The following is a 72,089-nucleotide window of genomic DNA, read 5'->3' as shown; positions in this document are numbered from 1 at the left end:
TATATGAAGCTACTCATGACAAGAGATGATGCATACAAGAACAACACATCAAGGCAAGTTTAAATGAGGCCGGAAACAACATATAACAATTCCGGTAAGTCCTCATATGCAAATTTCGAAATTGGTCCAGAACTGAATAAACCTTAAGTTGAAGTTGTTAAACAGCAAGTTAAAGAGCACCATGATGATCTACACGAAATTCTAGTCAAGTTACATATAAAGTTCATTAGATTCGGAGCTACGGCCTAGAAGATATGAGCAACACAAGATAAACATGGCATTGATGCAAAATGCATACAAACATCAAGCAAACACCTCAAAACAAGGATGCAACATGATAATATGAAACTACATGCAAATCTAAGCAAGTTTCATATAGAGCATGCTCGAAACGGAGCAACGGTGCAACACATACACTCCAAACAAGACATAGCAACAATCTGTCCAAAACAGGAACTAGGCATAATGCAAGCCTCAAAACAATATGCTAGAGCAACTCAACATGAAAACAAAAGGCATGGACATGATTTACAGGTAAAGCACAACAAAACATGAACACTGAGCTATCTCCAGAAATCACTAGAACATGCTCAAAAGGACATGGCAAGATTGCAAATAATAACAGGTTCACAGACTTGGCAGAAATTACTGGACAAGACAGAAACAGCATCAGGTAGCAATGTTCAGAGCACGATATCAACATGCTACAGGAACTTAACATGGCAAAACAAGGCATGACATGAATCTACTCAAAGCATATGACAAAAGTCCCTTACTGACCATAAGCCAAAAAGGACCAGAAGATATGATGGCAAGCATGTAATCATAGCAAGTTTCGTTAACAGGTTTCAGACTTAGCAGAAAAACAGAGCATGGCAGAAACAATAATATGAAGGCATCTTGGTGAGCTTGATACACTCACCAAAAAACAATGCATGACAAAACAAGCATACCTACAGAAAGATGGCATGTTTATGAAGGTAACCATGGAAAGACTAAATACATAGCATGTATGGATCAACTCCAACAAGCTTGGCAAAATTGAATAACACGTAAACAATCTGCCAGGAACATTTTATAGCAACAGTAGAGCAATATTAAGACATGCTATGGAACCCTATAATTTCAAACAAGGGCATGAATGGACCAATTACAACAATATCTACAAAACATTCTCACTGAACATCTCCAAAATATGCATGGATCTCTCTGTAGCATCAAGTTTACATGGCAACAAAATAACAACAGACAAAGACAGTGAAAACTACCAGGTCTCTGAAATCAGAAACATTACGGGGCCTAGTTTGCATGCTTGTGCTAGTCACCAAAGAGATCACAAAAATACATGGCATACACCACTGGAAATATGGCATGGCATACAACAAAACACATGTAGAGCTCATACTCATAAGATGCACAGATTAAATGATACAAAAATAACAAATCTCCAAGTTCTGATAACAGACAGCAGATAACAGCAACTAGCACTCTTACAATGATGATTTAGGCATCAAGATGGACTCTAATGAACATGGTGCAATGTAACAAAATGAAGAGCATCATGAGACGAACACTTTGATATATTACACGCACGAAACGGAGCTATATGCAGAGAGTTATGCAATGATGAACAGGGGCACTTATTGTAAACAATCAAAGACTCGGAAATTTCGGGGGTCGAGGAGAAAGTCAACGCACGGGAGAGGTGGCGGCGGATCTCACCGGAGAGCTCGCCGGAGTAGACGAGGAAGGCGCGGGGAGGCGGATCCGGGGCGGGGGAGACCTCCTCTGGCCGGATCTCGCCGGATCCGACGCGGGAACGACGAGGAGGCGGAGGCCATGGCGCGGGGGCGGGCCGGAGCTCGGGATGGCCGGCGGAGGCCATGGCGGCGGCGAGAGGCCGAGTCCGGCGAGCGCGGACGCGGAGGGCGCGGCGGCGGGGTCCGGCGCTGGAGGCGACGGGCGGCGGGGCTCGCGGCGGCGGGCGCGCGCGGCACTGGCGAGGCGCGCGGTGGCCGGGAGGACTGGGTGGCGGGCGGCGGCGCTGGCCCGGGCGGCGGCGGGGCGCGCGGCAGGCGGCGGGGCACGTGGGCCCGGTGCAGCCCGGGGCGGGCCGGCCGTGGGCTCGCGGGCCGCGGCGGCGGGGCGCGGGCGAGACGGCGGCGGAGGACACGTGGCATGCTCGGATTGGACGGGGCGGCGAAGCGGACATGTCCGGTGCGGGCGGTGGACGTGTCCGGTGGCGAGAGGAGGAAGAAGCTAGGGTTCATCCGCGAATTTTCGGGGGGAGGTGCAAATATATAGGCAGAGGGAGCTAGGAGAGTCCAAACGGGGTGCGGTTTTTGCCCACGCGATCGTGATCGAACGACCGAGAGCATGGCGGGGACTTGGAGGTGTTTTGGGGTTGTTAGAAGGGGGGTTTTGCTGCAACACACAAACGGACTTTGCGGATGCCCGGTTAACCGTTGGAGTACCAAACGACCTCCAAATGGAGCGAAACTTGACCGGTGGTATACCAAGGCCACTTGACAAGACTCGGTCCATTCCGAGAACGTTTAACACCCGCACATGAAAAGAGGCAAAAGGGGGCGCCGGGTGACATAGGAATTCCGGATTGCAAAACGGACAACGGGGAAAATGCTCGGATGCATGAGACGAACACATATGCAAATGCGATGCACATGATGACATGATATGGAATGCAGGTGATGACATGGCAAAATGCACACGCAAGCAGATGACCAGGCAAGAACGGCGAATAACTGGCAGACATCTGGCGCATCGGATCCGGGGCGTTACACGTTGTTCCACTGTGGACACTCAGAGATGTAGTGACCAGGTTTCTTGCACTTGTGGCATGTTCTCTTCTTGTGGTCATGAGTAGAGGCTTCATCATTTCTTGAGCTGGATCTTGAAGACTTTCTGAAGCCTTTCTTCTTGGTGAATTTCTGGAACTTCTTCACAAGCATAGCAAGCTCCTTTCCAATGTCTTCAGGATCCCCAGAACTACAGTTAGATTCTTCTTCAGATGAGGAAACAGCCTTTGCCTTCAAAGCGCAAGTTCGGCCATAGTTGGAACCGTAGATATCTCTTTTCTCAGATAACTGGAACTCATGTGTGTTGAGCCTCTCAACTACGTCAGACGGGTCAAGAGTCTTGTAGTCAGGGCGTTCTTGAATCATCAGGGCTAGGGTGTCAAACGAGCTGTCAAGTGATCTCAGGAGTGTCTTGACGATTTCATGCTTGGTAATCTCAGTGGCGCCGAGTGCATGAATCTCATTTGTGATATCAGTGATTCGATCAAATGTGAGCTGGACATTCTCATTGTCGTTTCTCTTGAAGCGGTTGAAGAGGTTGCGAAGAACACTGATCCTTGAGTCTCTCTAGGTTGAGACGCCTTCGTTGACCTTGGAGAGCCAGACCCAGACTAGCTTCGAAGTTTCCAAAGCGCTCACACGGCCATACTGCCCTTTGGTCAGATGACCACAGATGATGTTCTTGGTAGTAGAATCCAGTTGAACGAACTTCTTGACATCAGCAGGGGTGACACCTTCACCGTTCTTGGGAACACCGTTCTTGACGACATACCAGAGGTCGACATCAATGGCTTCAAGATGCATGCGCATCTTATTCTTCCAGTAGGGGTAATCAGTGCCATCAAAGACAGGGCATGCAGCGGAGACTTTGATTATCCCTGCAGTCGACATAGCTAAAACTCCAGGTGGTTAAACCGAATCACACAGAACAAGGGAGTACCTTGCTCTGATACCAATTGAAAGTGCTAGTTATCGATTAGAGGGGGCTGAATAGGCAATTTTTTTGAGAGTCTTCAAAACATGGGAGTTTCAAAGACAAACAGTACAAATGAACCTATTGACATGCATCGGAAGGTAGACTACACTAGACAAGCCATAGTCAAGTAAGCAATGAAGTGAAAGCACGAAGACTATTAGCAACTAGGTAGAATAGATCAGGGTGGAAGATAGTGTGAAGCCAAACAATAATAGTTGTCACACGGTGAAGTCAAATAGATCAGGCAAGCAGGCAAATGACTTCACGAAGACAAACTGTAAATAAGTGAGGGAGGAGATAGAACTAGTTGCTTGGTGAGGACAAGGATTTGTTGGACCAGTTCCAATTGCTGTGACAACTGTACGTCTGTTTAGGGAGGCTGAGATTCAACTCAGAAGACCGCGTCTTCACCTTATTCCCCTTGAGCAAAGGACACTTAGTCCTCGCCCAATCACTCTGGTAAGTCTTCAAGGTAGATTTACAAACATTCACAGACTTCGTTCACCGGCAATCCACAATGACTCTTGGATGCTCAGAACGCGACGCCTAACCGACTGGAGGATTCACTGTCCTCAAGTGTAACAAGTCTTTAGATCACGCGGACAGAAAGACTTTAGTGATGCCTAACACTCTTTGGCTCTGGGTGTTTTGGGCTTTGTCCTCGCAAGGATCTCTCTCTCAAATGCTTCGGAGGTGGGTTGCTCTCAAACAACAAAAGCCGTGCACTAACTCTGAGCAGCCACCAATTTCTGGTGTAGGGGGTGGGCTATTTATAGCCAGGAGGCAACCTGACCTGATTTGTCTGAAATGACCCTGGGTCACTAAGGAACTAACACGTGTCCAACGGTCAGATTTCATACACACGCGGCAGCTTGACTTGGGCTACAAGTAAAGCTGACTTATCCAGCTCTGGATAAGATTTGCTCTCATTGTCTTCGTTTGAAGACATAGGATTTGGTTGAGCATCACTTCAGTCACTCTGACTTTGTTCACTTGGACCCCACTTAACAATGCGGTGGTTCCTATGACTCAACAAAGAAGAAAAGGAAACTACAAAACGGCTATGTCTTCGCACTCCATAGTATTCATGTGAATGTCTTCTCAAGTCATAATCTTCATTGTGAATGTCTTCACATACCACCATTGTCTTCAATGTCTTCACACATTTTTAGGGGTCATCTCCGGTAGGTAAACCGAATCAAAGAGGGACTACTACCTGTGTTATCCTCCAATTCTCACAAACACATTAGTCCCTCAACCAAGTTTGTCGTCAATACTCCAAAACCAACTAGGGGTGGTACTAGATGCACTTACAGTGACTGACAAAGAACACTGGAATGAAGAGCTTCTGCCGCAGTTCTATGCCACCCTCCATATTCGCAGCTATAACAGGGATCTGAAGACTTGGATCCTTGAGTGGATGACAGGTGATGTACATCACGAAGCCAAAGCTCAAGACATCATCGAGCTTACTTCCCTGCCCACTCCAGGTGAATTATATGAACCTGATTGTCAGCTTCATAGTGATGAGATGCAGAGCATATTCCAGAGGCCTGAACCAAACATGAGCCAGATGCTCAGCATGATGAAGCCATTGCCTCAAGACGCTGAATACCCAAAGGAGTTCTTTGTGAAGGACCTCGAGTACTTGCCACGCACAGTATACCATATTCTGAGGCGTACTCTATGGCCGATCAAGGGACACTCTTCTGAAGCTAAACTTGAAGGAGCCATCAAGACTTTGGTATTCTATATCATCAATGGCATCAGATTCAAAACCCAGGATTTCTTCATCAGACAACTTGTTGCTTCAGGGATTGATCTATTTGGCCAGAAGTTCTATGCTCCATGGGTGATGCGCTTGATTAAGCTTCATTCCACTATAGACTATCAGCCCTCAGCGTGCAACCACATTGGTTTTCTGCCTGAGGTTGATCTATCTATTGAAGCCATCTACCCCGAGCCTGCCAAGAAGCCCCTACATCTTCAGAATGCTGAGTTTCAAATCTTCACGCAATCGAAGGAATTCTTGTCCCCAATACTGCAGCCCCCGCTTATCCTCTGGCTGGAAACATGAGAGTGCCACACCGTGCTAACACTGAAGCCACTGCAAGTACTATTGCCCAAAGGCCTCGAAAGCGATCTCGTGTACTCAATGACCGAGAGCTTCTTGTGGCATTGCATCAGAAGCAGGATAAGCATCATGACTGGCTGAAACGTCAGATGCAGAGTCTCTTGGTGGATGTCAATCACATCCGTAACTTGGCCACCAAGAACTCATTTGTTGCACATGAAGCCTGTCGGCGGTCCTGGAAGAGCCTCACAATGCTCCGTCCTGAAGACGATCTTCGCAAAGATGGCTTCACAAAGAACTTCAAGTTTTATTCTAGGCCTCCACCAAATGCAAGCTGGCGTCGCACATCGTCTATTGAAGATTCTGAACATTCATCCTTGGCTGCAACTGTTGTTGCGAGAGTCGTCGATGAAGAAGATGACGCCACTTCACCAACCTTGGCTACACTTCACCATGACACTGCATCAGGCCCGTCTGCACCACCAAACTCCAACGTCGACCCTACTCCATCATCTACTCCGCCTGGGAACGAGTAGATACTCTATGTCTTTAAACCTTTTTGTTCATTACTGACAAAAGGGGGAGAAGCATATGAGTTGATAGTCTTCAAGCGGGTCATTATGGGTGGTTGCATTATTTTTTGCTAAGTCGTTACAACTCTCGTCTTTTGAACAATTTGGTTTTTGGGTTGAAACACTTAAACTCGATGGTCGTCTGCTACGTTGTTTTTGCTGCCACATTGTGATGCGATGATAAATCCCGCATTAAGCCATTCCGCTGTCCATTTTTCATTATGCATGTCATTATCTTCGTTATCTCTTATATGCATGATGAATTGTCTTCATAAGTTGAAGAGGATCTCCACATAGTAAAACCTGCCATGTGCATTTGCATTCAAAAGCAAACCACTTATATGCACATCTTCAGGGGGAGCCTTTTGCTACTTATGACCAGAACCCAACCAAGTCATGGTTCTACCTTTGGTACGAGCAAAATTAGCTAGACTGTCACTAACCCTATTTTGGGATCGAGATATATGAGTAATACATGATTCGCGAAGACTCAAAAGATATCTAATTTCAGTAACTATGGAAGAATACACCGATCTATCAACTTCTTTAGACTGAACAAGCTTAACTGCCACAATGGAATCCATCTCTATGGATATCGGACAATTGCTTCTCTGCAAGGAAAAGGAGAGACCCTCCATGCATGCACACAACTCCGCTTCAAGAGCATCTCTGCACAAAAACAGTACTCTACAGGCTGAGAAAATGATATTACCATTGCTGTCCCTGAGCACCATACCCTGCACCGGCAGATCCCTCGTCCGAGAATGAGCCATCACTGTTTAATGTAACCCAACCCGAGCTAGGAGGCTGCCAAGTTTCAGGGGACGAGCAGATGCCATTTCATACGGCCGCAGCAGCACCTTATCACATGTGATAATCTGTTTTCCTTTCTCCGGGTCAGAAGCTAAGTCCACCTTCAGGCACAAGATCAAATTCAAATAGGACAAAAGAAAATGCTTCAAAGCTTCCATGGTCGGCATTGGTTTATAATGAAGAACCTCATTGCGGATATGCCAAGAACGCCACAAGGTAAAGAGCACCATGGAACGCTCCACGTCTAGACGTGGCTCAAGAACGTTTAGCAACCACTCGCGCCCATTGTTCTGGATTGAAGAGAGGGTCGGCAGCCGCCATACTTCTGACATAGTATCCCATGATAAGTGTGACTGAGGACAGCGGCAAAAGGCATGGAAATTATCCTCAGGTTCACAAGCACACCTCGGACACAAATCAGTCAAATCCAGACCTCTAGTGCTTTTCTTTGCAGAAAAAGGCTTTCGCCCCGCTCTAAGTGCATCTGGTGCCACCCCTAGTTGGTTTTGGAGTATTGACGGCAAACTTGGTTGAGGGACTAATGTGTTTATGAGAATTGCAGGATAACACAGGTAGTAGTCCCTTATTGATTCAGTTTACCTACCAGAGATGACCCCTAAAAATGTGTGAAGACATTGAAGACAATGGTGGTTTGTGAAGATATTCACAGTGAAGATTATGACATGAGAAGACATTCAAGTGAAGACTATGGAGTGCAAAGACATAGTTGTTTCGTAGTTTCCTTTTCTCCTTTGTTGAGTCATAGGAACCACCGTACTGTCAAGTGGGGTCCAAGTGAACAAAGTCAGAGTGACTGATGTGATGCTCAACCAAATACTATGCCTTCGAGCGAAGACAATGAGAGCAAATCTTATCCAGAGCTGGATGAGTCAGCTTTACTTGTAGCCCAAGTCAAGCTGCCGCGTGTGTTTGAAATCCGATCGTTGGACACGCGTCGATTCCTTAGTGACCCAGGGTCATTTCAGACAAATCAGGTCAGGTTGCCTCCTGGCTATAAATAGCCCACCCCCTACACCATAAATTGGTGGCTGCTCAGAGTTAGTGCACGGCTTTTGTCGTTTGAGAGAAACCCACCTCCGAAGCATTTGAGAGAGAGATCCTTGCGAGGACAAAGCCCAAAATACCCAGAGCCAAAGAGTGTTGGCATCACTGAAGTCTTTCTGTCGGCGTGACCTGAAGACTTGTTACACCATAGGACTGTAAATCCTCTAGCCGGTTAGGCGTCGCGTTCTGAGCATCCAAGAGCCATTGTGGTTTGCCAGTGAACGAAGTCTGTGAAGGTTTGGAAGTCTACCTTTAAGACTTACTAGAGTGATTGGGTGAGGACTAAGTGTTCTTAGCTCAAGGGGAATAAGGTGAAGACGCGGTCTTCTGAGTTAAATCTCAGCCTCCCTAACCAGACGTACAGTTGTCACGGCAACTGGAACTGGTCTACCAAATTCCTTGTCTTCACCAAGCTACTGGTTCTATCCTTCACTTCCCCTTACTTTCAGTCTGTCTTCATGAAGTCATTGCATGCTTGGATGATCTGATTGTCTTCACTATGTGAAGACTGTTTACTGTTTGGCTTCATACTATCTTCCATCCTGATCCATACTACCTAGTTGTTGATAGTCTTCGTGCTTTCACTTCATTGCTTACCTGACTATGGCTTATCTAGTGTAGTCTACCTTTCGCTGCATATCAATAGGTTCATTTCTACTGTTTGTCTTCAAAGCCCCCGTGTTTTGAAGACTTTCAAAAAAATCGCCTATTCACCCCCCCCCCCTCTAGTCGATAACTAGCACGTTCACCCGCTTTATATATAAAGCAATGACCGACCACAGCTCAGATACAAACGCACACCACCACAACACACGCACACACCCAAGGCTGGATACATAGGCGCTGAGCGCAGCAACACTACCCCTAGTACTACAAGAGCAACCGGAGTCCTCAACCGTGGACACGCCAACGTGAAGAGAAGAAGCCGCATATGACGATTCGTGTGCTCCAAAGCGGCGCCTTCAGGAAGGTTACGATACCAGAGCGCCGTCACCGCCCGACCCGAGGATCAGAGTTTCCCCTGGAGCAACGCGACGGGCAATGAGAACCGCGACGACGCCTTCAAGAAGGGAGCGAGCTTCGCCGCCGCCAGTCCGTCCGAAGATAGAACAGGGTTTTCACCCCGGCCAACAATCACCACCACCGGACGCCACATCCCATTTACCACGCCACCCACACGGCCATGGCCACCGGGCAGCACCTAACCACGGGATTTGCCCAAGAGCACCGCGGAGCCACCGCCAGGGCCGCCGCCCTGGCGTCCAAGACCTGGACACCACCTCACTCGAGACCCACCGCTACCCCAACAAAAGATACGAGCGGAAAGGAACCGCCTTTCGCACCCCTGGGCTACCCCCAACACCGAAACCCATAGGCTGGCCAAAATTGGCCTCCATCGACACGTCCTGCTGCCGGGTGCGAGACGAGCACGGTCCTACTGTCGGGCCGAGACGAGCATGATCCTGCTGCCGGGCGCGAGACCAGGTCGGTCCTGCAGGGAAGCGAATTTGTAGACAATCTCAAGCGAAATTTCTGACCGCGGGTGGTACATCACAAGACCATATTAATTTCCAACCGGCTACCATCAGGTGTAGTGCTTGAACCAGCAATGTTACTTCTGTGAATTTCATCAAAGGCCACTTGGTATGCACTCTTAACATTGAATAATGAAGGAAATATGCCCTAGAGGCAATAATAAAGTTATTATTTATTTCCTCATATCATGATAAATGTTTATTATTCATGCTAGAATTGTATTAACCGGAAACATAATACATGTGTGAATACATAGACAAACATAGTGTCACTAGTATGCCTCTACTTGACTAGCTCGTTGATCAAAGATGGTTGAGTTTCCTAGCCATGGACATGAGTTGTCATTTGATTAACGGGATCACATCATTAGGAGAATGATGTGATTGACTTGACCCATTCCGTTAGCTTAGCGCTTGATCGTTTAGTTTACTGCTATTGCTTTCTTCATGACTTATACATGTTCCTATGACTATGAGATTATGCAACTCCCGATTACCGGAGGAACACTTTGTGTGCTACCAAATGTCACAACGTAACTGGGTGATTATAAAGGTGCTCTATAGGTGTCTCCGATGGTACTTGTTGAGTTGACATAGATCAAGATTAGGATTTGTCACTCCGATTGTCGGAGAGGTGTCTCTGGCCCTCTCGGTAATGCACATCACTATAAGCCTTGCAAGCAATGTGACTAATGAGTTAGTTACGGGATGATGCACTATGAAATGAGTAAAGAGACTTGCCGGTAACGAGATTGAGCTAGGTATTAATATACCGACGATCGAATCTCGGGCAAGTAACATACCGATGACAAAGGGAACAACGTATGTTGTTATGCGGTTTGACTGATAAAGATCTTCGTAGAATATGTAGGAACCAATATGAGCATCCAGGTTCCGCTGTTGGTTATTGACCGGAGACGTGTCTCGGTCATGTCTACATAGTTCTCGAACCCGTAGGGTCCGCACGCTTAAAGTTCTATGACTATCAGTATTATGAGTTTTGGTGTTTTGATGTGCCGAAGGTAGTTCAGAGTCCCGGATATGATCACGGACATGACGAGGAGTCTCGAAATGGTCGAGACGTAAAGATCGATATATTGGATGACTATGTTCGGACAAGGAAGTGTTTCGGGAGGTTTCGGACATATACCGGAGTACCGGGGGGTTACCGGAACCACCCGGGGAGTATATTTGGCCTAATGGGCCTTAGTGGAGAAGAGGAGGGGTGGCCAAGGCAGGCCCCACGCCCCCTCCCCCTCTAGTCCGAATTGGACAAGGAGGGGGGCGGCGCCCCCCTTTCCTTCCCCTCTCTCTCCTCCTTCCCCCTTCTCCTACTCCTACTAGGAAAAGAGGAGTCCTACTCTTGGTGGGAGTAGGACTCCCCCCTTGGCGCGCCCTCCTCCTTGGTCGGCCGCCTCCCCCCTAGCTCCTTTATATACGGGGACAGGGGGCACCCCAAGGACACAACAATTGATCATTGATCTTTTAGCCGTGTGCGGTGCCCCCCTCCACCATAATCCACCTCGGTCATATCGTAGCGGTGCTTAGGCGAAGCCCTGCGTAGGTAGGTTCATCAACATCATCACCACGCCGTCGTGCTGAAAAAACTCTCCCTCGAGCTCTACTGGATCGTGAGATTGCGGGACGTCACCAAGCTGAACGTGTGCTGAACGCGGAGGTGTCGTATGTTCGGTACTGAGGATCGGTCGATCGTGAAGACGTACGACTACATCAACTTTAGGTGGTTCTACCGACATTACGCGTACGCTTACGCGAGACTGGTTCTACCGACATGCTTTGCACACAGGTGGCTGGCGGGTGTCAGTTTCTCCAACTTTAGTTGAACCGAGTGTGGCTACGCCCGGTCCTTGAGAAGGTTAAAACAACACTAACTTGACAAACTATCGTTGTGGTTTTGATGCATAGGTAAGAACGGTTCTTGCTCAGCCCGTAGCAGCCACGTAAAACTTGCAACAACAAAGTAGAGGACGTCTAACTTGTTTTTGCAGGGCATGTTGTGATGTGATGTGGTCAAGACATGATGCTATATTTATTGTATGAGATGATCATGTTTTGTAACGGAGTTATCGGCAACTGGCAGGAGCCATATGGTTGTCGCTTTATTGTATGCAATGTAATTGCCCTGTAATTGCTTTACTTTATCACTAAGCGGTAGCGATAGTCGTAGAAGCAATAGTTGGCGAGACGACAATGATGCTACGATGGAGATCAAGGTGTCGCGCCGGCGACGATGGTGATCATGACGGTGCTTTGGAGATGGAGATCAAAGGCACAAGATGATGATGGCCATATCATATCACTTATATTGATTGCATGTGATGTTTATCCTTTATGCATCTTATTCTGCTTTGTTTGACGGTAGGATTATAAGATGATCTCTCACTAAATTTCAAGGTAAAAGTGTTCTCCCTGAGTATGCACCGTTGCCAAAGTTCGTCGTGCCGAGACACCACGTGATGATCGGGTGTGATAAGCTCAACGTTCATCTACAACGGGTGTAAGACAGTTTTGCACATGCAGAATACTCGGGTTAAACTTGATGAGCCTAGCATATGCAAATATGGCCTCGGAACACTGAGACCGAAAGGTCGAGCGTGAATCATATAGTAGATATGATCAACATAGTGATGTTCACCATTGAAAACTACTCCATCTCACGTGATGATCGGTTATGGTTTAGTTGATATGGATCACGTGATCACTTAGATGATTAGAGGGATGTCTATCTAAGTGGGAGTTCTTAAGTAATATGATTAATTGAACTTAAATTTATCATGAACTTAGTACCTGATAGTATTTTGCTTGTCTATGTTGTTGTAGATAGATGGCCCGTGCTGTTGTTCCATTGAATTTTAATGCGTTCCTTGAGAAAGCAAAGTTGAAAGATGATGGTAGCAATTACATGGACTGGGTCCGTGACTTGAGGATTATGCTCATTGCTGCACAGAAGAATTACGTCCTGGAAGCACCGCTGGGTGCCAGGCCTACTGCAGATGCAACTGACGATGTTAAGAACGTCTGGCAGAGCAAAGCTGATGACTACTCGATAGTTCAGTGTGCCATGCTTTACGGCTTAGAACCGGGACTTCAAGGACGTTTTGAACGTCATGGAGCATATGAGATGTTCCAGGAGTTGAAGTTAATATTTCAAGCAAATGCCCGGATTGAGAGATATGAAGTCTCTAATAAGTTCTACAGCTGCAAGATGGAGGAGAATAGTTCTGTCAGTGAAAATATACTCAAAATGTCTAGGTATAACAATCACTTGATTCAACTGGGAGTTAATCTTCCGGATGATAGTGTCATTGACAGAATTCTTCAATCACTGCCACAAAGCTACATGAGCTTCGTGATGAACTATAATATGCAAGGGATGGATAAGACAATTCCAGAACTCTTCGCAATGCTAAAGGCTGCGGAGGTAGAAATCAAGAAGGAGCATCAAGTGTTGATGGTCAACAAGACCACCAATTTCAAGAAAAAGGGTAAAGGGAAGAAGAAGGGGAACTTCAAGAAGAACGGCAAACAAGTTGCTGCTCAAGAGAAGAAACCCAAGTCTGGACCTAAGCCTGAGACTGAGTGCTTCTACTGCAAACAGACTGGTCACTGGAAGCGGAACTGCCCCAATATTTGGCGGATAAGAAGGATGGCAAGGTGAACAAAGGTATATGTGATATACATGTTATTGATGTGTACCTTACTAGAGCTCGCAGTAGCACCTGGGCATTTGATACTGGTTCTGTTGCTAATATTTACAACTCGAAACAGGGACTACGGACTAAGCGAAGACTGGCTAAGGACGAGGTGACGATGCGCGTGGGAAATGGTTCCAAAGTTGATGTGATCGCCGTCGGCACGCTACCTCTACATCTACCTTCGGGATTAGTTTTAGACCTGAATAATTGTTATTTGGTGCCAGCGTTAAGCATGAACATTATATCTGGATCTTGTTTGATGCGAGATGGTTATTCATTTAAATCTAAGAATAATGGTTGTTCTATTTATATGAGTAATATCTTTTATGGTCATGCACCCTTGAAAAGTGGTCTATTTGTGATGAATCTCGATAGTAGTGATACACATATTCATAATGTTGAAGCCAAAAGATGCAGAGTTGATAATGATAGTGCAACTTATTTGTGGCACTACCGTTTGGGTCATATTGGTGTAAAGCGCATGAAGAAACTCCATACTGATGGACTTATGGAATCACATGATTATGATCATTTGGTACTTGCGAACCATGCCTCATGGGCAAGATGACTAAAACGCCGTTCTCCGGAACAATGGAGCGAGCAACGGATTTGTTGGAAATCATACATACTGATGTCTGTGGTCCAATGAATATTGAGGCTCGCGGCGGGTATCATTATTTTCTCACCTTCACAGATGATTTGAGCAGATATGGGTATATCTACTTAATGAAACATAAGTCTGAAACATTTGAAAAGTTCAAAGAATTTCATAGTGAAGTGGAAAATCATCGTAACAAGAAAATAAAGTTTCTACGATCTGATCGTGGAGGAGAATATTTGAGTTACGAGTTTGGTCTACATTTGAAACAATGCGGAATAGTTTCGCAACTCATGCCACCCGGAACACCACAGCGTAATGGTGTGTCCGAATGTTGTAATCGTACTTTACTAGATATGGTGCGATCTATGATGTCTCTTACTGATTTACCGCTATCGTTTTGGGGTTATGCTTTAGAGACGGCTGCATTCACGTTAAATAGGGCACCATCGAAATCCGTTGAGACGACGCCTTATGAACTGTGGTTTGGCAAGAAACCAAAGTTGTCGTTTCTTAAAGTTTGGGGCTGCGATGCTTATGTGAAAAAGCTTCAACCTGATAAGCTCGAACCCAAATCGGAGAAATGTGTCTTCATAGGATATCCAAAGGAAACTGTTGGGTACACCTTCTATCACAGATCCGAGGGCAAGACATTCATTGCTAAGAATGGATCCTTTCTAGAGAAGGAGTTTCTCTCGAAAGAAGTGAGTGGGAGGAAAGTAGAACTTGATGAGGTAACTGTACCTGCTCCCTGATTGGAAAGTAGTTCATCACAGAAACCGGTTCCTGTGACACGTACACCAATTAGTGAGGAAGCTAATGATGTTGATCATGAAACTTTAGATCAAGTTACTACCGAACCCTGTAGGTCAACCAGAGTAAGATCCGCACCAGAGTGGTACGGTAATCCTATTCTGGAGGTCATGTTACTTGACCAAGGCGAACCTACGAACTATGAAGAAGCGATGGTGAGCCCAGATTCTGCAAAATGGCTTGAGGCCATGAAATCTGAGATGGGATCCATGTATGAGAACAAAGAGTGGACTTTGGTTGACTTGCCCGATGATCGGCAAGCCATAGAAAATAAATGGATCTTCAAGAAGAATACTGACGCTGACGGTAATGTTACTGTCTACAAAGCTCGGCTTGTTGCGAAAGGTTTTCGACAAGTTCAAGGAGTTGACTACGATGAGACTTTCTCACCCGTAGCGATGCTTAAGTCTGTCCGAATCATGTTAGCAATTGCCGCATTTTCTGATTATGAAATTTGCCAAATGGATGTCAAAACTGCATTCCTGAATGGATTTCTGGAAGAAGAGTTGTATATGATGCAACCGGAAGGTTTTGTCGATCCAAAGGGAGCTAACAAAGTGTGCAAGCTCCAGCAATCCATTTATGGACTGGTGCAAGCCTCTCGGAGCTGGAATAAACGTTTTGATTCAACAACGCCAGCGATTCGATCAAGCAGGGGGCTCCTAAATCGGGGATGGCTCTGATTACCAACTTGTAACGCCCACGATGCGGCTATATCTCCCACGTGTCGAGGCACGACATGGAGGCATAACCGCGTGGTGGTTTTGTCGCAAGAAGGGTCATCTTCACACAATCCCATGTAATGAACAAGAATGGGATAAAGAGAGTTGGCTTACAATCGCCACTTCACACAATACATAAACAAAACATACATCAACCAGAGTACACACATAGGTCCGACTACGGAACCAAAAGAAAAGAAGACAACCCAAATGCTAGATCCCCGATCGTCCCAACTGGGCTCCACTACTGATCATCTGGAAACGAAACATAGTAATGAACAAGGTCTTCATCGAACTCCCACTTGAGCTCGGTGGCATCACCTGCACTGGTCTCATCGGCACCTGCAACTGTTTGGAAGTATCTGTGAGTCACGAGGACTCAGCAATCTCACACCCGCGAGATCAAGACTATTTAAGCTTATGGGTAGGATGGGGTAATGAGGTAGAGCTGCAGCGAGCACTAAGCAAATATGGTGGCTAACATACGCAAATAAGAGCGAGAAGAGAAGCAACGCAACGGTCGTGAACTAGAAGTGATCAAGAAGTGATCCTGAAACTACTTAAGTTCATACATAACCCAAACCGTGTTCACTTCCCGGACTCCGCCGAAAAGAGACCATCACGGCTACACACGCGGTTGATGTATTTTAATTTAAGTCAAGTGTCAAGTTCTCTACAACCGGACGTTAACAAATTCCCATCTGCCACATAACCGCGGGCCCGGCTTTCGAAAGATAATACCCTGCAGGGGTGTCCCAACTTAGCCCATCACAAGCTCTCACGGTCAACGAAGGATATTCCTTCTCCCGGGAAGACCCGATCAGTCTCGGAATCCCGGTTACAAGACATTTCGACAATGGTAAAACAAGACCAGCAAAGCCGCCCGATGTGCCGACAAATCCCGATAGGAGTCGCACGTATCTCGTTCTCAGGGCACACCGGATAGGTCAAGCTACGAGTAAAACCAGGCCTTGAGTTGCCCCGAGGTGGCCCCGCAGGCTGCCCATTTCGGACCAACACTCAGAGGAGCACTGGCCCGGGGGGGTTAAAAATAAAGATGACCCTTGAGTCTGTAGAACCCAAGGGAAAAAAGGCTTAGGTGGCAAAAGTTAAAACCAAGGTTGAGCCTTGCTGGAGGAGTTTTATTCAAAGCGAACTTTCAAGGGGGTCCCATAAATCCCCAACCGCGTAAGAAAGGCAAAATCAAGGAACATAACACCGGTATGACGGAAACTAGGGCGGCAAGAATGGAACAAAACACCAGGCATAAGGCCGAGCCTTCCACCCTTTACCAAGTATATAGATGCATTAATTAAATAAGAGATATTGTGATATCCCAACATATGCATGTTCCAACATGGAACAAACTTCATCTTCGCCTGCAACTAGCAACGCTATAAGAGGGGCTGAGCAAAAGCCGTAACATAGCCAAACAACGGTTTGCTAGGAAAGGTGGGTTAGAGGCTTGACATGGCAATATGGGAGGCATGATATAGCAAGTGGTAGGTAGCGTGGCATAGCAATAGAGCGAACAACTAGCAAGCAAAGATAGAAGTGATATCGAGGGTATGGTCATCTTGCCTGAGGGCGCGGCGGAGGATGGATGGGACATTGCTCCTAAAATTTAGGGTTAGGGTCTATTTATAGGAAGGGGTTAGCTTAGGGGTATCTGGTCCCTCCGATCGTAATCGGACGGCTCGGGAAAAATAGGCTAGAAGAGTCTATATAAGAAACGATGATGTTTTATAGATGTTTGGGGATGATCCGGACCCATCGGTAGCGATAGTCCGGGTCGGGTTTAGGGAAGTTTCGGACACGCACACGAGGGGTCTGAGAGAGGTCGACAACGACAAAGGGGCATGTCAAAAGGTCAACGAAGACAAGCGAGGAGAGGCAACTATGAACGATTGCAGTTTTAAAAATAATGACGGCAACGAGTACCGATGCAATGCGGATGATGCCATGATGAAATGCAACAAACAAATAAAACACACGGCAACAACGAAATAACTGGAAGGCTTCTGAAGCGTCGGTCTCGGGGCGTTACACATGTTAGCAATTGCCGCATTTTCTGATTATGAAATTTGGCAAATGGATGTCAAAACTGCATTCCTGAATGGATTTCTTGAAGAAGAGTTGTATATGATGCAACCGGAAGGTTTTGTCGATCCAAAGGGAGCTAACAAAGTGTGCAAGCTCCAGCGATCCATTTATGGACTGGTGCAAGCCTCTCAGAGTTGCAATAAACGCTTTGATAGTGTGATCAAAGCATTTGGTTTTGTACAGACTTTTGGAGAAGCCTGTATTTACAAGAAAGTGAGTGGGAGCTCTGTAGCATTTCTAATATTATATGTGGATGACATATTGCTGATTGGAAATGATATAGAATTTCTGAATAGCATAAAGGGATACTTGAATAAGAGTTTTTCAATGAAAGACCTCGGTGAAGCTGTGTATATATTGGGCATCAAGATCTATAGAGATAGATCAAGACGCTTAATTGGACTTTCACAAAGCACATACCTTGACAAAGTTTTGAAGAAGTTCAAAATGGATCAAGCAAAGAAAGGGTTCTTGCCTGTGTTACAACGTGTGAAGTTGAGTAAGACTCAATGCCCGACCACTGTAGAAGATAGAGAGAAGATGAAAGATGTTCCCTATGCTTCAGCCAGAGGCTCTATCATGTATGCAATGCTGTGTACCAGACCTCATGTGTGCCTTGCTATAAGTTTAGCAGGGAGGTACCAAAGTAATCCAGGAGTGGATCACTGGACAGCGGTCAAGAACATCCTGAAATACCTGAAAAGGACTAAGGATATGTTTCTCGTTTATGGAGGTGACAAAGAGCTCGTCGTAAATGGTTACGTCGATGCAAGCTTTGACACTGACATTGAACGGTGGAGCTGTGAGTTGGTGCAGTTCTACACAAAGTGCCGTGGCGGGATCTACGTGTGAAGCGGAGTACATAACTGCTTCGGAAGCAGCAAATGAAGGAGTCTGGATGAAGGAGTTCATATTCGATCTAGGTGTCATACCTAGTGCATCGGGTCCAATGAAAATCTTTTGTGACAATACTGGTGCAATTGCCTTGGCAAAGGAATCCAGATTTCACAAGAGAACCAAGCACATCAAGAGACGCTTCAATTCCATCCGGGATCAAGTCCAGGTGGGAGACATAGAGATTTGCAAGATACATACGGATCTGAATGTTGCAGACCTGTTGACTAAGCCTCTTCCACGAGCAAAACATGATCAACACCAAGACTCCATGGGTGTTAGAATCATTACTATGTAATCTAGATTATTGACTCTAGTGCAAGTGGGAGACTGAAGGAAATATGCCCTAGAGGCAATAATAAAGTTATTATTTATTTCCTCATATCATGATAAATGTTTATTATTCATGCTAGAATTGTATTAACCGGAAACATAATACATGTGTGAATACATAGACAAACAGAGTGTCACTAGTATGCCTCTACTTGACTAGCTCGTTGATCAAAGATGGTTGAGTTTCCTAGCCATAGACATGAGTTGTCATTTGATTAATGGGATCACATCATTAGGAGAATGATGTGATTGACTTGACCCATTCCGTTAGCTTAGCACTTGATCGTTTAGTTTACTGCTATTGCTTTCTTCATGACTTATACATGTTCCTATGACTTTGAGATTATGCAACTCCCGATTACCGGAGAACACTTTGTGTGCTACCAAACGTCACAACGTAACTGGGTGATTATAAAGGTGCTCTACAGGTGTCTCCGATGGTACTTGTTGAGTTGGCATAGATCGAGATTAGGATTTGTCACTCCGATTGTCGGAGAGGTATCTCTGGGCCCTCTCGGTAATGCACATCACTATAAGCCTTGCAAGCAATGTGACTAATGAGTGAGTTATGGGATGATGCACTACATAACGAGTAAAGAGACTTGCCAGTAACGAGATTGAGCTAGGTATTAAGATACCGACGATCGAATCTCGAGCAAGTAACATACCGATGACAAAGGGAACAACATATGTTGTTATGCGGTTTGACCGATAAAGATCTTCGTAGAATATGTATGAACCAATATGAGCATCTAGGTTCCGCTATTGGTTATTGACCGGAGACGTGTCCTGGTCATGTCTACATAGTTCTCGAATCCGTAGGGTCCGCACGCTTAAAGTTCTGTGGCTATCGGTATTATAAGTTTTTGTGTTTTGATGTACCGAAGGTAGTTCGGAGTCCCGGATATGATCACGGACATGAGGAGGGGTCTCGAAATGGTCGAGACGTAAAGAACGATATATTGGATGACTATGTTCGGACACCGGAAGTGTTTCGGGAGGTTTCGGACATATACCGGAGTACCGGGGGGTTACCGGAACCCCCCGGGGAGTATATTGGGCCTAATGGGCCTTAGTGGAGAAGAGGAGGGCCGGTCAGGGCAGGCCGCGCGCCCCCTCCCCCTCTAGTCCGAATTGGACAAGGAGGGGGGCGGCGCTCCCCTTTCCTTCCCCTCGCTCCTCCTTCCCCCTTCTCCTACTCCTACTAGGAAAAGAGGAGTCCTACTCCCGGTGGGAGTAGGACTCCCCCCTTGGCGCGCCCTCCTCCTTGGCCGGCCGCCTCCCCCCTAGCTCCTTTATATACGGGCGCAGGGGGGCACCCCAAGGACACAACAATTGATCATTGATCTTTTAGCCGTGTGCGGTGCCCCCCTCCACCATAATCCACCTCGGTCATATCGTAGCGGTGCTTAGGCGAAGCCCTGCGACGGTAGCTTCATCAACATCGTCACCACGCCGTCGTGCTGACAAAACTCTCCCTCGAGCTCTACTGGATCGTGAGATCGTGGGACGTCACCGAGCTGAACGTGTGCTGAACGCGGAGGTGCCGTACGTTCGGTACTGAGGATCGGTCGATCGTGAAGACGTACGACTACATCAACCGCGTTGTCATAACGCTTCCGCTTAACGGTCTACGAGGGTACGTGGACGACACTCTCCCCTCTCGTTGCTATGCATCACCATGATCTTGCATGTGCGTAGGAATTTTTTTGAAATTACTACGTTCCCCAACAAATAAACAGTAGTTCCCCGGGCCCAGGCTAGTGTATCTTCACCAAGACGCGGGGATGCTCGTATTTTCATAATTTCAACAACATCCGCCTGCAAGAAGTATCGTTGCAATAGATCATACTTCCAGGAGCAGTTATCATTCAAAAGTTCAGAAACAAATCGAAGTCGACACGTCCCTTTCATAGAAATTGGCTTGTAAGAAAAGGGCCGAGGAATCCAATTTTCACGCCAGATGTGGATGTTACGCCCGTTACCAACTCTCCAAATAAGGCCCTTTTTTTAACAAATCAAGTCCGTGGCTAATTCCTTGCCAAGACGACGATGCATTCCCTGTGAAAACGGTATCTTCCAATTTGCCTTTGGTATAATATCTAGCTTTCAACACTTGAGCACACAAACAGTCAGGTTTAGATATTAATCTCCAGGCTTGTCTACTAATAATGCTTGATTGAATAAACGGAAATCACGGAAACCAGCACCTCCCCTATCTTTTGGCTGTAACAAATCGTCCCATGCACGCCAGTGTACTTTTCGCTTTCCGTTGGCCAATCCCCAATAAAAACTTCTGACCATCCTCGTGAGCTCATCACAGACCGAGAACGGCAACTTGGATACGCCCATGATGTAAGTTAGTAAGGCTTGAGCCACCGACTTAATTAATGTTTGCTTCTTCTTGTCAAAAAGAAAAAAGCTCCCTGCAACGTACTACTAGCAAATTCCCAACACATACGCAGGATCGGCAACTCGGAACAACCAACCACCGGCCAGCATTCCATTCAAGAAAAATAAAACCTCCACCGGACGTTGGTGGCCGTGTGACGGTGACCCTTGTGCTTCGACCACCAAAGTAATGCTATGAGGCGCGCTACGATTGCTTCGACGACCACGATGCTGCTATGGGGCGTGCTACGACGATGGCTCGACTGATTCCACGACCGTGGTGATGCTATCTAGCGTGCTATGGCGGCAGCCCGGCTGCTTCAACGATGTTGCTTCGATGTCCGCGACATCTTTCGAACGGCCACGGTGTGCTTCGGTGACATTTGTTGATGATCGCGGTGAGCTACAATGGCAGCCTTTGTTGTTTCGATGATGTTGCGACGACTTGATTCGACGGTCACAGCGTGATTCGGCAGCATGCATCGATGATCGCGACAATGCTACAATGGCAGGCTTACTGCTTCGATGATGTTGCAACGACGTGCTTCAGTGGCCGTGGCTATGTCGCGACGGCGTTCTTCGAACAGCCACGGTGTGCTTCGATAGCATGCGTTGATGACTGCGGCAATGCTACAATGGCAGCCTGGCTCCTTCGATGATGTTGCGACAATGTGCTTCGACGAACACAGTGTGATTCGACAGCATGCGTCAATGACTGCGACAATGGTACAATGGTAGCCTTGCTTGTTTCGATGATGTTGCGACGGGTGCTTCCACGGCTACGGCAATGTCTCGACGGAGTTCTTCGAATGACAACAGTGTGCTTCGAGCATGCGTTGACCACCGCGGTGATGCTACAATGGCAGCCTGGTTGCTTCGGTGATGTTGCAACAGCGTGCTTTGATGGCCACAGCAATGTCGCGACGGTGTTCTTAGAACGGCCACGGTGTGCTTCGACAACATGCGCCGAGGACCGCGGTGACGCTACAATGGCAGCCTGGTTGCTTCGATGATGTCGCGACGACGTGCTTCGACCGTCTGAGGCGGTTGCTTCGGCAGCCGCAACTGTGGCGTGCAATGGCGATGATGTTGCGGCTGCGTGCTTTGACGACCACGGCGATGCTGCGTCAGAGGCCCTAGTGCTTTGTCGATGCTGCAATGGCATGTTTGCCGGCCATGGTAGTGTTGCGATGATGGCACGGCTGCTTTGACGATGCTACAATAGCGGTTCGGCTACTTCGATGATGTTGCGATGGCATGCTTCAACGGCCGCGGCAACGTCCAAGGCGTTAAAGACGCTGCTTAAAGTATGCATTACTACTTAAGGGAGTGTTTGTATGCAGCGGCGTGCCCGACCAGGCCGTAGGCAAAACAAATGGAGCCACAAACTTGTATCAAAATGTGCTAGCACTATATCCAAGCAACCATAACGGGCCTCACGATATATTACCTTCAAAACATATTTATTGTTTTTTTTTGTTTGAATAGGAAGCAGTTGAGTACATGCGTACTAGGTAGTGCGACTATTACTACCTGGCAGCAATTCATCAACAAAATAGCTTTCGCGGTGGAGCAAGACACGGAGCGAGCGCGCGGACGCAGCAGTGGACCCCTTCACTTGGACACGTGGTCGACACTGAAGGCAGCTGATGAGCGCGCGTTATCAGCCGGATTAAAATAAGCATTTCCCAATCATTATTCCTTTTGTAAATAAAATAGTGATCTAAACGTTCTTTTTTTTGCGGAGGAAGTACTAGTCTAGTGTGTACTAGTCACCATTCGCAATTACTTTCACATGCATGACATACGTAGACGGAAAGCAACACGATTAAAACAATCTAGCTTGAGTATGCCTAATCAAACTGTAACGTCAGGCGATGCAATTTTTTCAACGACAGCGAAACAAATCTTTTGGCGACAACCAAACCGAAACAAAAGCTGAAACAAACCATGACACAGAAGACGTCGTGTTGCTGTTTAGCGCAACCCAAACATAACAGCTTACTAATAGAATGGGTGTGCGTCGCTACGGGCCTTTTAATTTTTTATTGCATATATACTTAAAAGTTGGTGAATTTATGACCCCTTTCAGTGACATCGCTTTGGGACCCTTGTCGATGGGTTTATTTTTGAACGTCGACATAATCCATCTTCCTCTCTCTCTCTCTCATAATCTAAATAAACATATATAGAGATACAACTTTGTATTGTCATGTGCACCATTTCTTGAAAGAACAATTATTCTGCCCATCACGGCTTCTCATTGTACAGAAATAAACATATATAGGAATACATCTTTTGTATTATCATGTGCAACATCTCTACAAAGAAGTCTGCCCACCTGTTGGGGAACGTAGTAATTTTAAAAAATTTCTACGCACACGCAAGATCATGGTGATGCATAGCAACGAGAGGGGAGAGTGTTGTCCACGTACCCTCGTAGACCGACAGCGGAAGCGTTATCACAACGCGGTTGATGTAGTCGTACGTCTTCATGATCCGACCGATCAAGTACCGAACGCACGGCACCTCCGAAGTTCTACACTTTCAGCTCGATGACGTCCCTCGAACTCCGATCCAGCCGAGTGTTGAGGGAGAGTTTCGTCAGCGCGACGGCGTGGTGACGATGATGATGTTCCTCCGACGCAGGGCTTCGCCTAAGCTCCGCGACGGTATTATCGAGGTGTAATCTGGTGGAGAGGGGCACCGCACACGGCTAAAATATCGTATATCAAGTGTGTCCATGGGGTGCCCCCTGCCCCCGTATATAAAGGAGCAAGGGAGGAGGAGGCCGGCCCTAGGAGGGGGCGCACCAAGTGTGGAGTCCTACTAGGACTCCCTAGTCCTAGTAGGATTCCACCTCCCATATGGAATAGCAAAAGAGGAAGGGAAAAAGAGAAGGAAGGAAGGGGGCGCCCCCTTCCCTAGTCCAATTCGGACCAGACCAAGGGGAGGGGTGCGGCCACCCTTGAGGCCCTTTTCCTTCTTTCCCGTATGGCCCAATAAGGCCCAATACGTATTCCCGTAACTCTCCGGTACTCCGAAAAATACCCGAATCACTCGGAACCTTTCCGAAGTCCGAATATAGTCGTCCAATATATCGATCTTTACGTCTCGACCATTTCGAGACTCCTCGTCATGTCCCCAATCTCATCCGGGACTCCGAACTCCTTCGGTACATCAACATACATAAACTCATAATACAACTGTCATCGTAACTTTAAGCGTGCGGACCCTTTGGGTTCGAGAACTATGTAGACATGACCGAGACACCTCTCCGGTCAATAACCAATAGCGGGACCTGGATGCCCATATTGGCTCCCACATATTCTACGAAGATCTTTATCGGTCAGACCGCATAACAACATACGTTGTTCCCTTTGTCATCAGTATGTTACTTGCCTGAGATTCGATCGTCGGTATCTCGATACCTAGTTCAATCTCGTTACCGGCAAGTCTCTTTACTCGTTCCGTAATACATCATCCCGCAACTAACTCATTAGTCACAATGCTTGCAAGGCTTATAGTGATGTGCATTACCGAGTGGGCCCAGAGATACCTCTCCGACAATCGGAGTGACAAATCCTAATCTCGAAATACGCCAACCCAACAAGTACCTTTGGAGACACCTGTAGAGCACCTTTATAATCACCCAGTTACGTTGTGACGTTTGGTAGCACACAAAGTGTTCCTCCGGTAAACGGGAGTTGCATAATCTCATAGTCATAGGAACATGTATAAGTCATGAAGAAAGCAATAGCAACATACTAAACGATCGGATGCTAAGCTAACGGAATGGGTCAAGTCAATCACGTCATTCTCCTAATGAGGTGATCCCGTTAATCAAATGACAACTCATGTCTATGGCTAGGAAACATAACCATCTTTGATTAACGAGCTAGTCAAGTAAAGGCATACTAGTGACACTCTGTTTGTCTATGTATTCACACATGTATTATGTTTCCGGTTAATACAATTCTAGCATGAATAATAAACATTTATCATGATATAAGGAAATATATAATACTTTATTATTGCCTCTAGGGCATATTTCCTTCACCACCGTGGTTCATTCTGTTCCTCCCGAGAAGGGTATGGGCACCGCGTTTTCTGCAGTTTGCTCCAATGTGCCGGCTTGTGCCGCATCTCCCTCACTCTCTGAGATTGTGGTTGTGCCTCCTTCCCCGATTTCGGCTGCCTCGGGCCTAGTTAGCAAGAAGAAGAAGTCCTATGTGAAGAAGTTTTCCGCCAAGAGTAGGGCCATGTCAGGCTCTAAGCAGTCTGTGGCTGGTCTCTGTAGGCGGCTGGATGCTGACTTGGGTGCGGCGGCGGCTGCTGTCCCTGTTGGGGCTACGTCGTCGCCGGTGGTGCGCTCAACTTCGCTTCACTCTCCGGTGTCCACTGCACACAAGAGCCGGTGGGTCTGGGAAAGTGGGGAACCCAACTCGGAGTGGGCGGCTCGGTTGGCTGTTTCCACGGATGCGATCCACCTAAGGACTCCTCCCCCCCCCCTATCCTCTCCTATTCGTTTGGTGATGCCGGCTTTACCTGATAGTGATTTGGTCAAGGTTTTATCGGATGTTGGGGTTACTTTTGATGTGAATGTTGGATCCCCTCCTTCCCTCCTCTCATTGGTCTGTGCGAATGAGGTGGCGCAGGCCGCCATTGCTAAGGGTAAGGAGACGGTGGCGGGGAAGCTGTCGACTGCCTCGGGTGAGGTGGTTGGTCCGTCGGTGGCTGGTAGTGGCCAACCATCTACGGTTCTTGCTAAATGGGTGCACTCTAAACGTAGGCAATGAAGTCATGTAATTTCATTTAGTAACTTAAGTCTTTGTCAAACAATGTAGGCAATGAAGTTGCAACTCATCATTTGCAGATACAGTAGGTGGATAATGGCATGATGAATTTGCATCTAATAAAAAATGTAAATAGATGACGAATTATATGTAGTGATAAGTAGCAAAATGTTCAACATGGGATTGAGATATCATGTGGAAGCAGAAGACTGGGTGTAACCAAATAAGTACTTATGTGTGCCAAAATATGACATTTTACCTGATCGCAAGTTCGCAACGAAGAAAGAAAAGACGGTTTTCCTTGGTTATAATAGTATCATGGACCTTACTTCCATTGCAAATGGCATACACATATGAAAGTTTTAGGAAATGAAAAAGGTCATAGACAGCCTACCGAATTCAGGAAACCATTGTTCTATGAAGGGTACCCTTGAATCATGAAAGCAATGCAATTGGGTGAGGACACTTACTGATGTATCTCCTGAGGATTGACTCAATGGATTTCGGGGTAAATCTTCCCTTTGCTCACCAACTTGTGCTCCCACCAAGTGAACCGCTTGTTACCATTTCAAAGAGGAAAAAATCCATCACATGATTAGGTTCCCTACGCAATCTGGAGATGTAGTTTGCAGATGGTTAGCTCATAATAACATTTGTCAAAAACCGATGAAAGTGCACTCAAAATAAATGCAGGAAGGTTCTACACGACTCCATAAAGTTCACAAATATTGTCTTCCTCGTGCCCTCCCTAAGAATCATACGAGGTCTCATAACTTATGTTTTCTGTTCATGGCAAGATCTGGATTGTTTCCAGCGAGAATGTTGAACACTCCATCCAGTAGCTGCAGCAACAGAAATACCCAATAAGTACCCTACAAAACAATAAGTTAATAACAAATGCCTTCTTCCTCCTCAACAGTTTGATGATCTGAAGAGCATGGAATCGGATACGTCAAAACATGTGTCACAAAAACGAAGGATCAAGTGAATCAACACACATATGAACTATGAACTATACCTAGAATATCATGTCCATTTCCCATGTCGGGAATAGATGGGTCAAGCTGAACCTGAAGTTTGCATGACGAACAAAGTAAAACCTCAGTTCAGTTTCTCGTCTTCAAGTGTTTATGAATTCGATTTTTTTTCTTCCTCACCACGGAAGAACAGAGCTCATTTCAACTTTTGGATGACACTTTTCTGTTATAAATCAATGCTACGTGAAAAGTACACAAAGTTCCATTGGCATGATTTTTTACGGGTCCGAGGTGAGCTTAGAAGAAGTTCACAGTCCAAAGCCCCGTACTCTGGCTGAATATGTCGGCGCAATGCTCCTGTAAAAGCTACTCTGATGGAACCGAATCACAAAAGTCGATCTACGCGTGTGCATGTAGCTCTCTCACCACAGACCCATCAAAAAGAAAATCGGAGTAGCTCACCTAAGAGGCCGCCCGCTTACATCCTCTCTGTGTGCTCTTGGCCCACCATGGCTGTATTCAGTGCCGTCAGCTCCTCCAGCGCGTGGGTAGTTCCACCGGGAAGTCTACATCTCAGTCCAGAGCCGGCAAGTTCTATGGTTACCAATGGTGGATCGATGGAGAGGAGAGGGGTACTTTCCAGAGAAGATTCACCTTGAGGAGATGGCGGAGAAGAGAGGCGTCGGGATGCACAACCATCCTTGATCGTCGCCAGCGTCGCCTAGAGGTCGGGCGAACAGGGCCGTATGGGCCTTTGTAGAGGGAGGGTAGAGGGTTGGCGGATGGGGGAGGGAAGTACCGGGGGTGCGGCGCCGTCTCATTGGTCTCAGATCGCCGCCAATTGCCTGTGTTGCCACAAGATGGGAGGGAGGCAACGGACAAGGAAGGGAACTGGTGGGGAGAGACAAACGGGGAAGGAGAGATGCGTGATGTGTCACTTGGGGCGCGTCGTTTTCTCACTGAAAACCCGACGTGGGATGAAGAAAACAGTGAAAGAGGATAGTAGGAGGTGAGGCAAAAAAAAAGGACAAAATAGATGGTAGTGTGAGGTGAGGCGAAAAAAACTAAGATGAAATAGATGATAGTGAGAGGCGAGACAAAAAACTATGAGGAGAGCTACCAAGTCCACCTTTAGAAGTAAGAGATGATTGGAAAAAAAACTTACGAAGCAAACAAACCATGCACATTTTCCCCCAATGCCAGCCACGGAAAGGGGCCTATTAGTACTTTATTGCTTCATTATTTGCTGGAGTATTTAGTTTACTTGCTTGTAGCTTTCCTGAACTCACACTTGATAGCATTTTGTACAATATCTACCTTGGAATCCACCCCACGCAGTCAAGCTTGTTGCTTTCTTCAGATAAACAAAATGCCACCGTTCTTGACTGTTTTAAGTCCGAACGAGCACTATCTTTCTTTCTTTTTTTTGCGGGGTGATCACTATCTTTCTTATGTGCCATGTTCAGGGCGCAAAAGTGACCTTGAACGAATAGATCAATAGGAACTCAACTCCCTCAAAAAAAAAAATCAATAGGAACTCAACGGACAGTAACATATTGTTGACAAGATCCATGAAGATGCGGTTGTGATCCGCGTATGCTGATCTCAATATATGGATTTGCATATCATACAATCGTATCAGAACTGGACACGTGTGTGTACTCCTTATCCGCCACTCATCTTTATCATATCAAAGACATGAGAGTTGTCAGGTTGAATATGTCTGGACTCTGGACGCCGGCCGTTGCCTGATGCCTCCCCAACCCGTGACTTAAAACATCTTTGTACTTTTTTTAGGGACATTTTGTACTTTTGTTAGTCTGTTCAAGCTTTGCTTCGGAACGCCTCTAAAAATGTTGTACCTTTGGGGTAAATAAATAGTGGAAAAGCTTTTTTTCTCTGTTATATACTCTCTCTGTTCATCGCAAAAAGAAAAAGTCTCTCCATTCATAATTATAAGATATTCTAACTTTTTTTAAAAAAAATAGATGTTTATAGACACGTTTTAGTATGTTTTGTTCACTCATTTCAGTCCGTATATAGTTCGTATGAAATATCCAAAACTTCTTAGACGGAGGCAACAATATTTTAGTGTTTACAAACTATTAGTGCCTAGGAAACCGGATGACCTTTAATCCCCTTTTATGCGAAAAATCCTATGATCTATTACTAATAATATGTAATAATAGTACAAAGAACATAAGAAGTAACAAAAATTATCACCAGGTCCAAGGACCATCTAGCGACAACTTCAAGCACTGGAGCTAGCCAAAAGCACGCCACTATGATTGTCTTTCCCTTACCAGAGCCGAGCAAACCTTATTGCAATAGATAGTCAAAAAGTCGTTTTGGTAAGGCCCCGAAGGACCATCGCACTAGAGCAGCAACTGTCACCGATGATGAGAAGCATAGATCGGAAGGCCATACCCGCAAAGTCTTCGAATCCAGATGAATCCACTGGAGACGAGCGCCAACTGGATCCAAAAAGATCCCTAGGAGGCTAACCTCTACACGCCTTTCGTCGGTGCTAGGCGCATCGTCAGTACGTGGGTATGACGGGAAGGACATTATTCTAACTCTCGAATGCAACTATTGTGTTTCTTCTCTTCTAATCCATCACCTATCGTTTAAAAAAACATCGATGATCTAATCACGACTTTTTCATACAAGTACTCGATAATATGTCGACACCTTCTAATCCTGCGCCACCAAATTTATCTGTGTCATTGTGCGTTGTTAAATCATATTTCTTCTCCGTTGTACTATAATACTCGATATAAATAGGAAGTACCGATTGGTTGGGTTGAACTTAGCCTAAGTTGATTGAAAGTGTGATACACTCTCCAATTTCTTTTTAAGGAATACTCTCTCTAATTGATTGATTGGTGGTAGATTGGTCTCACTAGCAAAGTTCGCCAGGTATCTTTTAAAAGAGGTAAAAGCTGGGCCTTTTTCATTAATTAAGAAGAAGGTTTTGCCGGACTAATTTTTAAAAACCAAACGAAAACCCATACATCCAGGGATAAGGCGACCCGAAACCTCAAAACACTCAGGCCCAGGCCCACACTCAAAGAGACAATATGACAGCCACAACAGAAGACGTCCAACCAAACACACATGGACAAATGGGGGAACCCGCTCTGCCGAACTAGCCAGCCACCCACCACTACTAGAGAGAAGAAGCTCGCCAGTGTTCATGACAGAGTTTAGTTTATATCTTTCTATGTGTGATTGTTCCTTGCGACGCGCTCAAATCCCTAGCGGCAGTGGCGTCATCGTGGTGCTTATTCGGGTGGGAGGATCACAAACGGAGACCACGTCTACTTCGAAATTGACCATGGTGTACATGGCGTAGTTTTGTTAATTAACTATACATTTCTCTTCTAGTTAACTAATTAATGAGGCAAAGTTTTTATCTCTCTTTTAAAAAAGATAAAGTTGCCATTTTACGATTTTGCAAACGGGGTGTACTAAATTAACTCTCCTTTATATAGACTCTTCCAACTGGTAACCCATAGTAAATCACGAGCATAGATGCTCCCGGGTGAACAACAAACATCTGGAAAAAAAGGGCACATAAAAATGAAGGATGCGCAAAAATTCATGGTGATTTGACACCAGAGAGGAGCTCAGGGCAAAAAGAAAAACAAAGCCATTGCTCCAAAATCAAAACTTTCTCAAAATGCTTATTTTTTTCCTCCAAAGCTCCTCCGATGACAAGTCGCCATGAAATTTAGCACACGGCTAGAAATATTGTGCATCTTTGGAGCCAAAAAAATCATTCTTTTTCCTATGTTCTTTACAGTTCATCTTAGGGAGCAGATACTCCATGGCACCGAAACGTCGTCCTCCATGCTGACCCCATTACATTCTCTCAACAAAATTTACCAATTCTCTGGCTAACAAAGAACCAAGAAGTCTCTTGCCTCAATTCTAAACCAAGCAATGGTCTCAGGTCTCATATCAAAACCTCTTGAGCTACACCCCTGTCCAGATTTCCCAGTAATCCAATATGCAGATGACACAGTCTTAATCATGCCTGCATGTAGTGTGCAATTAGAGCAACTCAAAAGTCTCCTGATGCATTTCTCTGCCTACACTGGCTTAAGGATAAACTTTGACAAGTCTGCAATGATTTCAATCAACACTCCAGATCAAAAGATGCAACTCCTGGCAAATAATTTGGGATGTTCTATTGGTACTCTTCCTTTCACCTATCTTGGTTTACCTCTCAGCATACTCAAACCTAAGCTGGAAGACTTTGCCCCTATCATTAAAAGGATTGACACAAGACTTGCTGGCTGCTCCACTTTGCTTTCTATGGGGATAAACTCACACTCATTAAGTCTATTTTCACAAGCTTGCCAACATTCTTCATGAGCACACTCACCCTCCCTGCTGGAATAGTTGATCAGATCAATAAATTACTCAGATTGTGCTTTTGGAGAAAGTATGGTTTGGAAGAAAGAGGTCCTGCTCTGATTGCCTGGGAAAAAGTTTGTGTTCCTAAAGATCAAGGAGGTTTGGGAATTCTAGACATTGCCACACACAACAGATGTTTATTGATGAAACATATTCATAAATTCTTGAATCATGCTGACATCCCCTGGGTGAATCTTATTTGGGCATCTTACTATCCCAACGGCATTCTCACCTCCAGACCAGTGGGATCTTTTTGGTGGAAAGGAATTCTTAATTAAGTTGCTCCCTCTATTCAAACATTGGGCTAAGGGAGAGGTTGGTACTGGCAGCACCATAAATTTCTGGCAGGATAATTGGGGCCATGCTGCTCTTCAACATAAATATCCGGAGCTATATTCTTTCTCACTCAGAGAAGACTTGTCAGTACAAGGATTTATGCAAATGGACAACCCTCTGGATAATTTTCACACGCCTCTTTCCATCCAAGCTTTGCAACAGTTTCAGGAACTTCAGTCCATCCTTCAAGACACTCAGCTCTCTGCTCATAATGACTTTTGGAGTTATTCCTGGGGTACTGCTTTCTCCTCAATCAAAATGTACAAATGCTTGGCACAGCGAGATCAAAACCCACCTCCCATTTTCAAGAAGATTTGGAAGAATGCAGCTATTTTGAGATACAAAATATTTTTCTGGCTCATCTTGCATGATAGAGTCAACTCCAGGGGCCTCCTCAAAAGAAAATCCTTTCATATGCCTTCCTATGATTGTGAGACCTGCCATGTTAGCACAGAAGAAACAACCTTGCATCTTTTTTGGGACTGTGATTTTGCTCAAGCTTGCTGGAATTCCATCCTGGGACAGCGCAGACGTGGCATTTCGATATTTGATGAAATTTTACTTCTCCCAGAAGCATTTCCTCCCAACATTGCTATGGAAATTCTGATCATGGGTTGTTGGAACATTTGGATGCAACGCAATGGGAAAATCTTCAAAGCTCAGATCCCTTCTGTTCAAGCTTGGAGAAGAGGCCTTAAGGCTGACTTACTCCTCCTTCAGCATCGCATCAAGGACAAGTTTAAATCTTTGCTTGTCAATTGGACAGAACAGTTTGTAAGCCAGTTTATCATGTTCCCGTTTGGTTTCCACAAAACTGGAGTTGGTTGAACTCCTTGTAAATTCCAACCTTTGTTTGTTTATTTTAATATATTAATACCGTACAACGATTGTTCTACGGTTTCGGTTAAAAAAAAGAAGTCTCTTGCCTCAAAACGAAAAGAATCAAGAAATCTCTAGCCGACATCTGGGCTACGCAATAATTGACAAAAGTTGTTTGTAGGGCATTGCTATGGGGCAGGAGCCAGACATACCCAGTACACACAAGTGATCTGTTTTCCAACCAAGTAGTCAGAGCCCTGCCAATTTCATATTCTCGTTCAGTAACCGGCTACCGCTGGTCTCTGCAACATTGTCTGTAGAGCACATCTGGACCAAACTCAGTTCCATTGCGTGGTCAGTTCAATGCACAGCAGAGCCATCCCCCGATATGGGTCTCACTCGCACCTAAGAGCATCGGCCTAGCTCCCAGCCACGGCCCAGGCGCCCCTCAGCCTTGGTAAATTCAAACGTAGTTCATTCCCGCGCCCAAAAATAAATGCCACGATCCGGCGATCAAGCGGTGATCGGCGATCGATGAAAAGTTCGGCGTACAAAAATCAGAACAGAAACGCGCATCAGATGGCGAGGTCGCCCTCCGGCGTCGGTGGAGTCGGCGTGCGCGGGCTTGATGGGGTCTCTGTGCTTGGCGGCGTGGCTTCTGCGCTGCGGGCAGTCTCGGCGGCATCATCGGTCGGGCTTGTTGGCGGCGTGGCTTCTGCGCTGCGGGCAGTCTCGGCGGCATCATCGGTCGGGCTTGTTGGCGGCGTCCGCGTGCGCGTGGGCATGGGCGGCGTCGTCGTGGGCGTGGGCGTGGGCGGCGTCGTCGAGGGAATCTGGTCCAGGATGAGGCCGACATGCGCCCTGTACCACGCCTTGACCGCCTCGTCGGTGCTCTGAAGCATGTCCGCCCCGCCCAGCAGGAAAGCCAGGTCGGTGTTCCTCTTCTTCGCGGCGACGTTGGTCTGGAGTAGGACGAGCTTGACGGCGCTTGTCGACATCAACGCCGACCACCGCGCCTCGGTCTTCTCTTCACGAAGGACGGCCCGGGCCTGTGCGTCGGCGAGGCAGTGCTGGATGGATTCCTGCACGCGAGCGGTGGTCGGCGAAGCACTCTGGCGTAGCCCGGCGATCCCCATGGCTGCAGCGTAGGAGACCCGACACCTTGCTGGCCCCAGGGCGCGTACGGCGCGTGGTTGCCGGGGGGATTCATCATCCCCGCGCGTGCCGCCTCGGCCTCGGCCTGGTCCCTGGGGCGCGGCTGGAGATACTCTAACACACTTAACACACCGCCGTTGTCGAGGCGACAGCGTTCGGTTTGACCAAGCGGATACACGCCGTTAGCATGGAAGGCCTGGCGCAGCGACCTGCGTCGGCAAACAAGTGCAGTGTACAGCAGCAGCAGCCAGATATATTAGCTGTCGCCCGCTAGTTGCATGCCAACTTGGACTTTGGATCCGGATCTTACGGGCCACTCGGTATACACGACTGCTTCCCCCATGGCATACGCAACGGCCTGTCTGAAGATCATTCTTCACATGCAAATGCAGCGCGTATAGTGCCACTAAGTTTTTGTTTTCAGTGAAATGAGGGGATGACAGCTTCTACGCCAAATCTAAGCACGTACACGTTCCGATCCATTACACGCGGGCGAGCACCGATGCGGTCCACCCGGTGAGACGCCTCAACTGTATGAAACGGACAACAGGTAGGGATGCAAACCAGGTCCGTTTAATTCTTTTTATGATTGCAAATTTTTGTAGGTCCGTTTAATTCTGTTTAAGCTTATTTATCGGTCTAACAGTTCAATAAAAAAATCAGAAAAATGAAGTAGTATCGAGCTAACTAAACAGGCTTTGTAGGGTTGGAAGGGTAAGAAAATGCGAGCTAGCCTTGTCCAGTAAAGGGGTATCGGACGGTGACCGCACAATCAGGCCAGTGGCAGCGAACATGGTCAGGCCTTGTACAATGGAAGATGCTTAGGGAGGTGCTTAGAAAAATAAACCGAGTTTTTGTGAAGCACCGGTGTCTATTTCTACAGGAGAGATGCTTAGTTAAGCGTCTTTCCTGTACAAATAGGCACCGGTGCTTAAGAAAAACCTGGTTTATTTCTCTAAGCACCTCCCCTAAGCATCTCCCATTGTACAAGGCCTCATAGTTTCTTCTACGTGCCAAAATGTACACTTAGGACGTTTTTGGTTGCCGTTGTCTACAGTACCTACGTTGCATACACATTTCCACTCAGTCTGTCTTTAGAAAAACAGCTTCATATGTGACATCTGCGAGTTGTTTGGTTGCCTGCATATGGACTGCCTGCATTAGGAGATCAACTTATATGCGACATATGCGAGTTGTTTGGTTGCCTGCATATGGACTGCCTGCATTAGGAGATCAACTTTGGCACGTTGTTTGGTTGCCTGCATTGTCTCGGCACATGCAACTACACGTTGTTTGGTTGCCCACATGGGGTATGATTAAGAGCTAGCACTTGCACTTAGCACACAGGGTTAAGAGATAGCAGAGGAAGTGGGAGAAGAAATGCAGTGTGCGCCGGACCATGGCGACTGCGGTGGATAGTGGCCGTGGCGCCGTGTCCGACATGACGAGCATGGAGTCGTGGACGAGCGACCCCGTCGGCGGCACGGCGAGCGACACCGTCGGCGAACTAGTTGCGGTGCTCGCGCAAAGACAGTCGACGGAGGAGGAGAATGCAGTGCCCGCGCCATGGTATCGTCAGTGCAGTGGACGAGAGAGGAGGCCGAGATGATCGACACCGGAAATGACTCGAGTGTAGTAGGGCGAGAGAGAGGAGGCCAAGATGATCGGCCCCGTCGGCGGCGCGGCGAACTGCAGTGTGCACGGAGGTAGAGGACACAAGAAGCAATGTGCGCGTCATTGCAGCGTTAGTGTAGTAGGAGGACGACAGAGAGTAGGCCGAGATGAGCGACGCCAGAAACGACTCTAGTTTAGTATGACGTGGGCAAGGAGATCAAGGGGAAGGGCTTCGGCGTCGAGAGCGACGAATAGGAGGGCTCTGAGCAGAGGACAGATGAGCTCGACATGGCGGCGTCAGTGCAGTACACTGCTGCTCAAAGAGAGATGAAGCTACGATCGTCGAAACCAAAAACTTACAACACAAGTGTTGTGAGGAACTGCATGATTAGGCTGCTGGTCAAAGGAAATTTCAAATGATCGATCGTGCGCGACGAATCTGACAAAATTCGTCTAGAATAGCTCCAAACGAGAATACGAGATTAAGACCTTACGGCCGACGAAACTGCGAACCGATCGCCTGAATGGAACCATAACATCAAGGTGCATCTTTTCCGTGTAGAGCTTACCTCGAATCGAAGCACCGTTGTGTAGATCAGAGAGAGGAGATTAGATAGAAGGTTACTCGAGGTTGAAGAAGACCTCAGATAATCACCTCGCATCTCTCCCTTCTTCACTCATGCAAGAGCCCGCTCGCTAACTCTCGCCTCGGCCTGGCTCGCCAGAAACTGCAGATTCAAGCGTTTCCAGCCAGCCAGGCTCTGGGCTGCTTTAAAAAACATGCGATGCACACCAACATTAAAAACGGCAATCAAATAGGTCTTCTCCTTCCCACGCAGGCCTGGTTGGGCCTGATGCGGGCAAACAAACACTCCCTTAATCAACCCTTGAATATCATCACTGCGTGTCGAATGCATTTCACTTCGTCGGTTATCTAGCGGGTGCCCCGCCCGTTTATTTGAGCAGGTTTGGCGAGCACACGTAGCTTTCATTCGTACCTGCACACGTGAGACACCTGCACTGCCCTGCCACGATTGTCCATTTTAGCGGTGTTTGGCCTGTCAATTTAGCCGTGCACTCATGGAGGGAGTAAGTATATGGTTGCTCGGTTGCGACGTTTCTCTTCTCCACGAAAAGCAAATACCGACAGGCCGCATGGGCTCCAGCGGGTCTGTCCAACCTTTCTACGTGCGCCGGCCACCCAAAGTCCCAAACGGATTGGAATCTGATGACGCCTAATCATCAGGTACGTGCACGTGGCAAATCGAATGTTCTTGATGACAAATTTAATGACGTGAGAATGGCAATTTTAATTTGTAAGCATAATAACTTCATGCCTCAATTTATTTTTTGGCAAAAAGTTATTTTTTCGAACGGTCACCGGGGGAGAGGATCCCACCTGAATATATTGCTCAAAAAGCTGCCAAAACCAGGAGTCACCCCTTAAGCTTTGGCTGATCCAGTTTATAAGGAAAACCAGATCAAAAACCTAAACAAGTTGACCCCGTTTATGAGGGAAACCGGGCCAAAAACCATACAGGTAACAAGGTTACAGAAGATGAGAAAAAAGTGCCACCCAGGAGAGGGCATGACCTAGCTAGCAGGCAGAAAGACCAACACCACGAGAGACACAAGTAGATGTGGGGTTCTGTCGAGGGATCACAATACCAAGACTCTGCAAACAACCTAACGCACCGCACCGGCGTGCGTACCGAACCCCACGACACAACAGAGGATCAACCATAATCAACGAGTGTCAAACCATAACACGAACCTTGACTGAAAGATCCGCCACGGGCGGTCAGAACGATTAGCAGGTTGGGGAGGCATCATTGCGTTGTCATTGAGCAAAGGTGAACCAAGACAACACCAAGAGCCCAAAGCTCGCCGCAGCACAACGGCAACCATGGGAGGGTCTTGAGCAGGCACAACAACAGGGCGGAGACCACGCGAAGGACAGCCAAGAGAAACACCTGAAAAAGAAGCACACCACCGTCGGCCCCAAGCTGGCCGCATCACCACCACCAAACGCACCAGCCTCAACCACACAACAGCAACAGGGGCCGTGGTTTGGGCCTTCAAGATGACGCCTCCAAGGAGGTAGTGCTGTCGGAGACACAACACCATCATCCGATCCGGCAAGCCCGATCTTGGGTTTTCACCCGGAGACCACAAAGCAAAATACCATAGGTGCTGGAGCTCCACAGTGGCACCTCCTGCGAGCAAGACGACGTCCATAGACGCCGCTGCCGCCGACATCGACATAGTCGATGAAAGGTTCTCACCCGGAGTTTGAGCACATCCCTACAGCAAGACGGCCTGAACCACGCCGAAGCAGATCCACACGGAACAGCTCAAAGACCACGCCTCTAGGAAGGTATGCGACGCCGGGGAGGCGCCGTCGTGGTCGGCTCACACAATGGGTGAGCAGGGATTTCTCCCAGAGCACCGTCGTACAGGACCCGATTCGGACCACTGCAGTTCAGATCCAGCCCGAGATCGCCGCCACGCCACACGCCATCACGACCGGCATTGTTGGGGAACGTAGCAGAAATTCAAACTTTTCTACGCATCACCAAGATCAATCTATGGAGTAATCTAGCAACGAGGGGAAGGGGAGTGCATCTACATACCCTTGTAGATCGCGAGCGGAAGCGTTCAAGAGAACGGGGTTGATGGAGTCGTACTCGTCGTGATCCAAATCACCGATGATCCTAGCGCCGAACGGACGGCACCTCCGCGTTCAACACACGTACGGAGCAGCGACGTCTCCTCCTTCTTGATCCAGCAAGGGGGGGAGGAGAGGTTGATGGAGATCCAGCAGCACGACGGCGTGGTGGTGGAAGTAGCGGGATCCCGGCAGGGCTTCACCAAGCGCAAGCGGGGAGGAAGAGGTGTCACGGGAGGGAGAGGGAGGCGCCAGGGCTTAGGTATTGCTGCCCTCCCTTCCCCCCACTATATATAGGGCCAAGGGAGAGGGGGGGCGCAGCCTTGGCCCTTCCTCCAAGGAAGGGTGCGGCCAGGGAGGAGTCCTTCCTCCCCAAGGCACCTTCCCCCTTTAGGACTCTCCCTTTTCCTTATCTCTTGGCGCATGGGCCTCTTGGGGCTGGTGCCCTTGGCCCATATATGCCAAGGCGCACCCCTACAGCCCATGTGGCCCCCCGGGGCTTGAGGACCCCCTTGGTGGACCCCCGGACCCCTTTCGGCACTCCCGGTATAATACCGATAAAGTGTGAAACTTTTCCGGCGACCAAAATAAGACTTCCCATATATAAATCTTTACCTCCGGACCATTCCGGAACTCCTCGTGACGTCCGGGATCTCATCCAGGACTCCGAACAACTTTCGGGTTACCGCATACTAATATCTCTATAACCCTAGCGTCATCGAACCTTAAATGTGTAGACCCTACGGGTTCGGGAACCATGCAGACATGACCGAGACGTTCTCCGGTCAATAACCAACAGCGGGATCTGGATACCCATGTTGGCTCCCACATGTTCCACGATGATCTCATCGGATGAACCACGATGTCGGGGATTCAATCAATCCCGTATACAATTCCCTTTGTCTATCGGTATGTTACTTGCTCGAGATTCGATCGTCGGTATCCCTATACCTTGTTCAATCTCGTTACCGGCAAGTCTCTTTACTCGTTCCGTAACTCACATCATCCCGTGATCAACTCCTTGGTCACATTATGCACATTATGATGATGTCCTACCGAGTGGGCCCAGAGATACCTCTCCGTTTACACGGAGTGACAAATCCCAGCCTCGATTCGTGCCAACCCAACAGACACTTTCGGAGATACCTGTAGTGCACCTTTATAGTCACCCAGTTTCGTTGTGACGTTTGGTACACCCAAAGCATTCCTACGGTATCCGGGAGTTGCACAATCTCATGGTCTAAGGAACTGATACTTGACATTAGAAAAGCTCTGAGCAAACGAACTACACGATCTTGAGCTAGGCTTAGGATTGGGTCTTGTCCATCACATCATTCTCCTAATGATGTGATCCCGTTATCAACGACATCCAATGTCCATGGTCAGGAAACCGTAACCATCTATTGATCAACGAGCTAGTCAACTAGAGGCTTACTAGGGACATGGTGTTGTCTATGTATCCACACATGTATCTGAGTTTCCTATCAATACAATTCTAGCATGGATAATAAACGATTATCATGAACAAGGAAATATAATAATAACCTATTTATTATTGCCTCTAGGGCATATTTCCAACAGTCTCCCACTTGCACTAGAGTCAATAATCTAGTTCACATCACCATGTGATTAACACTGACAGGTCACATCACCATGTGACCAACATCCAAAGAGTTTACTAGAGTCAACAATATAGTTCACATCACTATGTGATTAACACTCAATGAGTTCTGGTTTGATCATGTTATGCTTGTGAGAGAGGTTATTAGTCAACGGGTCTGAACCTTTCAGATCCGTGTGTGCTTTACGAATGTCTATGTCATCTTGTGGATGCTACCACGCGCTATTTGGAGCCATTTCAAATAATTGCTCTACTATACGAATCCGGTTTACTACTCAGAGTCATCCGGATTAGTGTCAAAGTTCGCATCGACGTAACCCTTTACGACGAACTCCCTTTCACCTCCATAATCGAGAAAATTCCTTAGTCCACTAGGTACTAAGGATAAGTTCGACCGCTGTCATGAGATCCTTTCCCGGATCACTATTGTACCCTCTTGACCAACTCATGGCAAGGCACACTACATGTGCGGTACACAGCATAGCATACTATAGAGCCTACGTCTAAAGCATAGGGGACGACCTTCGTCCTTTCTCTATCTTCTGCTGTGGTCAGGTCTTGAGTCTTACTCAATACTCACACCTTGTAACACAGCCAAGAATTCCTTCTTTGCTGATCTATTTTGAACTCTTTCAAAATCATGTCAAGGTGTGCGTTCTTTGAAAGTATCATCGGGCGTCTTGATCTATCTCTATAGATCTTGATGCCCAATATGTAAGCAGCTTTTATCCAGGTCTTCCTTTGAAAAACTCCTTTCAAACAACCCTTTATGCTTTCCAGAAATTTTACATCATTTCGGATCAACAATATGTCATTCACATATACTTATCAGAAATGTTGCAGCGCTCCCACTCACTTTATTGTAAATACAAGTTTCTAACAAACTTTGTATAAATCCAAAAACTTTGATCATCTCATCAAAGCGTACATTCCAACTCCGAGATTCTTACTCCAGTCCTTAGAAGGATCGCTGGAGCTAGCATACCTTTAGCATCCTTAGGATCGACAAAACCTTTCTGATTGTATCACATACAACCTTTCCTTACGAAAACTGGCAAGGAAACTTGTTTTGACATCCATCTGCCAGATTTCATAAATGCAGCTAATGCTAACATGATTCCGACGGACTTAAGCATCGCTACAGATGAGAAAAATCTCATCGTAGTCAACTCCTTGAACTTGTGGAAATACTCTTAGCCACAAGTCGAGCTTCATAGATGGTAACATTACCGTCCACGTCCGTCTTCTTCTTAAAGATCCATTTATCTCGGATTTCATGGCTTCCAACCATTTGTCGGAATATGGGCCCACCATCGCTTCTCCATAGCTCGTAGGTTCAGTGTTGTCCAACAACATGATATCTCAGACAGGATCACGTACCACTCTGAAGTAGCACGCATCCTCGTCGTCCTACGAGGTTTGGTGGTGACTTGATCCGAAGTTTCATGATCACTATCATAAGCTTCCACTTCAATTGGTATAGGTGCCACAGGAACAACTTCCTGTGCCCTGCTACACACTAGTTGAAGTGACGGTTCAATAACCTTATCAACTCTCCACCATCCTCCCACTCAATTCTTTCGAGAGAAACTTTTCCTCGAGAAAGGACCCGTTCCTAGAAGCAATTACTTTTGCTTCCAGATCTGAAATAGGAGGTATACCCAACTGTTTTGGGTTCTCTATGAAGATGTATTTATCCGCTTTGGGTTCCAGCTTATCAGCCTGAAACTTTTTCACATAAGCATCGCAGCCCCAAACTTTTAAGAAACGACAACTTAGGTTTCTCTAAACGGTGTCGTCTCAACGGAATTGCGTGGTGCCCCTTTTAAAGTGAATGCGGTTATCTCTAATGCCTAACCCATAAACGATAGTGGTAATTCGATAAGAGACATCATGGTATGCACCATATCCAATAGGGTGCAGCTATGATGTTCGGACACACCATCACACTGTGGTGTTCCAGGCAGTATTAATTGTGAAACACTTTCCACAATGTCTTAATTGTGTGCCAAACTCGTAACTCAGATATCTCTATGACCATATCATAGACATTTTATCCTCTTGTCACGACGATCTTCAACTTCACTCTGAAATTAGTTGAACCTTTCAATAATTCAGACTTGTGTTTCATCAAGTAAATACACTCAGCATCTACTCAAATCATCTGTGAAGTAAGAACATAATGATATCCACTGCATGCCTCAGCACTCATTGGACTGCATACATCAAAAATGTATTACTTCCAATAAGTTGCTCTCTTGTTCCATCTTACTGAAAAACGAGGACTTTCAGTCATCTTGCCCATGTGGTATGATTTGCATGTCTCAAGTGATTCGAAATCAAGTGAGTCCAAACGATCCATCTGCATGGAGTTTCTTCATGCATATATACCAATAGACATGGTTCGCATGTCTCAATCTTTTCAAAAACGACTGAGTCCAAAGATCCATCTACATGGAGCTTCTTCATGCGTTCTATACCAATATGACTCAAGTGGCAGTGCCACAAGTATGTGGTACTATCATTACTATCTTATATCTTTTGGCATGAACATGTGTATCACTACGATCGAGATTCATTTTAGGTGCAAGACCATTGAAGGTATTATTCAAATAAACAGAGTAACCATTATTCTCCTTAAATGAATAACCGTATTGCGATAAACATAATCCAATCATGCTCAACGCAAACACCAAATCTCAATGATAGAGGGAGCATGCGATGATTGATCACATCAACCTTGGACACACTTCCAACACATATCGTCATCTCACCTTTTAGCTAGTCTCCGTTTATTCCGCAGCTTTTATTTCGAGTTACTAACACTTAGCAACCGAACCGGTATCTAATACCCTGGTGCTGCTAGGAGTACTAGTAAAGTACACATTCATATAACGTATATCCAATATACTTCAGTCGACCTTGCCTGCCTTCTCATCTACCAAGTATCTAGGGTAGTACTGCTTCAGTGACCGTTCCTCTCATTACAAAAGCACTTAGTCTCGGGTTTGGGTTCAACCTTGGGATTCTCCACTAGAGCAGCAAATGATTTGCTGTTTCATGAAGTATCCCCTTTGCCCTTGCCCTTCTAGAAACTAGTGGTTTTACTAACCATCAACAATTGATGCTCCTTCTTGATTTCTACTTTCGCGGTGTCAAACATCGCGAATAGCTCAAGGATCATCATATCTATCCCTGATATGTTATAGTTTATCACGAAGCTCTAATAGCTTGGTGGCAGTGATTATGGAGAACCATCACTATCTCATCTGGGAGATTAACTCCCACTCGATTCAAGCGATTGTGGTACTTAGACAATCTGAGCACATGCTCAACGATTGAGCTTTTCTCCCTTAGTTTGCAGGCTTAAGAAACTTGTCAGAGGTCTCATACCTCTTGACGTGGGCACTAGTCTGAAATCCCAATTTCAGTCTTCGGAACATCTCATATGTTCTGCGACGTTTCAAAAACCGTCTTTGGTGCCACAATTCTAAACTGTTAGCATTACGCACTGAACTATCACGTAGTTATCAAAACGTGTATGTCAGATGTTCCGCAACATCTACAGACGACGCTGAGGTTCAGCACACCGAGCGGTGCATTAAGGACATAAGCCTTCTGTGCAGCAATGAGGACAATCCTCAGTTTACGGACCTAGTCCGCATAATTGCTACTACCAACTTTCAACTAAATTTTCTCTAGGAACATATCTTAAACAGTAGAACTAAAGCGTATGACATAATTTGCAAAGACCTTTTGACTATGTTCATGATAAAGAAGTTCATCTGATTATTGAACTCCCACTCAGATAGACATCCCTCTAGTCATCTAAGTGATACATGATCCGAGTCAAACTAGGCCGTGTCCGATCATCACGTGAGACGGACTAGTCATCATCGGTGAACATCTCCATGTTGATCGTATCTACTATACGACTCATGTTCGACCTTTCGGTCTCTTGTGTTCCGAGGCCATGTCTGTACATGCTAGGCTCGTCAAGTCAACCTAAGTGTTTCGCATGTGTTCCAAGGCCATGTCTGTACATGCTAGGCTCGTCAACACCCGTTGTATTCGAACGTTAGAATCTATCACACCCGATCATCACGTGGTGCTTCGAAACAACGAACCTTCGCAACGGTGCACAGTTAGGGGGAACACGTCTCTTGAAATTTTAGTGAGGGATCATCTTACTTACTACCGTTGTTCTAAGCAAATAAGATGCATAACATGATAAACATCACATGCAATCAAATAGTGACATGATATGGCCAATATCATTTTGCTCCTTTGATCTCCATCTTCGGGGCACCATGATCATCTTTGTCACCGGCATGACACCATGATCTCCATCATCATGATCTCCATCATTGTGTCTTCATGAAGTTGTCACGCCAACGATTACTTCTACTTCTATGGCTAACGCGCTTAGCAATAAAGTAAAGTAATTTACATGACGTTATTCAATGACACGCAGGTCATACAAAAAATAAAGACAACTCCTATGGCTCCTGCCGGTTGTCATACTCATCGACATCCAAGTCGTGATTCCTATTACAAGAATATGATCAATCTCATACATCACATATATCATTCATCACATCTTCTGGCCATATCACATCACATAGCACATGCTGCAAAAACAAGTTAGACGTCCTCTAATTGTTGTTGCAAGTTTTTACGTGGCTTGTATAGGTTTCTAGCAAGAACGTTTCTTACCTACGTAAAACCAGAACGTGATATGCCAATTTCCATTTACCCTTCATAAGGACCCTTTTCATCGAATCCGTTCCGACTAAAGTGGGAGAGACAGACACCCGCTAGCCACCTTATGCAACTAGTGCATGTCAGTCGGTGGAACCTGTCTCACGTAAGCGTACGTGTAAGGTCGGTCCGGGCCGCTTCATCCCACAATGCCGCCGAAACAAGATAAGACTAGTAGCGGCAAGAAGAATTGACAACATCGACGCCCACAACTACTTTGTGTTCTACTCGTGCATAGAAACTACGCATAGACCTAGCTCATGATGCCACTGTTGGGGACGTAGCAGAAATTCAAACTTTTCTACGCATCACCAAGATCAATCTATGGAGTAATCTAGCAACGAGGGGAAGGGGAGTGCATATACATACCCTTGTAGATCGCGAGCGGAAGCGTTCAAGAGAACGGGGTTGATGGAGTCGTACTCGTCGTGATCCAAATCACCGATGATCCTAGCGCCGAACGGACGGCGCCTCCGCGTTCAACACACGTACGGAGCAGCGACGTCTCCTCCTTCTTGATCCAGCAAGGGGGGGAGGAGAGGTTGATGGAGATCCAGCAGCACGACGGCGTGGTGGTGGAAGTAGCGGGATCCCGGCAGGGCTTCACCAAGCGCAAGCGGGGAGGAAGAGGTGTCACGGGAGGGAGAGGGAGGCGCCAGGGCTTAGGTATTGCTGCCCTCCCTTCCCCCCACTATATACAGGGCCAAGGGAGAGGGGGGGTGCAGCCTTGGCCCTTCCTCCAAGGAAGGGTGCGGCCAGGGAAGAGTCCTTCCTCCCCAAGGCACCTCGGAGGTGCCTTCCCCCTTTAGGACTCTCCATTTTCCTTATCTCTTGGCGCATGGGCCTCTTGGGGCTGGTGCCCTTGGCCCATATAGGCCAAGGCGCACCCCCTACAGCCCATGTGCCCCCCCGGGGCTTGAGGACCCCCTTGGTGGACCCCCGGACCCCTTTGGCACTCCCGGTACAATGCCGATAAAGTGCGAAACTTTCCCGGCGACCAAAATAAGACTTCCCATATATAAATCTTTACCTCCGGACCATTCCGGAACTCCTCGTGACGTCCGGGATCTCATCCGGGACTCCGAACAACTTTCGGGTTACCGCATACTAATATCTCTATAACCCTAGCGTCATCGAACCTTAAGTGTGTAGACCCTACGGGTTCGGGAACCATGCAGACATGACCGAGACGTTCTCCGGTCAATAATCAACAGCGGGATCTGGATACCCATGTTGGCTCCCACATGTTCCACGATGATCTCATCGGATGAACCACGATGTCGGGGATTCAATCAATCCCGTATACAATTCCCTTTGTCTATCGGTATGTTACTTGCCCGAGATTCGATCGTCGGTATCCCTATACCTTGTTCAATCTCGTTACCGGCAAGTCTCTTTACTCGTTCCGTAACTCACATCATCCCGTGATCAACTCCTTGGTCACATTGTGCACATTATGATGATGTCCTACCGAGTGGGCCCAGAGATACCTCTCCGTTTACACGGAGTGACAAATCCCAATCTCGATTCGTGCCAACCCAACAGACACTTTCGGAGATACCTGTAGTGCACCTTTATAGTCACCCAGTTACGTTGTGACGTTTGGTACACCCAAAGCATTCCTACGGTATCCGGGAGTTGCACAATCTCATGGTCTAAGGAACTGATACTTGACATTAGAAAAGCTCTGAGCAAACGAACTACACGATCTTGAGCTAGGCTTAGGATTGGGTCTTGTCCATCACATCATTCTCCTAATGATGTGATCCCGTTATCAACGACATCCAATGTCCATGGTCAGGAAACCGTAACCATCTATTGATCAATGAGCTAGTCAACTAGAGGCTTACTAGGGACATGGTGTTGTCTATGTATCCACACATGTATCTGAGTTTCCTATCAATACAATTCTAGCATGGATAATAAACGATTATCATGAACAAGGAAATATAATAATAACCTATTTATTATTGCCTCTAGGGCATATTTCCAACAGGCATGCCCCGAGCCAGAGGCAAGCCATGCATCCACCAGCACTGCCTGCAGCGCCAACCAAGCCGCCGAGCACCATCCCATGACCAACCGCCTCGAAGATCGCCAGATCGGGGACGGGGATCTCGGCAAGCTCCGACCACTGCCAGATCTGGAGCCGGCGCGCTGGCCGCTCCAGTTCCATCTCGCCCCGCAACTCCCCCGACTCGACGCGCGCCCGTGGCCACCCGCACCAGCACCGGGCGCCACCACGACCGCGCCACACGCCCAGGGCCGCGTGCACCCAGGACGAGGACGCCCCGCGCTAGCACGCCCGTGCCCGCAACCCCCCGCCATCGAACCCGCAGGCCCACCGCGGCAGCCACCGCCAGCCACTCAGCCGCCGCACCGAGCAGTCGTCCACACAAGCCGTCAGCTCAAATTTTTACTGGTCAGCACCCCGTCCACAAGGACCACCAGCCACATCTGGCGCCATGGGGCCAGAGCAGGGGCAGCCGAAGCATTTAGACTGCCGGCAGCCGTAGCCAAGCAAGCATGGAAGCAGGAGGCGTGGGGGAGATTTTGGATCTGAGGGAGAAGGAGAGAACGCAACAGGCTGGAGAGGAGGCTGCACGCAGCCTCGCCGCCGCCGTCCGCCGCGGGGCTTCGCCCGGCGGCCTCCTCCGGCGACGGCGAGGGGAGGGGTGGGCTAGAGGAGGCCGGCCGGAGAGTGGCGGCGGGGACCTCCGGAGTCGCCCGAGAGAGCGACCCGGGAGGCTCAGTCAATATTTTTAATCCATGGACCATCGACAAAAAGTTATCGTATGTGCCAACTAACTTGTCATCCTTGCGTTACTATAGTTATCATAGAAAATGTTTAATTTTCCGTGTGCTCGTACCTGACGTCAGATATTTATCATAACGAAGCAGATTTCCTCGCATCTGTTGACATGAGCGTGTGTGGTGGGTCGGCTCACGCAAAGCGCACCTGGCGGGACGACCGGACAGACTGCTCCCGTCGTTGAGGAGCTCCTCCTGACCAGCTGGAAACCCCTTCCGCGTGTGAGGAAACGAAAATGTCAAAGCATGAACAACGAGAAGTCGATCGAGCAGATAAGGTTAGCATCGTCACTGCCCCCGGTCTCGGTCTGATGCCGTGTCTAGCATTGTACTACTACTACGGATTAATTACGAAAATCCTAAAATTAACGACCTAATAGCTTACTCACAAACTGAATAGTCACACAGCAGGACTCCTCAAACCCGTCATATACGTCCGGACTAACCGGTATCTCCGTATCCAGCCCATATCTAGAGCGGTATGAGGAGGCCTGGACGCGTCCGTCACATTAGACTGGCGGGCGGGGCCTATACAGACACACATCGACACTCATCGGTCCGATGAGTGCGTCACTTCCGCGCACTGCCTGAAGGGGCAAATTCAGCTATTTAAGCAGGACGGCGAGTCCCAGTTCAAGCCACTCCCATTTCCACCCTTATCCTCTTGTCCGCGCCGCCACTTGCATCTGCTCCGAGCTCGCCGTCCACTTTCAGCCGCTCTGAGCTCGCCGGTAGCCATGGTCTGCCAGTGGATCACCATATATAAGATGCTCGCTCTGCAGCGTCGGATGAAACTCCTAGCGGAGATACATGTGCACGTTCGCCGCTCGGATTTCAACTGGCTTGCCTCCGGACTCTCCAGAGCAGGACGAGCGGGAGGTGTCAGAGCAGAAGGAGGAGGAGGCAAATCAGCAGGCGTCGAAGCAGGGAACACCAGGCGTGGAGACAGAGGACGGTGAGAGGGATCGGACGCCACTTGCTGCTAGATTCAGCATGGGCAACGCGTTGGCCGAGTTCGAGGTGGCCCAAGCGAAGGAGGCGGTGGAGCACCAGGCCATCCTCGACTCCATCCTTTCGGAGTTTGAGGTCTCAGCAAACCGCCGCTGCCTCTAACAGGCAGACCCAGAGCTGGAGGAAGTCTTTGTGGACCTGGACTCTGATGAGGAGCCGAACTGTGGGCCGCAGCCAGTGACCAGGAGGCCAGTCCATCTAGCAGTGCCGGCATGGTGGTCATCGACATCTCCGACGACAAGTAGTACTAGGGTAATTTTATCTATGTAATGTAGTAGGTAGCTTATTTTGTGTTGCATGGTGTAGTATGGATTTGGAGTGTGATATTTGAGGTTTGTCGTTGCAGCGCGCGGAAAATGAGGGGTGACTAGGCCCTGTTCATGGACATGCCCGAACGTGTCCTCGAACATATGAGGGGTCACTTTTGAGGAGCCAGTTGTATATGCTCTAGCATCAACCGTGGATGTATCATTGTTGTTGTACTAGTGCCAAAGATTCAAAGCTTTCTCACATGCCCCGTCGAGTTTTCCACTCACGTGAATGAAGAGAATATTTACAGGTCATCCAAGCCTTCATTCTCAAACTCTAGCTGCCATCACCCACGAGTCCCCTCTTCTTTTGCCCGCCGCTCCATCGGCGGGAGGAGGGGGACCCAAGATCTGGTGTTGGGGTGTTTTATTTATTCTTTTAGGATTGGAGTTTTATTCCTCAGCGATGGTGTCGCCGTTGTGCGGATCTAGAACAAGGTTTCTTGACTCCTGGTCGATCTCGTCGGCGTCGTAGGGTACATCGGGCGGTTAGTTGGTCACTACTCTTTCTGGTGGTAAATCTAGTGTTTCTTCGCGATATGTGGGTGGTCTTTGAGGGTGTCTTCCGACAGAGTGGAATGAGCTATTTTGCGTCTTGGTCCTATGGCTCCTTCTCCCACCGCTACGTTCAGCAAACTTTGGCGTCATTAGGGACCTTGTGATGTTATATCTCTCTGAATATGTACGGGCGGCTCTGGGATGATTGTCCGGCCCTCTTCTTCGTTTTCTTCTCCCCGACAAATTTGGTTCCAGGTCTTGATCTTAGGCATCTTCAGTCTTCGATAGCCGCGTCAACAACATTTTTTTTTGGCTCTGATGGTTCTTTAGAGGTCCAAAGGCAGCATCAACTTTTCATCACGGCACGCTGTTGACGATTGCAGGAGGAAGACAATGTCACAATGACCGATGTGTAATTTTTAGTTTCTTTAAGACAATATAAGAGTTGGTCGACTTTAGTATATGGCCTTTGGCCTTTCCAGAGAAGTTGAGAGCTCGGCAGCTATGAAAGAACAAATCAAATTCATACCCATTTCAAGAGAGTATGTACGGCCGACTTTATACCATTAATATTTTACGGACATGGCGGTTGGCGTCTCCCATATCTTGCGTCCTCAAATATGTCTAGTATATTTGTTGTCTCTAGACAGAGTTACTTAAATATATTTTTAAAGAGCCTACATGATGCATGGCCATTTGTTATTGGCTTCGCTTTTCAAAATGGGATTTCTCCATTTTTTTGTTACATTTCGTAATTGGGATTAGCTAATGATCATATTTTAGATTTAGTGATTTTATTATCAACGTGCATGGTAAGCTAATGATTAATACAGACATAGAGCATACTAAAATATAAAGCTTTGGGCCAAGGGTCCCATGATTTGTGCCTTTTCTTTTTGTTTGCTTTAAGTTTTGATAGATTTGTCATACCGTCCCTACAATGCAAACGTAGTGCTCTCTATTTCCAAGTAGCTTAATCCTTTCTTAATTATAACAGATTTCCATAGTGTTTGAATGAACATATAACTATCATCGTCGTATCCACTTTGTTCTCCATGCAACCTAGGACTAACAGAATTGCACTTTTTTTGCAAGGGGAAAGAATTGCACATTTGCTAATGGCTACAATTGTAATGTAACATGTCACTTTTGTGGCTGAGATTTCGGGAAAATCCACACAACTAAATGAGTTAAAAACATATACTCTCTCCATTCCAAAATATTAGGCATATAACTTTTTTTAACGAAGTCAATCTTTATGAAATTTGATAAGTTTATAGGACAAACTAGGAATATCTTAAATACTAAATTAATAAAATATAAAAATATATTTCATGCAATCTAATGATGTGGATTTTGTATTCTAGATGTTGATACTTAAACCAAACCAAAGATTTAAAAGATTGACATTTGTACAAATGTATACACCTTTTATATTTCAGAATTGGGGGTGGGGGTGGGGCGAGGGAGGAATCCTAAACACGGATGGATACTAATGGAGGTTTTACCCATACTAATAACCTCCCCCCCCCCCCCCCCCCGAATTTCACGTGGGTGGGCCCCTCCTTCCTCCTTAATCTCCATTGAGAGAATGACACCTAATGGCAGTCATTTTGAATCCGTAAAAAACTGTATGTCCGTCACTATAGCATTACTCGACTTTTTATGCCCAACCAAAATGTAAAACACAAAGAAAAATACTTCATTCGTAGAGTTTCAAAATTGAGGGGGGAAACACATGGTTGCAATATCATGCCCATTTGAATAGTACATAATTTAATTTGTACAAAATATATGTGAATGCACCATGGCAAATACAAAAGATTGTCTCCAATAGGTTGGAGTGAATGAGCACTTTCTTTAAGTGTACGCATAAGCATTACTACCTCCGTCTTGTTTTATTGGTCCTCTTCGTATTTTGTGTCAATGTTTGACCATAGATTTAACTAAGAAAATACTAATGCATGTCATCAAAAATTATATTGTTTGATTTGTATTTGAACATAGTTTCAGATGATGTTATTTTTGTTATGTATAACCTATATTTTATTAGTTAAAAAATCATGGTCAAAGTATGACACTGAATACGAAGGGGACTAATAAACCAGGACGTAGGTAGTAGTTCTTGCCCTTCCAATTACAAAATGTTATTTAGGAAAATCATCTAGTATTTTGTCATATGAATCAAGCAACTCAGATAGAAAAAAATAATCATAAGATCTCAACCCTCTATTTTCTAATAAAATTAATTGAATTAAAGTGGACTTAAGTTTTTCTTTTTCTTCTTTTTTGTTCTCGGCAGAAGAAGAGGCCATAAGCTGCCAGTTTAATACCTCTCGCATAAGATATTACTAACAACAAAGCAAAGTCTGGATAAGAAAGGAAATGAAAATAGACCCTATGAAAACCGAAGAGAACACACGACATGAGTTCTTTCTATCATCCACAGGTATAGCCCCACGCCATGGCCGAGTCACTGACCCACTTAATAAATCCAAAATCTCAAAGCGCCTTGACGGCGGAGGAGAGTGCAGATAGGGAGCACCAATGGTGGAATGCTGTGAGCCTGGAGGAGTTCACGGACTCAGATGTCCCGCCAAGGCAAATCCTCAAGGACCGGGAGCTCGCAACGGTCTGGATCATCGACCGGTCGATGACCACGGCCGAGACAAGCAAGTGTCGTCTCCGCCGCCTCGACGAGAAGATAGCGAAGTACGGCGAGAAGTGGTCTCTGAGTGAGACCACCGCCGCTCTTGCCTCTGGTAAAGTCCCGCCGCACGTTTCTCGAGGAGGGGGTGGCGAAGGGGAATCCTAAACGCACGGATGGATACTAACTAAGGTAATATGGAACCCCCGATACTAATAACCTCCCCCCCCCCCCCCCCCCCCCCCCGCCCCCGAATTTCACGTGGGTGGGACCCTCCTTCCTCCTTAATCTTCATTGAGAAAATGGCACCTAATGCCAGACATTTTGAATCCATAAAAACATGTTTGTTCTGTCACTGCAACATTACTCATCTTTTTATGGCCAACCAAAATGTAAAACATAAAGATAAAGACTTCCTTCATTTGTAGAGTTTCAAAACTATGGGGGGGGGGGGGGGGGGCACATGGCTGCAATTTCATGGAATAGTACATGATTAATTTGTACCAAAATATATGTGGATGCACCATAACAAAAACAAAGGACTGTCTCCAATAGGTTGGAGTGAATGAGCCTTTCTTTAAGCGTACGCATAAGCATTAGTTCTTGCCCTTCTAGTTTCAAAACTTTATTTAGAAAAATCATCCAGTATTTTGTCATATGAATCAAACAATTCACATATAAAAAATTCATAAGATCTCAACCCTCTGTTTTCCGATAAAACCGATTGAATTAAAGTGGCCTTAAGTTTTTCTTTTTCTTATTTTTCGTTCTCGCCAGAGGAAGAGGCCATAAGCTGCCAGTTTAATACCTCTTGCACAAAAACACTACCTCCGTAAAAAAAATATAGGGTGTAATAAAAGATGTTAATAACAGAACGAAAACCGGATGAGGAAGGAAATGAAAATAGGCCCTAGCAAAAAGGCAGAAAACAGACGGCATGAGCTGTTGCTGTCATCCACAGGCGTAGCTCCACGCCATGGCTGAGTCACCGACCCCTTTAATAAATCCAAAATCCGCAGGGTAGCGCCATCAACACGCCGTCACGTTTTACTCTTCGGCTCCTCCATCCCCCTCGGCCTCCGTTGCCATCTCCCTCACCCCAACCACCACTCGCTGACGCCTGGGCCCCTCCCCCCTCGGCCCTCCTATAAATACCGCTCGCGATTTGCCTCCTGCAGAGCAGAGCCGAGCAATACCCCATTACCGTCTTCTCAGACCCTGCTTCGCTGCCGCGAGCTCCGATCGGCAATCGTTTCTCCGTTCAAGATGACCATCATCATCGAGCAGCCTCAGTTTGGTGAGACTCCTCTTACCCATATCATTTGCGTGCTTCTTTAATAATTCCCTTGCCCGTGCGATAGGCGCGATGCTGATATTTGGTTCGGATTTCTGTTGGCCGGTTGCAGATGCGGCGGCGGAGAGGAAGGTCGCCGGCGACCCGGCGGAGCTCGTGCTCGACGGCGGCTTCACCGTGCCGGACTCCAACGCCTTCGGCCACACCTTCAGGTGAGTTCTCATGGGGTTTCTTTCCTCGAGCTCCCATGGTTCTTGGATTGAAAAAAAAAATCATCAATTCAAGTGAGATTTTCCTCCCCTCAACCTCCCCCGCCATCATGCTTGCCTTCGCCCCCGAGCATCCCTCTAAACAGGCGAACCACGTGAGATTTTCGGATGAACCTGCACCCCCGCAGCACCCCTAAGATAGATAGACAAGGAGGTTCCTTCTTCCCCATGCACCCTCTGCATCCCTAAGATAGACAAGGAAGGTTGTTGCTTCCCCTTCACCCCCCTCGCCCCCGCCCCCTCGCCCCCCTAAGATAGACAAGAATGTTATGCATAACGGTATTGGGAAGAGCCTCCTAGAAGGAGCTGAAACCAATAACAAGCTGTCCTCCTGCTAGGGAAATTGGCTAAAATTGGAGTGGCAGAAGTTAAGCTGGGCAAGAATCTTATCATTTTCGCAAAAAGAAAAAAAACTCGGCAAGAAACTCCCACTGGATATGCTAGGAAATTGACTAAAAATGTCCATCAGAAACATTTTCTGGATCTCAGCTTTCAAAGTCTTCCCTTTTTCTCTTTCCGCGATAAGCAGAGCTCGCACGGCAGGGCATTGTCCCCACATGCACTCCGTGCCACATGCTTATCAAACCTTTCCGCGTATCAAATTGATAAGTACTACAACCCCTGTTCCTAAATATAAGACGTTTTGACGGTTCAATTAAACTGCCAAAACGTCTTACATCTAGATATAGAAGTGGTACGTACCACCAACGAACAATACTGAAGTGGAAACTGATACATGCCTCCAGGGACTACGACGCGGAGTCGGAGCGGAAGAAGACGGTGGAGGAGTTCTACAGCGTGAACCACATCAACCAGACGTACGAGTTTGTGCAGCGGATGCGGGACGCATACGGGCGGCTGGACAAGACGGAGATGAGCATCTGGGAGTGCATCGAGCTGCTCAACGAGTTCATCGACGACAGTGACCCCGACCTGGACATGCCGCAGATCGAGCACCTCCTCCAAACCGCCGAGGCCATCCGCAAGGACTACCCCGACGAGGACTGGCTCCACCTCACTGGCCTCATCCATGGTAACTAACTAACTTTTACATGTGTAGCCTTTTTTTTTTCTAAAACAGAGGCAAAAGATTTATCTCGTCCATTATGGCTCAACTCTTTTGCTGATTCTCCCAGAATCTTGAGAATCAGATCCCTCCACAGATTCTTTCAGAATCTTGAATCCATTTCTTTTTACAATCTTAACTACCTAGGGTCTAACTAGCTAGGATTGCAATAAGCGAAAGAGAGAATAGTGTGTTACAAGGTTCCATAGTCCCATATTAGACAAGGTCATTACTCTCCTGGCTTTTTTTTCCCGGGGATAACCAATAGAATGTAGTCCTCTTTTGGCTCACCTCGAACAGCCACCGACGGGCAGGCCGGCCCCGCATACTGTTCCTTTTTCTCATGTGTGAGCTGCCACGGTGTGCAGATCTGGGCAAGGTGCTGCTGCATCCCAGCTTCGGGGAGCTTCCTCAGTGGGCAGTCGTAGGTAATCAATCGGCAAAACCCCTGCAGATCAAGCCTCTCCAGAGCCTGTCCCAAATTCAGCTCTGAATCTCTGACGAGCTTCCTGGCATCTTTCTTCAGGTGACACCTTCCCCGTCGGCTGCGCGTTCGACGAATGCAACGTCCACTCCAAGGTAAGCACTTGGACGCCTATGAGCCGATCGAAGGCTGAAGCTTTGCTTTGCTCTCTAACTCTGTCTCTGTCTCTGTCTCTGCGATGCGTGCAGTACTTCAAGGAGAACCCTGACTACCACAACCCAGAGTTCAACACCAAGTTCGGGGCCTACTCCGAGGGGTGCGGGCTGGACAAGGTGCTCATGTCATGGGGCCATGACGACTACATGTACCTGGTACGCTCCCCCTCGTTCCTCGCCTTCGCCGTGGCGCCCTGGTTCATCGCCAAACGATGAAGTTCTTGAAATGTTTTTGCGATGCCCGTCTTCAGGTTGCCAAGGAGAACAAGACCACCCTTCCTTCTGCAGGGCTGTTCATCATCAGATACCACTCCTTCTACCGTAAGCGCGCGCCGCAATGGCTTCGATTCCTTTCTTTCCAATACCTGCAAAGATACAAGTTTTTACTTTCAAGTAATTGAGGTAGCTGAAACCATGCAAACCTTTGGTACATGCGATCCAGCCCTGCACAAGCATGGAGCCTACACGCACCTGATGAACGAGGAGGACAAGGAGAACCTCAAATGGCTGCACGTCTTCAAGTAAGCCGATATACAGAAACAAAGTGGAGTATATTTAAAGGACAGGAAGGAGAAATGCAGGAGCTGAGCTCGCTCCTTTGTTCATCGTTCTTGCAGCAAGTATGACCTATACAGCAAGAGCAGCATCAGGATCGACGTCGAGGAAGTGAAGCCCTACTACATGTCGCTCATCGACAAGGTAATGGTGATTTTGTTTCGGCTGCACTCACTGACATCTCTCTTGAGAGTACTGCGATAGGCAAAATATCTGACGCGATGCTTCCTCTCTGAATTTTCCCAGTACTTCCCGGGGAAGCTGAGATGGTGAGGAGGCCACGCCCAGACAGGGAACGGAACCCAGACAACATATGATAGTTTATTTACCTTCGTCGAAAGCAAAAAGGAAGAAAGATTGTTACGAGCTGTCGTACGTGTATGGTGCGTGATACTACTATGTACGGATCATGTCACATCCAAGTTGAGTGAGCGTTGCCAGTAGGGCCATCAGCCATGCGTATTTTGGCGTATACCTAATAAAATTTATTTGCCGGTATTTGTTGCCTTTCGAGTGTGCTCGGTTCTATTTTTTTTATTAGTTTGAATTGTTTACCACATATGTCACGTGGTGGAGTGTGCTCTGTTCTACAGGTTGTAAACGAAATGATTTTGCTCACCTTGCAAGTACATACAGATACAGTATGTGTGAAAGTATGTGCTGCTTGCACTCTTCTCTGGTAAACGGAATCTGCTCCTTGGAAGCTGAAACACGTGCACAAATTCCTTCCCAAAAACTTCATGAGGGAATCTCGAAAAATATAAAGCATGTGCTACAAAAGAGGTTTCACGCAGTCTAATTTTTGTGACATATGGTTTACATTTTATTCGTTAAATCTATTGTCAAACTTTAGCCCAAAATAAGAACGGGTCTAATAATACACCCAGACAAAGGGAGTACAACTTTGTTCTCTCTCCTCGTTATTTAACGCCACATCCTTCATATGTCCTAGGTAACAAATTTATTAACACCTATCTTACACTTGTTGGAGATGCTCCGAGAAGATCGCTTTTTCCGTGGGGAGTAGAATTAGGGATCGTCTATTTAATAGGTGTCTGAAAGAAAACCGTTTCCATCAATTACTTTCTTTCATGACCATCGGATCAATATCCAACTGCCTCAATCATGCCGCGACATGTTCATCTTCTTCCTCCCACACGGCAGTTCCTCATCCCTCGCAGCCTACCCCATCCGCCTGTCTCCACCACCCTGAGGTCGACGGGTATTGCCGCGAACCACCTCGCCGCCCAGCCCTCCCCTCAACCTTCCCCCACCGCTGTTACTGGCCACCTCCCCGACCATCCCTCTAAGCCCCGCACCACCGGTGAAACTTTGGCAATCCCCTTCACCCCCGCCCCACCAGTAAGATATATAATGGGGTTGTGACTTTTTCCTTACATAGATAGTGAGGCCATGGCTTCCCCTAAGCTAGATAGTGGGCTTGTTCTTCTCCGGCAAGGTTGGGCAGAAGGAGGAAGGAAGAATGGAAGGAAGAAGAAAAAAGTGACGGATGCAACATAAAATTTCAGGTGCCTGAGAAATAGCAAAACTGGTAGAATTAACAGTGCCTCTCTCAACCAAGGATCACGGCGCCGATGGCCCTAATCCACACGATGATGGTAACGGATGTGGCATCACCGATGGTGGCAATCTCACATGTCTAGAATCGCGTGGTGATTCAAAATCCACTTCCGGTAGAGGGTGGGTCTGACTCAGGTGAGCCCCTGTCTTGTGTGTCTCTCAAAAAATTCATTGCACATTTATAAAATGTTAACGCATTGTTAAAAATTGTTAGTGAACTATTAAAATAATGTTTATACCATTCAAAAAAATGTTCATGACATTTTAAAAATATCAGGAATTTAGAAGAAATGTTGAAGATATTTCGAGAAAATGTTTATACATTGTAAAAAAATGTTTGCATAATTAAAAACAATGTTTCGTACACTTTCTAAAAATGCTTGTGGCATGTTCAAAAAATATTCACGCATTTAAAAAATATGTTTGTGACATTTTTACAATGTAAAAGAATATTCAAGTGATTTTAGGAAAAAAAATTGTACTACCATTAAAAAATGTTTAACATGTATTAAAAGATTGTTCAAACATGTATTTCAATATAAATTGTTCAAACATGTATTTTCAACATAAATTGTTCTACAGGTATGCAAAAATTGTACATCGTGTATTAAAAAGTCGACATGTATTTTAAAAATAAAAATGAATAAAACAAAAACAAAAATGGCGACAATTGATAAAAAACACATATAAACAACGAAAAAGAAGGACCACATGAAGCTTCTAAAACCTGTCCATAGAATCTTTCAAAATCACTACGGAAGCTATAGTGTTGGGCCAGCCCGCTAGACTCACACCAGACACGGTACGAGCTAATATCTTGTTGCCAGCGAGATATAGCTCCCGCGCTGGCCTGAGACCTAGGGAAGCCCTTGCGTCAGGACGGTCAGTTTGGATCATGTCCACACTACAACACGCCTGGCCTGGCATGTGCCCGGAGTCTGCCTGGGAATTGTTTGGTTGGTGGCATTAAAGCAAAACTGATTGCCTGGCCTGGCCCTTTCCAACAACATGATTAGCCTGGCCTGTTAAATCTCTTCCTATAATAATAAAGCATGAATTGACTTTGTGGGGTTTACAGTCACAATACGCTTTCTTCCCATATCATAATACGCTTTTACAATTTGTATGGGCAATCGCGGTGTTTTGCAGAAAAACCCGTGGCTTTTATGGAAATAAACCCGCAGTCCACCGAAGCCTGACCGTAAGTGAAAAAAAAACGTTTCGTATGCAACCGAGACTCACCCGTTGTTATATCGCTGCCGCGCACGAGAAGACGCGGGTTCCTCTGCACCACCGCCGCGCCCACATCCGCCTCTCTCCGCCTCCGGTGCCCGTCCTCTCTCCACCCTCGCCCAATCCGGACGAGATCGGCAGGATCCGCCGCATCTCACGCCCGCGGCCCACCGTGGCTTTCGGCGGCGTTGGGAGCGCTGGTCCGCCCCCGCTCCTCCGGGGCTGGCGGAACGGCGGAGCGGCGCTCTGGTCAGGTTCCTCTGCTTCGAGGGCGGCGCGTGGGCTGTGCCTCTGCGCCGGGCGTCCCTGGACGGGAGGGTGGTCGCAGGGCCGTGTATGGCGGCAGGGAGTTCCTGTTCGACGCTGGCACCACCGAGGAGGTCGCCATGGGCTGGATTGATGACCGCGGGGCCTGCTTCTTCCCTGTGCCAGAGAGCGGGAGGAAGAGGAAGAGGGGCGAGCCTGAGCTGGAGGACGGGGCGTCGTCCGGGGTGGATGAGAGGTCCGACGAGAGCAGCGACACGGTGGAGTCCTCAATCCAGCCCGATCTTCTGCCTCTCTCAAGCACTCTCCGTGCAGCAGGCCTGATGTGTAGGCTGCCATGGCAAGGCTACATCCATGCATTCTGTACAGGCTGCTATCTCCTCCCTCTCTCTCCTGATTTGCCTCTTTCACTCTCTCATTTGATTTAATCCCTTGAGCATATTTTCTTATGTATGCCTACAACATGCTAGGTGATTGTCTGATTTACCATGTGATTTGCGGTTGGCGTAAAGCGGTTCGCGTAAAGTCATGAAATCTGATCCTGATAGTGACATGATTTACTCTGGTTGATCAAACAGGTAGAAGCCGAAGTTGTTTTACTTTAATCTGATGAAGTCCCTGCTGCTATAAGCTAGGAAATTGACAAATTCAACATTGGCAAGCTGGTCTTGTGCTCTTTGTCCAAAAGCATATTCCGAAAGTGAGGTTCTTATTGTGGATGTTTCAGCGTCAACCTGAATTTTCTTTAACCTACTACAAAAAGACCTTCTAGGGTGATTAGCTGCAGTACTGTGACAAATAATCAAAAAAGATCATTGTCTTCTCATTTAATATTCTAGCTGCCGTCCAAACATTGAAGGCTGCACTGCAACTACTTGACTACAAGTTTTATGTGGAATTTTTCTGTACAGCTTGCACAAACTCAGTGAGATCAGGAATCATCATCTCTCACATTTTTTATCTTCAAAGGAAGGTGTCATCTCCTAAATTTTTTTCTCAGAATCAACCATGTTTCTAATCCTTACCTGAAAGTTTCCATCGCTCGGCTCCTGATGGCATGATGCCTCATTTAGATTCTCTTATGTCAGTGTGTTTGTATTCAGAAAATTAAGGTATGATGCCTCATTTAGATTCTCTTATGTTAGTGTGTCTGTATTCAGAAAAATAAGGCATGAAGGTTGCACTGCAACTACTTAACTACAAGTTTTTTGTGGATTTTTTTGTATAGCTTGCACAAACTCAGTGAGATCAGGAATCATCATCTCTCACATTTTTTTCTCTTGAAAAGGAGGTGTCATCTCCTACATTTTTTCTCAGAATCAACCATGTTTCTAATCCTTGCCTGAAAGTTTCCATCGCTCGGTTCCTGATGGCATGATGCCTCATTTAAATTCTCTTATGTCAGTGTGTTTGTATTCAGAAAATTAAGTTATGATGCCTCATTTAGATTCTCTTATGTCAGTGTGTTTGTATTCAGAAAAATAAGGCATGATGCCTCATTTAGCTTATCTTATCTCGGTGTGTTTGTGCTCAGAAAATTAATTTGCTTATTTTTGCTTTTTGAGGGCTATAACAATAGAGAATTTCATTTTTTTTTTAATCTGCTTCTTCCCTGTGCCAGAGAGCGGGAGGAAGAGGAAGAGGGGCGAGCCTGAGCTGGAGTACGGGGCCTCGTCCGGGGTGAATGAGAGGTCCGACGAGAGCAGCGACACGGTGGAGCCCGGCAGGGTCAGCAGGGCGGCCAGCTTGGGGCAGGGCGGTGAGGCTGGAGGAGACGGACAAGTTCTACCAGGTTGTTACTTGTCAAGAAGCTCTTCCTCAGCGGGATAGCCCCCGGGTGGGCGGCGGCGTGGCGATCACGGCGGTGCACAAGGTCGTGCAGGGTCCCCGGTCCAGGACGTTCCAAATGCAGGGCCAACTCCTAGCCGCTGCGCGCGGCGCTGACGGGAGCAATGCCAAGTTCGCGTGGTATGGCGCTCCGTTGGCGGACGTGGCCGCGGCGGTGGAGCACGGGTTCGGCAGGACGAACAGCCGGGTCCTTGGCCATCGCGCGCACGGCGACGACGTCCACGTCTCGCTGCTTCAGTCTCCTTATGCCAGGTCAGGTCAGAGTTCTGAATTTGTGGTTTTGATCGATGGCAAGCATGAATATAGGCATATAGCTGTAGGATAATTTATCAGACACAGTTACCAATTCAGGATCTGTTCCAAATTGCATTCATATTATCCCTCCGTCCCATAATATAATTGATTCCATGTTATTTTAGCCTTTGGTTTCTATATCTTGATTCATACTCCTAGCTCAAAAATTAGGGGGAAACAAGTTTGCATGAACGACAGTATTAGTTTATCTATGAATGCAGTAATTTGACTGGGTAATGGTTTGTGGAAGGGACGAATACGAGCAAAACTAAATCATGTTTCCTGCTACCTAGAGTCCGGGTGATGAAATATGTTCTGAATGTTCTGTGAAGCAGTGCATAAAGGAACTAACGAGTATGAAATCATTTTTATGCAGCGCAATGCTAGCAAATGCAGATGAGAACGGCGAGGCGCATATCGTGCTGTGCCGTGTTCTGATGGGCTGGCCAGAGGCCATCCCAGCCGGGTCCTCTAAGCTCCACCCCAACAGTGACAATTACGACAGTGCCGCCGACAACATGCAGAACCCACAGTGGTATGTTGTTTGGGGCAAGGACATGAACATGAGGATCCTCCCAGAGTATGTCGTCAGCTTCAAGTGTCCCAGCCTCCATCAGATGCAAGGTTAGTGAGTGTTCTGTCTGAATTGGTGCTGTAATTGTTCCCAGACGTGCCTGGATCTCATGTTATTATTCGTTGAAATTTTGGGTTTCAGGATCATCCGGAGCGACCTCCATGCTAAAGAAGCCTTCGCCGGTGGCTCGTGACATGTTTCCGACGCTTCTAGCAGAGATCCAGCGGTTCGTGCCATCTTCCAAGCTGCAGATATTGCAGGGGACCTACAATCGCTTCAAGGTAAATTGGTGGGGGATGATTATTAGTATAGGGTGTGCGAATATAATAGCAATTACGGAAAGAAATCTAGAGAATTGGTCTCTAGCAGGGGGACACTTGCGAATGGAAAACGGGGGAAGGGAGATGAGTTTGCGTGTCTTTTTTTATATATAGAAAAAGAGAGTGTGTGTTTTATCTGTAAGTGAAGTGTGTACGTGAAGTGCTTTTTATTGGCTAAGCCTAAATAATTAAAAAAATAAAAAGAATCTTCCCAACCAAGCAACAAACTCTATTGATAAAAATCCATAGTAAAAATAGTAAAAAAAATGTACATAGTTATATATATATTCACACTTTTTAAAAACTGGTCAAAATTTCCTTAAAGATCCAATTTTTATGAAAAAAATGCATTTCCAAATGTTCACAAAAATAAAAAGTATTCACAATATTTAAAAAATGTTCAAATAATGTTCTCCCTAAAAAACATTCGAGTTTTAATAAAACATTCACTTTTAAAAACAAATAAATATTCATGTTTTTCAAAAAAAAGTAAAAAATAAAAATTGATTCACAAACTATATGAGGGAACTTAGCAGTTTGTGCAATATGCTATGGATCATCGTGTCCATCAAGAGCAATCCCTATTGTTTGTGGTACATATATTCATCTCTGTTGAATCTGGAACTTGATAACTAATTTGCCCCGTGTATAGGTAGACAACGATCAATATGAGAGGGTGCTCAGCTACATATTGATCCTTGTCAATTCAGTACAAATTTACTGAATTTACAGATGGAGGTTGTTGAGAGAACTTTAGCTAACAATTATATGTCCTCGGTGGTGTACAAGCAAACACTAAATTGTTGCAGTGTACAAAGTCCCTGAGTAATTCCTGGGGCTACAAGTTTTAAAATAAAAAGATGCCGGGTCTCTACCATATTGAGCCTCCACTTTAGAATTTGATTTCAACTATAGGACAGTCGGTTGCTTTTGGTAATTTATGCCACTAATTCTTGGTCCTTTGTGTGAGCTATGTTTTACTTGCCTTTTGCTTCTTATTTACAGATTGGTATGGTGTCAGGTTTACTTGCCTACAAGTTTGGTTCCACTTGGTACTCTGCTGTCAGCATATCTGTAGTATCAGGATATTGTTACCTCCGTTTCAAAATATAGTGCGCCTGCGCTTTCCGAGGTTCAACTTTGATCATAAATTTAACCAATGAGACCGATTGTGACAGGAGCAAAAATTATACTATAATTGAACTAATCTTCCAACAGAAAAAGAACGCTAAGAGGGCTTTTTAACGTGCAAACTTCAGGCTCTGGAAAAAATGTTAAACTATGGTGCATAAGGTCACATGGATAAGGTTTTGCGAGTTGCCACGCCCATTGCAACGCACGGGCATTTGTACTAAACTAAAGTTGAATTTGATGTTTGTTTGTGTCCTTTACGGACTGGTACTGAACTACTATGATGTAAAATCTGGATACACAAATACAAGGCGCAAGCATTAGATTGTGCAGATGTGGCCGGGATCTCAAACACAATCGTTCGCTGGTTTGTACATGTAGACGATGCAATTCTTTATTGGTTCCAAGTTTAGGTGGAACGTTCGCGTGTAGTGGACATCGTGGAAAATAAGTGATAACAGGGATGAGACGCTAAGGGTGATAATTTATTTCTCCTGTTGCAACGCACGGACACTTTTGCTAGTAAAATAATATGATAAATAGTACTTAGCCCACGCAACATGCTCAGCCTCGTCCAGGCGTCCATATTTCCACGCCTGGCAGCTGCCTCGCGCCTAATCAAGAAACAAAAGTAATATGGCCCACTGCTTGAATAGTTTTTTAAAACTGAGGACCCAACTGCAGGCCAGGATTGAATCCAAACGCTATAGGCCCAGGCTAGCCTGGCCAGGCAATTTCGTCGAGATCTCCAGGCCGCTACCAGGCAGCTGCTTTGCCCAGGCAAACTAGCGAGGACACTATCCAAACTGACCCGACATCTCCAGATGAGCTAGCCCTGGTGCGCTGGAGGGCACATCCTTGTTTTTTCTCTCTCACGTTTTTTGTTTCATTTTTTTATTTCTTTTTTGAAAATTTGTTTACGCTGTCGAAAATTATAAACATATATTACAAAAATATATTTTAGGTCAGATTTTGAAAAATGTTAATCATGCATTTCAAAAATGTTAAAAGTGTATAAAAAAGTGTTGACCATGTATATAAAAAATGTATAAAATATTCCCCGCAAAAAAATATAGAATGTTTTAAAAAAGTTGATCACGTATTTTAAAAATGATAATCAATCTTTAAAAAAAATGTTAAGCAAGTATTTGAAAAATGTTAATAAAAAACTAAAAAAATGTTAAATGTGCAAATTAAATATGTTGACCATCTATTAAAAAATGTTAAATATGTATAGAAAAAATGTGACCATTTATTCAGAAAAAAGGTAAATTTGTATTTGAAAAATGTGAAATGTGTACAAAAAAAAGTTTACCATGTTAAACATGGGAAAACTTGTATTTTAAAAATGTTAAATGTGTATAATAAAAATGTTGACCATGTATGAAAAAATATATAAAATGTATTTGAACAATGTTAAATATGTATAGAAAAAATATTGACCAGGTATAAAAACAAGTAAACTTGATTTGAAAAATGTTAAATGTGTATAGAAAAAAAATGACGATGTATTAAAAAATGTTAAACTTGTATTTGAAAAATACTAAATGTGTATGAAAAAAATGTTGACCACGTATTCAAAAAGTTTTAAACTTTTATTTCAAAAATGTTAAATGTGTATAGTAAAAATGTTGACCATGTATAAAAATTATTAAATTTGTATTTGAAAAATGTTAAATGTGTATAAAAAATGTTAAAATGTATTTGAAAAATGTTAAATGTGTATACTGATACGTCCATTTTGCATCATGCTTTTATATCGATATTTATTGCATTATGGGCTGTTATTACACATTATATCACAATAGTTATGTCTTTTCTCTCTTATTTTATAAGGTTTACATGAAGAGGGAAAATGCTAGCAACTGGAATTCTGGACTGGAAAAGGAGCAAATATTAGAGACATATTCTGCACAACTTCAAAAGTCCTGAAACTTCACGGAGAATATTTTTGAAATATATAAAAAATATTGGGCGAAGAAAGTACCAGTGGGGGGCCACCTGCCATCCACAAGGGTGCAGGGCGCGCCCCCCGTCATTGTGGGCCACCTGGCAGGCCCCCGACGCCCATCTTCTGTTATATGGTGTGTTTTGACCTGAAAAAATCAGAAGGAACCTTTTGGGACGAAGCGCCGCCGTCTCGAGGCGGAACTTGGGCAGAACCAATCTAGGGCTCCGGCGGAGCTGTTATGCCGGGGAAACTTCCCTCCGGGAGGGGGAAATCTACCCCATCGTCATCACCAACAATCCTCCCATCGAGAGGGGGTCAATCTCCATCAACATCTTCACCAGCACCATCTCCTCTCAAACCCTAGTTCATCTCTTGTATCCGATCTTTGTCTCAAAACCTCAGATTGGTACCTGTGGGTTGCTAGTAGTGTTGATTACTCCTTGTAGTTGATGCTAGTTGGTTTATTCGGTGGAAGATCATATGTTCATATCCTTAATGATAATTAATACTCCTCTGATTATGAACATGAATATGCTTTGTGAGTAGTTACGTTTGTTCCTGAGGACATGGGAGAAGTCTTGTTATAAGTAATCATGTGAATTTGGTATTCATTCGATATTTTGATGAGATGTATGTCGTCTTTCCTCTAGTGGTGTTATGTGAACGTCGACTACATGACACTTCTGTTGGAAATAAGCCCTAGAGGCAATAATAAAATGGTTATTATTATATTTCCTTGTTCATGATAATTGTCTATTGTTCATGCTATAATTGTATTAACCGGAAACCGTAATACATGTGTGAATACATTGATCACAACATGTCCATAGTGAGCCTCTAGTTGACTAGCTCGTTGATCAATAGATGGTTATGGTTTCCTGACCATGGACATTGGATGTCGTTGATAACGGGATCACATCATTAGGAGAATGATGTGGTGGACAAGACCCAATCCTAAGCATAGCACAAGATCGTGTAGTTCGTTTGCTAGAGCTTTTATAATGTCAAGTATCATTTCCTTAGAACATGAGATTGTGCAACTCCCGGATGCCGTAGGAATGCTTTGGGTGTATCAAACGTCACAACGTAACTGGGTGACTATAAAGGTGCACTACAGGTATCTCCGAAAGTGTCTGTTGGGTTGGTACGAATCGAGACTGGGATTTGTCAGTCCTATGACGTAGAGGTATCTCTGGGCCCACTCGGTAATGCATCATCATAATGAGATCAATGTGACTAAGGAGTTAGCCACGTGATCATGTGTTACGGAACGAGTAAAGAGACTTGCCGGATTGAACAAGGTATGGGGATACCAACGATCGAATCTCGGGCAAGTAACATACCGATGGACAAAGGGAATTATATACGGGATTGATTGAATCCCCGACATCGTGGTTCATCCGATGAGATCAACGTGGAACATGTGGGATCCAATATGGGTATCCAGATCCCGCTATTAGTTATTGGTCGGAGAGGTATCTCGGTCATGTCTGCATGGTTCCCGAACCCGTAGGATCTACACACTTAAGGTTCGGTGACGCTAGAGTTGTAACGGGAAATTGTATGTGGTTACCGAAGGTTGTTCTGAGTCCCAGATGTCACGAGGAGTTCCGGAATGGTCCGGAGGTAAAGATTTATATATGGGAAGTCCAGTTTCAGCCGCCGGAAGAGTTTCGGGGGTCATTGGTATTGTAGGGGACCACCGAAAGGGTTCCGAGGTCCACCGGGTGGGGCCACCTGCCCCGGAGGGCCTAGTGGGATGAATATGGGTGGGGACCGGCCTCTTAGTGGGCTGGTGCGCCCCCCAAGGGCCTAAGGCGCCTAGGGTTGGAAACCCTACGGGGTGGGGCGCCCCCCACCTGCTTGGGGGGCAAGTCCCCCATCCTGGCCGCCGCCCCCTTCTATATGCATCTAGGGGGGCCGGCCCCCTCTCCCCTTCACCCTATAAATAGAGGGGGGGGGGGTGGGAGGACAGCCGCAGCCTTCCCCTGGCGCAGCCCTTCCCCCCTCCTACACATCCTCCTCCTCCATAGTGCTTGGCGAAGCCCTGCCGGAGAACCACGAGCTCCGCGATTTGAATCGCCGCGAGTACGACCCCATCACCCGCGTTCTTGTAACGCTTCCGCTTAGCGATCTTCAAGGGTATGAAGATGCACTCCCTCTCTCTCGTTGCTAGTATCTCCTAGATTGATCTTGGTGACACGTAGGAATTTTTTTAATTATTACTACGTTCCCCGACAACTTCACCATTGTTTGTGCCTAGGGGAAGGCATTGGGAAGTAATAAGTAGATGATGGGTTGCTAGAGTGACAGAAGCTTAAACCCTAGTTTATGCGTTGCTTCGTAAGGGGCTGATTTGGATCCATATGTTTCATGCTATGGTTAGATTTATCTTAGTTCTTCTTTCGTAGTTGCGGATGCTTGCGAGAGGGTTAATCATAAGTGGGAGGCTTGTCCAAGGAAGGGCAGCACCCAAGCACCGGTCCACCCACATATTAAATTATCAAAGTAACGAACGCGAATCATATGAGCATGATGAAAACTAACTTGACAACAATTCCCATGTGTCCTCGGGAGCGCTTTGCTTTATATAAGAGTTTGTCCAGGCTTGTCCTTTGCTACAAAAAGGATTGGGCCACCTTGCTGCACCTTGTTTACTTTTGTTACTTGTTACCCGTTACGAATTATCTTATCACACAACTATATGTTACCGATAATTTCAGTGCTTGCAGAGAATAACTTGCTGAAAACGGCTTGTCATTTCCTTTTGCTCCTCGTTGGGTTCGACACTCTTACTTATCGAAAGGACTACGATAGATCCCCTATACTTGTGGGTCATTAAGACTCTTTTCTGGTGCCGTTGCCGGGGAGTGAAGCGCCTTTGGTAAGTGGAATTTGGTAAGGAAACATTTATATAGTGTGCTGAAATTTACTGTCACTTGTTACTATGGAAAATAATCCTTTGAGGGGCTTGTTCTGGGTATCTTCACCCCGATCGGAAGAGCAAAGAGTTTCTCCTCAACCTACTGCACCTACTGAAAATATTTATTATAAAATTCCTTCGGGTATGATAGAGAAGCTGCTAGCTAATCCTTATGCAGGAGATGGAACATTACATCCCGATATGCACCTAATCTATGTGGATGAAGTTTGTGGATTATTTAAGCTTGCAGGTATGCCCGAGGATGTTGTCAAGAAGAAGGTATTCCCTTTATCTTTGAAGGGAAAGGCATTGACATGATATAGGCTATGTGATGATATTGGATCATGGAACTACAACCGATTGAAATTGGAATTTCATCAGAAGTTTTATCCTATGCATCTGGTTCATCGTGATCGGAATTATATATATAATTTTTGGCCTCGTGAAGGAGAAATTATCGCTCAAGCTTGGGGGAGGCTTAAGTCAATGTTATATTCATGCCCCAATCATGAGCTCTCAAGAGAAGTTATCACTAGTACAGCGAGCTCCTGAACAAACGGTTTTTAACCCCTTTCCGCGACGGCCTTCGGAACCGTCACCAAGTGAGTGTGGGTGATAGGGGGGTCCTTCCCACACGACCCAGAAACCGTCGGGGATATGCCCTCCTGGCACACACGCTCGGCAAAATGAGGTCGTGTGCGTCCGACGAGCGCTCAAATACGGAAATACGTACAGTAGTGCTAAAAAATACAATTATACGGCAAAATTGTTTCCGGTCGCAAGTACATCCCACACATTCAGTCCCCGCTAAACGTTTCCGTTCGTATGTACATCCGACACAGTCGCTCCAAGAAAAACGTTTCCTTCACAGGTACATCACACACAATTTGTCCCGTTAAATCGTTTGGGATAGCGTTGCCATTGCACACGATATTAATAATTTTATCGTTTGCGTTATTGAATCCATCACAAACAGTTTTTATGTGGTAAACGTTTGCGCCAGGTGGCCTAACGCAAACAGTTTCCAAGAGGATATCGTGTGTGATTGTTCATTAATCTAACACGGTTTATTCCTAGAAACTATGTGCATTATTGAATGCATCACACACGGTGTTTTCTCAATAACAGTGTGCAATAAAAAAACCAATTTGATTATTCATAATCCATCTAGTAATCTAATTGACATTTCATATTAAGCACATAATATATTTCATTTTCATAATTGAAATACATCAGAGTACAACATCATATAGCTTCAGCACTCAGCTACCCCATTACACAACTACACCAGGACCAAGTTTCACATGCAACATCTATAACCTTTCGAAATTAGCATCATAGACGGTACATAGACAGATGTATCTCATCTGGAACACTGCTGAAGCAGAAGGCGAATATTGAGCCTTCATTGATGTTGAAGGTCTTTGTAACTTTAGGCCAGTGCCTGTGGATGATTGACCGTCCATCCTTCGTCCTCTTCAGGAACACTTCAATATTGAACCGTGGGTGTTGTATGAATACCTTCCTCGCCTCCTGACCATACAGGTGGTTTGAGAGGTAATCATCAGTGAACTGCTTTGGAAAGGCCTGAAAACAAGGATGTGCATAAATATCTTTTCTATATTGGAAATGGGGCAAAGGAATAAAAAAGACAAGGTATAATAGTTAGTACCATCATGTAGTGAATTGATGTCTTCTTCATTGTGCAGACAAAGATCTTGTTGTTTTTTGTCGCTAATTTCTTTATCCTAACAATCTTTCTGAGTTTCTCGACTCGACTGATATTCATGGACAACTCATTTCCCCATATGCAAAAAGGGTCGAACAGTGGGTCAAAACCTCTGACAGCAGGACCTACATGTGCAAGACCAAATTGTTAAAAACCTAAATATTAGAATGGTTCATGCAATTGCACAATAATGTGCTATTAGAAAACGGACCATGCACATGCTAACCTCGATTGTAAACCTCAGTGCTTCCCATTGTTTCCCTGCAACACATATAAGGTAGTTAGTCATCAGGTTAAGTAAGGGTTCGCATGCTATCAGTAAAATATGTTGATGAAAAATAAGCACATTGTAGATTCATCAGATTAATTTAAGCCACATGGAAAACCCATTTATCCAAACCAAGCATTATTAAGAACTAGGAAATATAGCAATTGTATATGTTTCTCATGTATTAAGTGCAGCCAAATTCATATTTATTCCTCACATGCACAACAATACAAAATTCTACCCACGACAATTGGACATCGCAGTGTAGAATTGAACCAAGCAGTTAGCTAAACACTACAACAAATGAACCAAATATTAACTGAGCACCACATTGCACAATATAATATACTCCTAATAGAAGATCAGATAGTTAACCAAACCAAGCATGCTTAACAACTTGGAAATATAGCAATTGTATTTGTTTCTCATGTATTTAGTACAGCCAAATTCGATTTATTTCTCACATGGTATACAATAACAGAATACAGCTACAACAATTGAACATCGCATTGCAGAATTGAACCAAGCAGTTAACTAAACACCACAACAAATGAACCAAACGTTAACTGAGCACCACATTGCACAATATTGCACCCTAAAGAATTGAACATCACATTTGCAGAACTGAACCAAGCAGTTAACTGAACACCATATTGCACGGCATATAGAACATATACACTATAGCAGAAGATTGCATGGTAAAAGTAGATAGCACAATTCACTAGAATTTGTTAAGGAAAGGAAGTAGCTAGCAAATGATGGACTCGAGAAAACGCCACGAACTGTCGTTTAAAGCAGCCAACTGCGTCGCGGCGTCAGCGCGCGAGGCGTCAACGGTGGCCTCGATGGCGAGGTGCTCCTCCAAGATCTGGGGTCGGTGAATGGCAGCCATCGCGACCTCATCCGTGCGTGCGGCCGCGATTTGCTTCTCCGCTGCCAAATGGTCCTTGAGATCCTGGCTATACTACGTGCACCATGTCTTAGGCCGGCACTTATTTGGTGGATGGGTCGGTGATTTGGGTGGAAGGTGTCACGCTCGCGCCGGCGGTCGGGGCATGTGGGATGTGGAAGGGGGAGGAGGATGGGGGTCGGGTGTGGATTACCTGCCTGGATAGGCGAGGCCGATCAGCGTGAAGGAGGGTCGCCGGCGAGGAGGCGGCGCTGCAAGCAAGGAGTGAAGGTTTCAACTTGGAAAGGAAGGCGGAAAGGGGGGAAATGTGGCTTTTGGTAAGGGGAAGGAGGCGGGGAGGTAGATATTTCCGCGGAAGCCGAAAATTTGGAATCGCTTCAGCCAAAAAACTGGCGCGCAAAGTGTCATCAGACACGGTCCCTTATTCAGAACCGTGTACGATATGTGAACATCACAAACGATTCAGATAGCTTAACCCGTGTGTGATGAGTTTGAACGTCAAAAATTTTGGTTCGAATTTCCATGGGTACAGTGGTCATCCACGTCATTGCATAATTTGGGTACACAAAGGAGACTACAACACACCCACACTTCTTAATTAAACAAAACAAAGAGTACTACTACGGCTGGTGCTCGTCGATCTCCACCGCCGCCTCCATGTCCAGCTCGCGCCCGACGGTCTCCTGGGGAAGGGGCTCCATGGCATCAATCGCACCATACTCGGCAAGCATCTCGCCATCCGCGTCTGCCATCTCTTTGGAATAGGCCGCCACGAGCAGGGCGTGGGCGGCCGCGATCTGGGCTTTGGCGGGCTCCGTCACGGCAAGGTATGCCGCGCAGGAACGGATGGCTGCTCGAACTCTCTCAGCGATTGCCAACTCTTCGGCCGTGGGTTGCCGACCGTTGTCGGAGAAGCTTCCTTCGATTTGTGCGGTGAGCGCCACGAGCTGGGCGTGGATGGCCTCGACATGGTGGTGGGCGGCCTCCATCAGGGCTAAGGCCACCGCTGCGAAACGGACAGCTACTGTGCCGCTCTCGCCAGTTGCTATCCCCGAGGCAGATGCTGCTGCCGTCGCCTGAGAAGCAACAGCGGCCGTTTGGGCTGCCTTGGCCGCCCGGACGCAGATTGCAGTCGCCCTCACGAAGCTTGCAAGCACACTCCTGGCGGCTGCGGCCGTGCTCTCGCCGGAGTGGGCCGCCGAAGTTGCCCCCACGACGTGGGTCCATGTCCCCATCTTTCACCGGCGACGAATGAACAGTGAAATGATATTTGGGGAGTGAGCTAGAGTGCTTGACACGCCGGCTGTGGACCGTAGCCGACGCACCTTCTCGCATAAGCCATAGGCGTACTATACACCGACGGTGCTCCAAGATA

General features: G+C 46.3%; 2 protein-coding genes, 1 non-coding gene and 1 pseudogene across 8 annotated transcripts; 2 read left to right on the top strand and 2 right to left on the bottom strand.

Moving 5' to 3' along the window:
* Positions 1–26,217: 26,217 nt before the first annotated feature.
* On the bottom strand, positions 26,218–26,296 carry LOC120970086 (small nucleolar RNA SNORD34). The gene has a single exon (XR_005764834.1). It is a non-coding gene; the product is annotated as a small nucleolar RNA SNORD34 (small nucleolar RNA).
* Positions 26,297–26,472: 176 nt separating this feature from the next.
* On the bottom strand, positions 26,473–27,893 carry LOC109750428 (eukaryotic translation initiation factor 2 subunit beta-like; annotated as a pseudogene).
* A 25,022-nt stretch (positions 27,894–52,915) lies between these two features.
* Positions 52,916–56,186, top strand: LOC109750437 (probable inositol oxygenase). Its single transcript, XM_020309392.4, has 10 exons — positions 52,916–53,162; positions 53,272–53,371; positions 54,175–54,461; positions 54,863–54,922; positions 55,021–55,073; positions 55,167–55,289; positions 55,385–55,454; positions 55,576–55,654; positions 55,751–55,832; positions 55,935–56,186. Exons 1-10 carry the CDS (start codon positions 53,132–53,134, stop codon positions 55,959–55,961), a joined length of 912 nt encoding a protein of 303 aa, XP_020164981.1. The 5' UTR covers positions 52,916–53,131; the 3' UTR covers positions 55,962–56,186.
* A 1,994-nt stretch (positions 56,187–58,180) lies between these two features.
* Positions 58,181–65,207, top strand: LOC109750440 (probable inactive poly [ADP-ribose] polymerase SRO3). 6 transcript variants are annotated; one of them, XM_073504792.1, is made up of 5 exons: positions 58,181–59,466; positions 60,388–60,866; positions 61,285–61,532; positions 61,624–61,763; positions 62,808–63,025. In XM_073504792.1, the coding sequence occupies exons 2-5, from the start codon at positions 60,451–60,453 to the stop codon at positions 62,913–62,915; spliced, it is 912 nt and encodes a 303-aa protein (XP_073360893.1). In that variant the 5' UTR covers positions 58,181–59,466; positions 60,388–60,450; the 3' UTR covers positions 62,916–63,025. The 6 variants fall into 6 exon arrangements, with proteins under 6 accessions (XP_073360893.1, XP_020164986.1, XP_040250128.1 ...); XM_020309397.4 differs by lacking the exon at positions 62,808–63,025 and having other exon boundaries at positions 58,473–59,129; positions 59,237–59,344; positions 61,624–62,005; XM_040394194.3 differs by lacking the exon at positions 62,808–63,025 and having other exon boundaries at positions 58,473–59,344; positions 61,624–62,005.
* Positions 65,208–72,089: the final 6,882 nt, after the last annotated feature.

Source organism: Aegilops tauschii, chromosome 7 (assembly GCF_002575655.3).
Source record: "Aegilops tauschii subsp. strangulata cultivar AL8/78 chromosome 7, Aet v6.0, whole genome shotgun sequence".
Classification (NCBI taxonomy): Eukaryota; Viridiplantae; Streptophyta; class Magnoliopsida; order Poales; family Poaceae; genus Aegilops; species Aegilops tauschii.
This window is presented reverse-complemented; position numbering and strand designations above follow the sequence as displayed.

Bases quoted from the DNA above. Each gene is read 5' to 3' on its own strand.
- LOC109750437 (XM_020309392.4), top strand. From the start codon at position 53,132: ATGACCATCATCATCGAGCAGCCTCAGTTTG. The intron at 53,372-54,174 runs GTGAGTTCTCAT...ACATGCCTCCAG, and splicing joins GCCTTCGGCCACACCTTCAG to GGACTACGACGCGGAGTCGG. The intron at 55,290-55,384 runs GTACGCTCCCCC...GCCCGTCTTCAG, and splicing joins ATGACGACTACATGTACCTG to GTTGCCAAGGAGAACAAGAC.
- LOC109750440 (XM_020309397.4), top strand. From the start codon at position 60,451: ATGAGAGGTCCGACGAGAGCAGCGACACGGTGGAGCCCGGCAGGGTCA. The intron at 60,867-61,284 runs GTCAGGTCAGAG...ATTTTTATGCAG, and splicing joins CTTCAGTCTCCTTATGCCAG to CGCAATGCTAGCAAATGCAG. The intron at 61,533-61,623 runs GTTAGTGAGTGT...TTTGGGTTTCAG, and splicing joins CAGCCTCCATCAGATGCAAG to GATCATCCGGAGCGACCTCC.